At 38.4% G+C, this 67,115-nt stretch overlaps 1 protein-coding gene and 1 non-coding gene across 2 annotated transcripts; one reads left to right on the forward strand and one right to left on the reverse strand.

Annotated features, from left to right (window-relative positions):
* The first annotated feature begins 51,535 nt into the window (after window positions 1–51,535).
* LOC111918268 (small nucleolar RNA R71) lies at window positions 51,536–51,642 on the forward strand. Its single transcript, XR_002859138.1, has one exon. It is a non-coding gene; the product is annotated as a small nucleolar RNA R71 (small nucleolar RNA).
* Window positions 51,643–56,023: 4,381 nt separating this feature from the next.
* LOC111918204 (putative germin-like protein 2-2) lies at window positions 56,024–56,817 on the reverse strand. Its single transcript, XM_023913864.2, has 2 exons — window positions 56,700–56,817; window positions 56,024–56,606 (listed from the first exon to the last, which is right to left on the reverse strand). Exons 1-2 carry the CDS (start codon window positions 56,812–56,814, stop codon window positions 56,071–56,073), a joined length of 651 nt encoding a protein of 216 aa, XP_023769632.1. The 5' UTR covers window positions 56,815–56,817; the 3' UTR covers window positions 56,024–56,070.
* Window positions 56,818–67,115: the final 10,298 nt, after the last annotated feature.

Genomic DNA, 67,115 nt, shown 5'->3' on the forward strand with positions numbered 1-67,115 from the left:
TCGATAACTCGCAAATCCCGGAGATCACTCGCGCTCGATCCCCCGAGCTATAATCCTCCTATAACTCAATATATCTCTAATTAACACTTTCACAAATAAGGTTGACTAACCCTATCAAGTCAACACTGGTCAACTCTGGTCAATGGTCAACGGTCAACTTTGACCGGACTCGGCGAGTCTATACGTGTTCACTGACTCCCTCGGATCCTCTCTTGACACGTCGAGTACTTCCTTAACTCGGTGAGTTCCACCTGGCATGAATCGCGGGGCCACCACGACTCAACTCGCCGAGTCTCAAGAACAACTCGGCGAGTTCCGGCTTGACTCAACCCCCTATTGACTCTCCCTAACTCACTGGGTCATCCCCCAACCCGGCGAGTCTACTCGCTGAACAATTTACGTGAAACCCCAACCCTACTCGCCGAGTCTCAAGAACAACTCGGGGAGTTCATGCCATGCATAAACTCTATTGACCTTCTGAGGTCAGATCTGCTTCCCCAAACCATAGATCTGTCCTTCCCAGGCATGAATGTCACGTAAAGTTCGAAACTTGATGCTTGTATAACCTCCACAAGGCATCAAAAGGAGATTTGGTCCCAAAAATGACAACCTAGGTCCAAATAACTCCATAATAACCCAAAAAGCTACAAGGGTTAAGGTCTCTGGACCTCTTTGAGTCCAGATCCAAGGCACAAACTCGAAGAGGGACCATTTGCTTCACATAATCACTCTCCAAAGCGGTTAGAAAACCCTAACTCTAAAGATCAACCCTAAAACTGAAAGAGGTTCGAACTATTACCTCAAAATGAAGCCTCTGGACTCTGGATCTGCTGGAATCTCACCTCCTCCTTGCTCTTGCCACCTTCTTCTTGCTAAACAAGGAATACAAGGGCCCAAAAGTGACTTCCTTTCTCCCAAAACGATTTAGCTCTCTTAGGGTTCTCTCAATGGACTGGTAGCCGCAATGGGAGACTATAAGTGCCCTTAAATAGGCTCCAAACCCGGGGAATTAGGGTTTCATTAAACAGCGTGGACTCGCTGAGTCGACTTTTGGACTCGCCGAGTCCAGACGCGAACCCGTGCCCATAGCCGCGATCATAATCGGCGAGTTTGGGCTCCAACTCGCCGAGTCTCCTCACAAATCACCAAAAATATAAGAATGAATAATACCTGGGAATCCGGGCTGTTACACTTAGCTCGATGCTTTGAAACCTGAAGACATGGCAGGTGAATCCCTTAGAGGGACGGATAATAACTTGGAAGTCAAGGGTGGCAGAGCGTTATACCTCATGGATCGGATCTGGACACCGAAACACGGTGGCTTCAGAGACTTGGTCATGACCGAGGCTCACAACACTCGTTATTCCGTCCACCGGGTTCAGATAAGATGTATCTGTATCTTAAAAAGTTATACTGGTGGCCTAACATGAAAGCAGATATTGCTACCTTCGTAAGTAAGTGCCTTACTTGAGCAAAGGTAAAGGTCGAATACCAGAAACCCTCCGGTCTTCTACAGCAACCGGAGATACCAAAATGGAATCGGGAGCGGATCACTATGGACTTCATAACCAAGTTGCTTAAGTCGACGGGTGGACTTGATTCCATATGGGTCATCGTCGATAGACTGACCAAGTCTGCACACTTCTTGCCAATCAAAGAAACAGACAATATGGAGAAACTTACAAGAACTTACATTAGGGAGATTGTAAGACTGGAAGGTGTTCCCTTATCTATTATCTTGGACAGAGATAGTAGATTCACTTCGAGGTTCTGGCAGTCGTTACAAAGTTCCCTAGGAACTAGGCTAGACATGAGTACAACCTACCATCCACAGACCAACGGGAAAAGTGAGAGAACTATCCAAACTTTGGAAGATATGTTGCGAGCCTGTGTGATAGACTTCGGGAAAGCTTGGGATACTTATTTACCCCTTGTCGAATTTTCCTACAACAACAGTTATCACACGAGAATAAAGTCAGCTCCATTCGAGGCCCTTTATGGCCAAAAGTGCAGATCCCCTCTATGCTAGGCTGAGGTGGGTGATACCCAGTTAGCTAAGGGACGAGTTCCCGAAAGCACTCTCACGGGTCCGGAGATCATTCGGGAAACGACAGAGAAGATCGTTCAAATTCGTGAGCGATTGAAAGCCTCTAGAGACCGATAGAAAAGCTACGCTGACAAGCGAAGGAAACCGTTGGAATTCTAGGTGGGCGACCGAGTTCTACTGAAGGTCTCACCCTGGAAGGGCTTGATAAGCTTCGGAAAGCATGGAAAGCTAAATCCAAGGTACATTGGGCCTTTCGAGATTCTCGCAAGAATCAGCCCCGTAGCTTACAAACTCAATCTACCGTGTGAACTTAGTAACATACATTCTACCTTCCACGTATCGAACTTGAAAAAGTGTCTGTCTGACGAGACTCTTGTTATTCCACTCGACGAGATCGAGATTGAGATCAACGAGAGCCTCAACTTCATGGAGGAACCAGTAGAGATCATGGACGGAGAGGTCAAGTAAACGAAACAAAGTCGTATCCCGATGGTGAAGGTTCGCTGGAACGCAAAGCGGGGACCTGAATTCACTTGGGAGCGAGAGGATCAGATGAAACTAAAATATCCTCATCTTTTTGATTAGTTGTTTGTAACTACTTTATTTATTTAGACTTTAATTTCGGGACGAAATTCCCTTTAACAGGGGAATGATGTGACAACCCGGAATTTTCATTCGGTCAAACCCTAAAAGTCAATCACTTCTTATTATAAGTTAATGTCATTATTTCTTATGTTAACAAATTTAAAGTTCGTTTGATTATTTTAATATTATTCTTTAAACGAACGGGTGAAAGAAAGTGTCGTCTCGGGTTTTGAAATTTAAAAACCGCAAACACCTCATGTCTTAGAAGTTAACGACCAAACTTTTATGTTTAGGCCGGAAAATCATCCAAAAATCGTGAACTCATGCATAAGCATGAGTTCACTCCTCAAATTAGTCACTTTTCATTTTTCACCCGAAAAGAGTAAGCTCAAGAAACACTCTCAAGTATCATCCTAGAATTAAATCAAGATCTTCAAACTTGTAAGTGTTCTAGCCATTCCAAGTTGATATAACACTTAATCTAGTGTTTGTGCATCTATTCATCCATTCATTTTTGTGTTTTGATTAGATTTCCAAAAACACCAAGAACACACACTAAGTGTTCTTGGACTTTTAGCATATTTCAAGCTTCCTTATAGTAAGTACTTCCATCCTTGAGTCTTATTAAGTTATTATTACATGTTAGCATCAAGAAAATATGACAAGAACACAAGGAATAAGGTGTTCATGGTCCAAGAATGTTCTTGGGCCGTAAACACCAAGAAAGGCACCAAAGTGTGCCTAAGTCCTTAATCTAAGTCCTAGTTGGATGTTTAAGCCTTCCTTGATATGTTTGAACCTTCCCTTGATGTGTTTAAGCCTCTAAAACACCAAAGTCCAACAATTTTATGTTTTTACGGTTTGGGGATCTTCCAAAACCGTAAACACCTTAAAGTGTGTTTATTTGGGCCATATTCCTTCGTTAGGCCTAAAAACTAACCTAGACAATTACCTTGATGAGTTAAGGACTTGAAAGCATAGCAATACCAATTTACATATGGGTTTAAGGTAGTAAAAACAAAGGGAAATGACCATGAGGCCGTAAACTCCTCAAAGGAGTGTTTTTTTGCCCTAGTCCCTTCCTAAGGCCTAACCACCAAGTAGAAATGCTTCAAAGGACTTGTAAAACCTCAAAACAACATATGGTCATAAGGTGTAGAGTTTACAACCATAAACCCATAAGTTTACTGTCGTAAAATCCTTGGGTAATGGTCATTAAAACCGTAAACTCCAAAGGAGTTTACCCTTGAACTCCAAACACTCTAGCATTGCCCTACAAACACTTGGATGCAACCCTTGTGATCTTTAACACTTGAAACAAAGTGTTTTCATGTTCTAGAGTGTCCCAACTTAATTTATTAGTTATAAATTGTCTAATTAGTTATATATATATATATATATATATATATATATATATATATATATATATATATATATATATATATATATATATATATATATATGTTCATTATATGATAACTAGGCTCGTGCGTGTGTACAAGTCTTCATTTGTCACCTAGCACAGTATCCGACACTTCAATCCAATCCACTCGCTGCAAGTGAGTTCATACCCCTTAATCAATGTTTTAAATGATTTTAAATGCTTTAATGGGGGGAATACAAGTAGAAAACATTATGTTATTAATTCACACATATGTATTTTATAACTGTGTTTTCATCCAGCAAATTTCACATACTTCAAATTGTGATGCATGAAATGGTTTTCTATCTTAAAGTATCTTGGTAACAAAAGTATTAGTTTTGAAATGTTTATTAAAATGAAATCAAGTCATTGTAAATTATTGTTCAAAACTCTTAGATGTCTTACAAAACCATTTTTACCTTCTTGAAAAAAAACTATATCTATACACTTATGTTCTTATATATGTATTGATGTTATAGTTTTCATCCTTCATTCAGTTTCCCACACTCTTGTGTAGCAATGGTGTATAAACCTGCTTGGACAACCAATTACCTTCCAGTTAACTATTATAGGGATAGTTAGAAGATACAAAACATTATTCCTATTACAAGGAATTACATCAGAGTCGGTTCATTCATGAGTCTATACTATACATTACATGTTACATGAATACGTCTACATAGATACGCTTATATGAATACCTTTCATGAATACCTTACATGAATGCCTTTACATAGACACATTTACCTGTATACACTTACATGAATAATTGTATCTTGATTCACTAGGATGATTTATTAGTACCTTCTGTGTAAATTGTCCTGCCTATCCCAGTTCAACGGGATATCTAGACGGGACTAACCATTCTGAAACCCACCTATTAGCAACAGTGGTAGATGAACATCTACGAATGCCTACGGTTATTACTTATACTAGGGGTACCTTTGTGGGACTAACCATTCCTTTAGCCTACTGTTTGCTACAGAGGTAAATGACCATCTACGGATGCCTACGGTTAATACTTATACTAGGTGTACCTTTACGGGACTAACCCTTCCTTAAACCTGCTATAGCTATAGAGGAAAACTGAACAATCTACGGATGTTCAAAGGTTATACATTTCGCAAATCGCGATGTCGTGTTAATCCTAATACAAAAGGATAACAATTACATGATTACATTATTCCTATTACTTTATTTTGTGATACATTCACATAAACGATGAGTTAGACTAAGTACTGTTAGTAATAGTCAAAAAGGAAGGAAAAATTATCATTTTTATAGCAAAACATTCGAGTCTTGGTAGAAGACTACATTTCATACTAGGAAGACTACATTTCATACTAGTAGGAAATAAGGGATTTTCTAGAACTTTCATACTTATATCAACTGTTTCATTTAAAGGTTTACATGGCATTCATAACAGCTTTCCAAAACAAGACAATGACACTTAAATACTTATGAATTCACCAGCTTTAGGCTGATACTCGCTTTCAAAATAACTTGTATTCTAGGGTCACCAGTAGACAGGTACGATGGCTAGGTTTTGAGAAGACGGAGTGTAGACAAGACTCGTCTTTTATTTTGATTGTATATTTTGGTGTCTCATTACATTAAAAGAACACACATGTATTAAAACTTTACTTTTAATGCAATGGATGATGTTGTTGCTTGTTTACTACTTTACACTGTTGTGATACTGTACATGACGTCCTCCAACCCGGAACGTTTCCGCCATTCTTGGTTTTGGGGTGTGACACCACAAATAACCCAAACAAACCCATCCTCAAGGATCGATACTCCCTACCATGAATCGGAGACATGTTCAACATACAATGAGGGCTAGCAGAGGCTAACCTACCATTAGCTCAGGAAAAATATAGGAAGAAAACTCCCAATATAATCTAAGACTCATAAGTTCAACCACATCACACACAAACTCAACCTTGGTAACCATAGCACCAACTCCTAAGGCCTAGAAAACTCTATATCTGGGATACCCGGATCCCGTGTGACAACCCAAAACTTTTTTCGTTTTCTGTTATGCATTTCCGTTAATGAAATTTTAGATCCGTTAACTTTCCGTCAAAATTTTGGTTTAATAAAATAATCTAGTTATGCTTAAATAAATTGTTTACGATTCGAAACCAAAAATAGCGCATGAACCTGAAAATCTCGAAAATCAACATTTCTGGTCTAAAGGGGATTATGACCGTAAACTAGGTTTACGGCCGTAAACTCGTTTACGACAGTAAACTGGTTTACGACCGTAAACCCTGTTTATGGTCAGTGATGAGTGGCCCCCACTTTCACCCTATAAATATGATGCCTCCGACTTCATTGGGACGTTTTCTGTCCGCATTCTCTCCTCCTCTCTTTAAGGTTCTTCAATCATAAACTCCTTAAATCGTATTTAAGCTCCGGGAAACATCGAAAAACACCTTTTGGAGCACTTTGGAGCGTCTGGAATCACACCTCGCATTGAAATCAGCATTCAAAACCTCATTTTTCGAGTTTACGGTCCGAGCTTCAAAGATTGTAAACTCAGTTCTTGAGTTTACGGCCGTAAACCCAGCCACCTGTTGAAACCGTAAACTCATTTCAGAAACCATAAACCCATCTTCAGAGACCGTAAACTCGAGTTCTAAGTCTGTAAACTCATTCCTTCAATTCAAACAAGTCTCGGTAACATTCCTCAACCAAATTGAAGTGTTTTCCGACACTTTATTCATCGAAATCGCTAATTTAGATGCATATACATATTTATTTGATAATAGGATTTCATTAAGTGTCACGTGAAACAACTCGGGAACCTTCTTTTCAGTCAACAACTCCACGCAACAACTGTGAGTTCATACCCCTACATTTTTCCGTATTTTTAAGGTTTTCAGGGGGGAAATACAAGTAAACAAAAATGTTTTTCTTATAAGCTAAACATAAATGTTTTCAGGAATATACATAAAACTTATGCAAAATTTCATACTTTATTTCCCTTTTTGTACTATGTCGAGCATAAGGGACGATTTCACGAAAATTGCATAGTTTTTACGGATTCGATATTCGCTTCATTATTCATACAAACTATAATCGGTATAGTTGGGAATTTCTCTAAGAACTTATCAAGCATGAAAACTTTCTCTACTAAACATATGCACTGGAACAGAAACTATTTACAGTTTATATCATTGTTTTATCATGATTTTTCATAACTATAATTTATCATTATACGTGGTATACACTCGGATTTCCATTACCGTAGAACGCTACTGCTTTACTTGTAAACTAGATTGTACGATACCGTGAGGCGCTACCACTGTATAACTAGAGTCTCCTGGAGGGAGAGCGTGAGGTTTGTGAATAGATCTATTTGGGACGGACAATCCCACATCTGGACTGTTAGCTACAGTTTGGTGGGCACGCCTAAGCTATACAAATGTCATTTAACGTCAACGCCTGAAGAACGTTGGAAAGGTCTCTAGTCATATCAAGCATGGTTATACGACTCACATTATGTATAAATCATAGATAGTTTACCAACCTGGTGTTCTTCGATAGTTTTATTTATATCAAATAGAACTAAACACACTATGCATACTGGCTGGGCCAGGGTTTTCAAAACCGAATCATTTATGCTACGGTTTTACATTTAAATACGTATACTTCATGATCAGCTTTATTTAGTCACATGAAGTAGTATTTTGTTTATTTCAACGATTTTCAGAAACGAACATTCATGGTTGTATACGAAATCGATCACACTACGCTTTTCACTAAAGAAAATATCGGATTTTCTTGAAACTACATAATCATTTCGGCTCACGCATCAATAAGTTTTCATTACAAATTACTGCTTATGAACTCACCAGCTTTATGCTGATATTTTTCAAACTGCTTCTATTCTCAGGAAATCAGTACACAGGTACTTGCTGGATTTTCGAGGAACCGAAGCATTTAGAGTTTTTAAGTTTTTACAATGCAAAACTATTGGATGTAATTCAAACTAAGTTTCAAAACAGATGTAAACGTTTTTACCTAAGTATTCACTATAATGGTTGTGTTGCTAAGATTGTTGTTATTCATTGGTTGTGATGCTATACATGACGTCCTCCGCCCCGGAACGTTTCCGCCATCGGTTTCGGGGTGTGACAGATTGGTATCAGAGCCCATGTTTATAGCGAACTAGTATACCGAACCTTACGTGGTATACAACTATAAACACTAAGGGGCCTAAGTGCTCTACGATAAAAGTATACTTTCAAAATATAAGTATTTTTATAAGAAGTATACGAGCATGCATACATAACAGGATTTGTGTCGCTAGTAGAACTGAACAAAAGTATTTTGGATGCTGGAACGCTACGGTTAAACCTGGGCAGTTATGTAATCATGTCTAGGGTGAATATAGTCTGATCAACTATATTAAGCCGAGACATGACCAACATGTTTTTGAGAGTGACTGTGGTGCTACAGCAGGCCTAAAACTTACCAAAATCATCTCACATAAAATAATATAGGAGTATTTTGCTAGAGCCAAACTTAGTACGCAGATTCACTCTAAGTATTGCTACCTTTCCTTGCTTAAGCGATAACTTACTGTGTTAGTAACCTTCCTATGATTCTCACTCGGTAGAATAATTTCATTATCAGGATGAGATATATTTTGTTCTTATATATATATATATATATATATATATATATATATATATATATATATATATATATATATATATATATATATATCTCGAGGACTTACCATCCTCTTCTTCCTGGTTGTTTCTAGAACAAGATGCCTCCCCGACCAAGACCCATCAGAAGGAACAACGACACTCCACCGCCACCACCACCTCCTCTGTTCGACCCTATCATGTTCCAGGCAGCAGTTACCGCCGCCGTGACAGCAGCAATGGCACAAGTAAATGCTGGAGGAGCTGGAGCTGGAACCGACCCACAGAGACAAGATAGAAGTCAGGGATATCAGAAAGAGTGTTCCTACAAGGACTTCATGACTGCGAAACCCAAGTCCTTCGATGGAAATGGAGGTGTCATTGCCCTGACTCGATGGTTCGAGAAGATCGAATCCATCTTCGAAATTTGTGCCTGTTCTGAAGCCAACAAAGTGAAGTTTGCCGCTTGCACCTTCACTGACAGAGCCTTAACCTGGTGGAATGGTCGAGTCAAAACCCTAACCCTGCCAGTGGCTAATGCCATGGGTTGGGAAAGGCTTAAGGAGCTCATGCTAGCGGAGTATTGCCCGAGGGGCGAAGTGCAAAAGTTGGAGCACGAACTCTGGAACTTGAAGATGAAGTGTTCCGACATCGCTGCTTACACTGCTAGATTCTATGATCTGGCGCTTCTCTGTCTGGGAATGGTCACCCCGGAAAGCACGAAAATTGAGAGGTACATTTGGGGACTGACACAACCCTCCAAAGAAATGTCTTGGCTGCTAGGCCAACTACGTTCGAAAGCACCAAGGATCTGGCACAGACTCTGATTGATCATGGAATCGATCTGGATGAAGTGCCAACTGTCCCTGGACCCCAAAAGGATAGCGGTGGGAAGAAGAAGAAGTATGGAAATAAGCGAAAGGGTCAGTCTTCCCAGGAGCCCTCCAAGAAATAGCAAATAGTAGCAGTTCATGCTGCTACTGCTCCTGCTGCTGCTCCCACTGCTGTTCCAACCACCCAATCCCCTACAGGTGGTTATGCTGGAAAACTGCCTTTGTGCACCAAGTGTAACTTCTATCATCATGGGCCCTGCCGTGAGTTGATCTGAAACAACTGTGGGAAGAAGGGACACACAGCTCGATACTACAAGACACCGGCTCAACCAACCAACCAGGCCCCGGGAGCGGGCGCTGGTCAGACTTGTTATGGATGTGGAGAGGCTCGGCACTATAAGAGAAACTGCCACAAGGCAACAACTGGTGGCAATACATAGAGAGTTTTGGCTATGGGCCATAATGAAGCAGTTGCTGATCCTACCGTTGTTACGGGTACATTCCTCCTTGACAACTCTTATGCATGCCTTCTCTTCGATTCTGGTGCGGAGAGGAGTTTTGTTAGTCATTCATTTAAACACCTAATCAAATGTAAATCCCAACCTCTAACCGAAACATTTACCATCGAGATGGCTAACGGAAAGAAGGAGAGCACTAACGACATATTCATAGGCTGCACTCTTACTCTAGACAATTATTCTTTTCCTATCGATCTTATGCATGTGTCCATCAAGAGCTTCGACGTCATTATTGGCATGGACTGGTTAAGCTCCAATCATGCTGATATTCTTTGCTTCAAGAAGGTTGTCCGTCTTAATTTTCCTTCTGGCGAAATCCTTATGATTTATGGTGATAAGCTCAATTCGAACCTCTGTATCATTTCGTGCATCAAAACTCAGAAATATCTGCGGAAGGAGTGTCATGCATTCCTAGCTCATGTTGTCGACGAAACGCGAAAAGTTAGAGACATCGAGAGCATCCCCAAAGTCTATAACTTTCCTGATGTCTTCCCTGAAGATCTCCCAGGAATCCCTCCCGAACATCAAGTTGAGTTTTGTATCGACTTGATCCCCGGAGCTACTCCTGTAGCTAAATCTCCCTACCGTTTAGCACCAGCAGGAATGCAAGAATTATCCAGTCAGCTCAATGAGCTAATCAACAAAGGAATCATAAGGCCAAGTTCCACACCCTGGGGAGCTCCGATCTTATTTGTGAAAAAGAAGGATGGATCCTTTCGGATGTGTATTGACTACCAAGAGCTGAATAAGTGGACCATCAAGAACCAATACCCTTTACCCAGAATCGACGATTTCTTTGACCAACTTTAGGGAGCCAGTTGTTTTTCAAAGATCGATCTAAGATCAGGTAACCATCAATTGCGAGTTCATAAGAATGATGTGCCCAAGACAGCATTCCGAACTCACTATGGACACTACGAGTTTGTAGTAATGACCTTTGGTCTGACTAACGCACCGGCAGCATTCATGGACCTGATGAATTGGGTGTGCTGCCCTTTCTTAGACAAGTTCGTGATTATGTTCATCGAAGATATACTTGTCTATTCACAAAGTAAAGATGATCATAAACAACACTTGAGGCAGGTGTTGGAAACTTTAAAGGCAGAAAAGCTATACGCGAAATTTTCGACATGCGAATTCTGGATCAGGAAGGTGAATTTCCTTGGACACGTGATTAGCAAGGAAGGGATACACGTTGACCCATCCAAGATCAAAGCGATTGAGAATTGGTCTGCACCGAAGACACCCACAGAAATCCGGCAATTCCTGGGTCTCGCGGGCTACTATCGCAGATTCATCCAAAACTTCTCCAGAATCGCTAAGCCTTTAACTACCCTGACACAAAAGGGTGTAACCTTCAGTTGGGGAGTCAAGCAAGACACTGCGTTTCAAACATTGAAGCAGGCCCTACGCAGCGCACCTATCTTGTCCCTGCCCGAAGGGATGGAAGACTTCATGGTCTACTGTGATGCATCCAATCAGGCCCTAGGCTGTGTGCTCATGCAACAAGGAAAGGTTATCGCCTATGCCTCGAGGCAGTTGAAAACACATGAGCTCAATTACACAACTCATGATTTGGAGTTAGGAGCAGTGGTCTTTGCGTTAAAGATCTAGAGACACTATCTCTATGGAACCAAGTGCACTATCTTCACCGACCATAAGAGCTTACAGCACATCTTTAATCAGAAGGAGTTAAACATGAGACAACGATGATGGGTAGAGCTACTCTGAGACTACGAGTGCGAAATTCGCTAGCTACCATCTCGGCAAGGCCAATGTGGTAGCAGAAGCCCTCAGTTGAAAGGAGTATTCAGGGCGTAAGGTGAAGGCACTAACAATGACCATCCATTCCCACCTGTCTGCACAGATCATAGAGGCTCAGCTTGAAGCCTTAAAACCCGAGAACGTGACATGGGAAGCCTTGCGGGGAATGGATAAGAACTTGGAGGTCAAAGGAGACGGAGTGTATTATTTCATGAACCGAATATGGACCCCAAAGTTCGGTGGTTACAGAGAGGTTGTCATGAATGAGGCTCACAAGACTAAATACTTCGTTCACCCATGTTCGGATAAGATGTATCTGGATCTAAAACAACTCTATTGGTGGCCGAACATGAAAGCAGAGATTGCTACCTTCGTGGGTAAGTGCCTGACTTGCGTCAGGGTGAAGGTTGAATATCAAAAACCCTTAGGTTTACTTCAACAGCCAGAAATACCTGAGTGGAAGTGGGAAAGGATAACCATAGATTTTATCACCAAGTTACCCAGGTCTCCGAGTGGGCACGATGCCATCTGGGTAATTGTCGATCGGTTGACGAAGTCCGCCCACTTCCTGCCAATCAAAGAAAGCTTCAAGATGGAGAGACTCACACGGATCTACCTTCAAGAAATAGTTCGCCTTCATGGTGTACCTGCATCCATTATCTCTGTGACATCCCCATTTTTCTCGGCCAGAAAAGACCGATTTAATTTATGCATTTTAAAATAAAATCAGAGAAATCTTTTTATAAGATATTGCGGAATTGGTCCCCAAACAATATATGATAAAAGATTATCAAAATCCTTCATTAAGAACGCATATATTTTCCATATATATATCAAAACCTCGGGATGTCATGTTCCGATACAGATCAAAAGCATAAACAAGACATTATAAGCCTTTCAACAGTTATTTTACAACTACTGGCCTATAATCCAAAAATCTCTCGTCATCCTCCGACTATTCTCGGGGTCCACTACCTGTAATCATAAAACTGAGTGGGTCAGGCTTGGGAGCCTGGTGAGCATATAGGGTTTTCAACCCACAATAATAATATACTTATTAAGTTCACCAATCAACAATAACCCTGATTACCCATTCCCGTTGTCCTCACTTTACGTCCCTAAACACCTATCACAAAGGACCTAGCCTAAGGATTATCATCGGGATGGACACTACTGCTAAGGGGTTTCCTCAGCCATACATGTCCTTAAGGCAACCATGAGGGGGATGAAGTACGCCAATGAACACTTACTTCATCAACACCTACAAGTTGCGAACCTGCTAGTGTTCCACTGGACTATCTAGAAAGTCCGTGGTCGTCATCTATACTTCGCTAGATGACTACAACAACAACAACAACAACATCAACATCGACATCGAGGCCTCTCACCATTTTAACACACATCAACTATTTCATCTACCCATGTTCTACCCAACATATTTTGTAGATAAAAAGCATATACAGTTTAAAACTTGTATAAAACATCAATTCAACAGTCACCTCGAATAAACAATTAGCATATTTACACATAACACGTATTTCAAGGTAAATACTTCATATCTATGTGTAAATTGAAAGTAACTACACACTCACATATTTTGGTGAAAATCGGGCAGCAATTCGTTTCCTAAAACGATCGTTTCTAATAAAACTCCCCGGGCTCTGCGAAACGTTGGGCTTCGAAACCGAAAAGATAAATTTTTCGGGCTTCTGGGGCACTTCGTGGGGTATTCCGGGCTTTACAATCGATACCGGGGCTTTGCGGGATGTTAAGATGAAAAAAATATGGAGAAAGGGGCTAAAAGTGGTAAAATTCCAAAAGTTACCTGTAACATCCCGAAATATCAAGAGTAGAGTTGTAGGGCTAAAAGAGTAAGTTGTGAAAGAGTGACTCGGCGAGTCCATGGATGGACTCGGCGAGTAGAGTCGCGACTGGGTCGCGTGCTAAGTAGCCGACTCGGCGAGTCAGTGAGGAGGACTCGGCGAGTAGGCGCTGATTGGAGAAAACCCTAATTCTCGGGGTTGAGCCCTATATAAAGAACATTATGTTTTCCTCCCAGCCTCCTTATCACCCCTTGAGCCCCAGAAAACCCTAAATCGAGGAGAAGCACCATTGTTGAGTGGATTGGAGCTTGGAGAAGTAATTGTTGAAGGAATTTTGGGTGATTGAAGGCTTGGAGCAAGGGGCTTTGCTTGGATTCGAATTACATTGCAGTTGGGGCATCTCTTGGAGGTAATATCTCGTTCTTGGGCTGTTGTTATGTGTTTCTTCATTTTGGGGTTTGTGGGAACTTGTCTATGGATGTAATGAGAAGTCTAGAGGTTAGATCTGAGGTTGCTACCTCAGATCTGGAAGGGAGAAGAATCAGAGAGCATGAAAGTCCCTGTGTTGGAGTGTTTAGTGAAGCTTTCATGTCCCAAACCCTAGCCCAATGTGCAAATGGCCTAGATCTCTTTGGATTCACGTAAAGTTTGCCACTTTACGTGATGGATGAGTGGTAGGAGGCTAGATCTATGTTTTGTAGCAATTGCATGGCCTGGAATGCTTCTGAATGGATTCAGACCGGTGGTACTCGGCGAGTCACATGGGTGTACTCGACGAGTTGGATGAAGATGGCCTGGAACTCGGCGAGTTGTATGAACAACTCGGCGAGTAGGTTGATGATAGTCTTGGACTCGGCGAGTCTGTTCTTGGACTCGGCGAGTCTTGTCGAAGAGTCCCGATATTCCCTGGTTGAGTCGAGAATCGGTGAGTCAAGGGATGACTCGGTGAGTTGTGTGCGAGTGGACTCAGAGTTGTTGGACTCGGCGAGTCTCGGAGTGACTCGGCGAGTTAGGTCGCGGATTGAGTGAAGTTCTGATTATAGAAACTCGGCGAGTCATAGAGTTGACTCGGCGAGTAGGGTCAGTCAGGGGTTGACTTTGACTGAGGACTTTGATTTTGGCCAAGGGTTGACCGTTGACTTTTAGGGTTTGGTCAGCGATGTGGCCTTTGGGCCAAGAGAGGGGTAAAATAGTCTTTTACCCTTAAGAGGGTGCATTGAGAGGATTGATTCTAGTCTCGAGAGTTATAGTCATGAGATTTTTGCCTTACGTGTTAGGCGGTGGCGAGTTCGAGATCCGAGTATGGAGATATCTGCTTTTGCTTGCCAGGTGAGTCTTCTCACTATACTTTACCTTGAGTAGGTAACCAGAGTTATGTGACAGAGTATTTGTATGCTACGTATGTTATGTGTTGTACTGCATTATTTCTATGTGATTTATGTTGTGCATGTTTGCAGAGTTGGAACCGAAGGGTTCCTAGAGTTAGAACCGGAAGGTTCACAGAGTTAGAACCTGAGGGTTCACAGAGTTTGGGTGCACGGACCCATAGAGTTATAGCCTCGAGTGGCTTATATGTGTTATGTGTGTGGTATTTTGGGGAACTCACTAAGCTTCGTGCTTACAGTGTTTTGTGTTATGTTGTTTTCAGGTTTCTTTCAGTATCACGGTACGGCACCGGCTTGATTGTACACACCAGAGCAAGAGTCATATTTTGGAGGATCCTGGTTTTCTATGCAAGTGAAAATGGAGCTATGTTTTGTAATTTGATTATGAATGAGATTTTTTAACAAGTGTTCTAAGAATAAAATGATTATTTAAAATGAAAATTTTGTCTTGAAATTTACGGTGTTACATTACCGGAAACCCTCGCAGGTACCCTTCTATATATAGGGTCCGAAGTTTGATCCAACGGCTGAGAAGATGGCACGCTTCGGAGATCCGACGGCTCGCAGGGGGTGTCTCGCACATGGCTCGCACATGCGAGGGCTCGCTGGCGGCTTCTAAGTGGACCGCGGCTTGCTGGCGCACCTGCGAGGCTCGGACACACGCGGCAGCTGGGCGAAGCTTCGGCTGGGGAGCTGGCTGTTTCGGATTGGGCCTCCTCCTCGGTCGAATCAGAAGAGGACACGTGGCTCGCATGACTCAGCAACCTCGGTGACTCAGCAGCCTAATGACTCAGCAGCCAGGTGACTCAGTAGGACACGTGTCACTTTCTAAGCGAGGGTGACGTGGCAATTGTGACTATGCGAAATTTCTCGGTTTTCGCGCCAAAACTTCTAAAATCCATAACTTCCGCATACGAGCTCTGTTTTTGACGTTCTTTATATGCACGCGTAGCTAAAATTACGATCTACAACTTCTGTTTAGACTTCGTCAGCTAATTTTGACTTTAAATTTTATATTATTATTTTTAACAGACCGGGACAGGAAATCCGTTAAAAATTCATAACTTCTTCATCCGACGTCCGTTTTCATCAGACTTTTTACCGTTGTGCTCCTAATGACGAGACCTTCAATTCTCGTTTAGGTTGTGTCGGCTAAAAATCACTCGATCTAAAATTCAAGTTTTTAGCTGTCTACTGCTACGCTGAAACTTCGAAAAATCATAACTTCCTCATACGAAGTCAGATTTGGGCGTTCTTTTTATCGAACTTCTCAGTTTAACGAATACTACGACTTTCATTTAGATTACTAAGGCTAAAAAGTAGTTTATCAAAAACTCACTTTTTACGACATTCAGCACCGTGCCAGTTTTGTTGCGAAATTTCGACATGTCATAACTTCTTCGTTATAACTCGGATTTTGGTATTCTTTATATCCCCGAAATCCTTGTTTCGACCACTATAACTTTATGTAAAGATATCGGGCTTATCTCACACTTTAATTTTGACGCTTATTTTTATTCTTAATTAATTAAGTCCTAATAATTAAGCATAAAACACATAATTCACATAATATTCACATAACTCCTTTTCATTTCTTCAAAATGAGTTACAAAGGTTAACCTAGACTATCAACTCAATATAAATGCCTAGGCTAGAAACACGAGTGTTACAATTCTCTCCCCTTAGGATGATTTCGTCCCCGGAATCACATATCACCAAACAACTGCGGGTAGCGACTCATCATGTCACTCTTCGTTTCCCAAGTGAGATTTGGTCCATTTGTATGTTTCCAGCGCACAAGCACTAAATCGACCATCTTGCGTCGTAACTTCATAGTCTTACGGTCAACGATTGCCTCAGGTTCTTCGATCAACCTCTTGTTTTCATCCAACCTTAACTCAGAAATCGGAATTATGTCGGGCACATCTCCTGTGGACTTTCTCAAATAACACACATGAAAGGTGTTATGAATACCCTCTAGTTCTCCCGGTAACTCTAGCTTGTAAGCTTGATTCCCGATCCTCTGAAGAACTTTAAATGGTCCAATAAACCTTGGACTCAACTTCCCTCGTTTCCCAAATCTTATAAGTCCCTTCCACGGCGAGACTTTAAGTAAAACCGAATCTCCAACATCGAAGGATATTGGTCGTCTTTTCTTGTCAGCATAACTCTTTTGTCAATCTTGAGCAGCTAACATCCTTTCCCTTATCACTTTCAACTTTTCAGCAGTCTCATGGACTATTTCAGGTCCCATAAACTGCTTTTCCCCAGCTTCCAGCCAACATGATGGAATTCGACACTTCTCCCTATACAAAGCATGATAAGGTGCCATCTTAATGCTTGAGTGGAAACTATTATTATAGGAGAATTCTACTAAAGGTAAGTGTTCATCCCAGTTACCTTGGAATTCTAGGGTACATGCTCTCAGCATATCCTCCAATGTTTGAATCGTTCGCTCGCTCTGACCATCGGTTTGCGCATGGTAAGCTGTACTCAAACACAACTTGGTACCCAATTCCTCTTGTAGACTCCTCCAAAACCTTGAGGTAAAATGGCTGTCACGATCGGACACAATCGTTAACGGAACACTGTGAAGCCTCACAATTTCCTTCACGTAAGAATTCGCAAGTTTATCCATAGACCATTTCTCTTTGGCCGCTATGAAATGCACACTCTTAGTGAAGCGATCAACGACCACCCAAATCATGTCGTGACCGTTCCTTGTTCTGGGCAGTTTAGTCACAAAATCCATGGTGATGTCTTCCCATTTAACCATGGGTATGGGTAAAGGTTCTAAACTCCCATACGGTTTCTGATGTTGTGCCTTAACCCTAGCACAAGTTACACACTCGACCACATACTTAGCAACATCGAGCTTCATCGTCGGCCACCAATAATAGGGTTTTAGATCCCTATACATTTTTGTACTGCTGGGATGAATCGAGTACATGGTCTTGTGAGCTTCTTCCATCAGAAGATCTCTTATTCCGCCCGTCTTAGGTAGCCAAATCCTATCTTGGAATACCTTCAACCCTTGGTTGTTTGTACCGAACACTAACGTTTTGCCCAAACGTTCTTCCTTTCGGTCACTTTTCTCTAAAGCTTCCTCTTGAGCTTTCTTTATACTTTCCACAATTGTCGAGACAACTTCAATTCTCAACGCTCTTGGCCTTTTCTTTTCAAGGTTTACCTTCCGACTGAGAGCATCAGCAACAACATTTGCTTTACCAGGGTGGTAAAGTATCTCACAGTCATAGTCCTTGAGTAACTCTAGCCAGCGTCGTTGCCTCATGTTCAATTCCTTCTGATTAAAGAGATATTGAAGACTCTTATGATCAGTGAAAAGTTTACACTTTGTGCCATAAAGATAATGCCTCCATATCTTCAAGGCAAATACTACCGCTGCCAACTCCAGATCATGAGTGGGGTAGTTCTTTTCATGTTCCTTCAATTGCCTCAATGCATACGCGATCACTTTATCCCTTTGGGTCAGAACACAACCTAACCCAACTCCAGATGCATCGCTATAAACTGCGAAGTCATCAACTCCTTCAGGCAACGAAAGAATCGGTGCTTCACACAATCTCTTCTTCAACTTCTCAAAGGCTTCCTTATGCTTCTCATTCCAAGCATAAGTAGCTCCTTTGTGGGTCAAAGCTGTTAATGGAGTAGCAATCGAAGAAAATCCTTGGATAAACCTTCGGTAATATCCAGCTAATCCTAAAAAGCTTCGAATCTCCGTAGGACTTTTTGGTTGTTCGCACTTCATTACAGCTTCAATCTTTGCTGGGTCAACCATTATTCCTTCTTGGTTAACCACATGACCTAAAAATTGGACTTCTTGAATCCAAAATTCACACTTGGAGAACTTTGCATATAGCTTCTCCTTTTTCAGGACTTCTAGCACTTCACGTAGATGCTTTTCATGTTTCTTCTTGCTTTTCGAATAAATCAAGATATGGTCTATGAATACTATCACGGATTTATCTAAGAATGGTTTACAAACCCTATTCATCAAATCCATGAAAGCTTATGGGGCATTGGTTAGTCCGAACGACATAACAAAAAATTCATAGTGTCCATATCTCATTCTAAAAGCAGTCTTTTCGATATCCTGCTCTCTTACCTTTAGTTGAAGGTATCCCGACCTAAGATCGATCTTCGAGAAATAGTTCGAACCCTGCAACTGGTCAAACATGTCATCGATCCTTGGCAATGGGTACTTGTTCTTTATCGTCGCTTTGTTCAGCTCTCTGTAATCGATGCACATTCTCATGCTTCCGTCTTTCTTCTTTACAAATAACACAGGGGCTCCCCAGGGTGATGAACTAGGTCGAATGAAACCTTTGTCCAATAACTCCTGAATTTGTGTCATAAGTTCTTTCATTTCGGTTGGCGCTAATCGATAAGGTGCTTTCGCTATCGGCGTCGTTCCTGGTAACAAGTCGAAACGAAATTCTACTTGTCGATCAGGGGGCAATCCGGGAAGATCTTCAGGAAAGACTTCCGGATAATCACACACCACTGGAATATTCTGCACCTCCTTCTTTTCCATCTTGGCATCGATCACGAACGCTAGATATGATGTACATCCTTTGGCCAAACACTTTGTGGCTTTCATTAGGGAAATGATTCCAGAGTTTACTCTGCGTTTGTCTCCGTACACCATAAACGACTCTTTCCCTGGCGGGTTTACTTTTACTATCTTCTTTCTACATAGTATTTCTAGGTCGTTGACGCTAAGCCAATCCATTCCTAAAACTATGTTGAATCCATTTAACTCGATAGGCAATAATTCCTCTTGGAACTTATTCCCATCCAAGTCAATGAGGATGTTTTTCATACGATGGCTAACAGGTACAAACTTGCCACTAGCAATCTCGACTATTATAGCATTAACTAGCATATCTACAGGCAAAGCTAGCTTTCTACCAAATTCATGCGATATAAAGGAGTAATTGGCTCCAGAATCAAACAAAATTTGGGCAGGAAATTCGTTTACGAGAAAGGTACCTGAAGCGACATCGGCTTCTTCTTTCGCAGCTTCGAGCGTCATCTGGAAGGCTCTCGCCTTCGGCTTTGGTGGTAGATTGGGTTTTTCTACGTCCTTCTTCGGGCAGTCCCTCTAAATATGCCCTTCTTCATTGCACCCAAAACATACGTTCTTATTGAAGGTGCATTCATTGGCATAATGCCCTGGCTTTCCACATTTGTAACAAGTGACTTCCACGCTGCACTTCCCAGCATGTTTCTTCCTACACTTGTCACACCACTTGGCTTCGCTTCCTCCTCCAAACTTTCTCGAACCAGTCTTCGAGAATTTGTTCTTTTTATTGGAACCTGAAGTTCCTTCAAACTTTCTCTTTTCGCCAACTTCAACCTTGCTGGCGGCTCTCCCTTTTATCATGTCCTCCACAGACTTGGCAGCCCAGATAGCTGCCTCCAAAGTAAGTGCCTGACGTACTGGCACCGCATACTCCCATGGAAGTCCATTTGCGTACTTGTCTATTTTTGCCAACTCATTTGGGACATAGGCAAAGCAAACTCCATTTTGTCTGTGAAGTTATTTGTATATTCGTCAACGGACATACTCCCCTTCTGCAACGTTAGAAATTGGTTTTCTAACTCAAGTACGTTTTGGGCCGAGCAGTACTTGCGCTTGAAGTGCACCAAGAACTCTGCCCAAGTTAATTGTAGTGGCTCGTTAGGGCTTAGGGTTTTCCCCAAAGTGCTCCACCAACGAGCAGCACTACCCCTGAACTGACGTACTGCAAACGTAGTTTGTAACTTGCCTTGGCAATCACAAGTCATGAATGCCAACTCCATTTCCGAGATCCAGTCCATTACTCCGACAGGATCTTCTTTTCCATTGAAGGTCGATGGCTTGCATGTCATAAAGTCCTTATACTTGCACCCATTTCTCTCCACTCTACCCTCGTGGTTATTCCTCCCAACCACAAGCGGTTCACTATGACCAACCGATCTGCTATTGTTCTCTTCTTCAGATCGATCGTCATTTAGTTCACGTTGTTCAACAGGAACTGAAGGTTCATCCCTGTCGTTCAGCAACATTTGCCTCAATTCCTCCCTCTGTTCAGCCAACATGGCCTGAATCATAGTTCGTACTCCAGCCATGGTGATGGGTTCGGGTGCAGCTCCTACTATAGGCACCTGTTCCACCACTGGAGGTTGAGGTTGTTGGTTTCTGTTTGCATTTCCATCTCCACGAGTTCTTTCCATTACAATCTATATACCGAATAAGGCAAAATTTAGGTCTTTATCCTTGTTAGACATGTCAATTCCCTTATCACTCCGAAACGTTTACATGTTAGTTCTAATCTCATATTCACACGCTTAGAATCCTACACACATAAGGTTTCCAGATCCGGTCGGCAACAGACCATAGATCCGAACAAATAATGGCACACATGGCAAACACATAGCATTTAGCACATAAGGGCATTTTAGGCATCTTCCCTAAAATAAACTAGTGCTCGTGTCTAAAATATGGTAGACACTCATCTCACAATCATCACTTAGCATTCTAAGTTCAAGTCTAGAAATTCTACAATTTCTTAATTCACTTAAACTAATGCTCTGATACCAACTGTGACATCCCCATTTTTCTCGGCCAGAAAAGATCGATTTAATTTATGCTTTTTAAAATAAAATCAGAGAAATCTTTTTATAAGATATTGCGGAATTGGTCCCCAAACAATATATGATAAAAGTTTATCAAAATCCTTCATTAAGAAGGTATATATTTTCCATATATATATCAAAACCTCGGGATGTCATGTTCCGATACAGATCAAAAGCATAAACAAGACATTATAAGCCTTTCAACAGTTATTTTACAACTACTGGCCTATAATCCAAAAATCTCTCGTCATCCTCCGACTATGCTCGGGGTCCACTACCTGTAATCATAAAACTGAGTGGGTCAGGCTTGGGAGCCTGGTGAGCATATAGGGTTTTCAACCCACAATAATAATATACTTATTAAGTTCACCAATCAACAATAACCTTGATTACCCATTCCCGTTGTCCTCACTTTACGTCCCTAAACACCTATCACAAAGGACCTAGCCTAAGGATTATCATCGGGATGGACACTACTGCTAAGGGGTTTCCTCAGCCATACATGTCCTTAAGGCAACCATGAGGGGGATGAAGTACGCCAATGAACACTTACTTCATCAACACCTACAAGTTGCGAACCTGCTAGTGTTCCACTGGACTATCTAGAAAGTCCGTGGTCGTCATCTATACTTCGCTAGATGACTACAACAACAACAACAACAACAACAACATCAACATCGACATCGAGGCCTCTCACCATTTTAACACACATCAACTATTTCATCTACCCATGTTCTACCCAACATATTTTGTAGATAAAAAGCATATACAGTTTAAAACTTGTATAAAACATCAATTCAACAGTCACCTCGAATAAACAATTAGCATATTTACACATAACACGTATTTCAAGGTAAATACTTCATATCTATGTGTAAATTGAAAGTAACTACACACTCACATATTTTGGTGAAAATCGGGCAGCAATTCGTTTCCTAAAACGATCGTTTCTAATAAAACCGGGAGTTTTATTGAGAAACCGGGCTCTGCGAAACGTTGGGCTTCGAAACCGAAAAGATAAATTTTCCGGGCTTCTGGGGCACTTCATGGGGTATTCCGGGCTTTACAATCGATACCGGGGCTTTGCAGGATGTTAAGATGAAGAAAATATGGAGAAAGGGGCTAAAAGTGGCAAAATTCCAAAAGTAACCGGAAACCCTCGCAGGTACCCTTTTATATATAGGGTCCGAAGTTTGATCCAACAGCTGAGAAGATGCCACGCTTCGGAGATCCGATGGCTCGCAGGGGGTGTCTCGCACATGGCTCGCATGGCCCGCACATGAGAGGGCTCGCTGGCGGCTTCTAAGTGGACCGCGGCTTGCTGGCGCACCTGCGAGGCTCGGAGCTAGGCTATGCGAGGCTCGGACACACGCGGCAGCTGGGCGAAGCTTTGGCTGGGGAGCTGGCTGCTTCGGATTGGGCCTCCTCCTCGGTCGAATCAGAAGAGGAAACGTGGCTCGCATGACTCAGCAGCCTAATGACTCAGCAGCCAGGTGACTCAGTAGGACACGTGTCACTTTTTAAGCGAGGGTGACGTGGCAATTGTGACTATGCGAAATTTCTCGGTTTTCGCGCCAAAATTTCTAAAATCCATAACTTTCGCATACGAGCTCCGTTTTTGACGTTCTTTATATGCACGCGTAGCTAAAATTACGATCTACAACTTCTGTTTAGACTTCGTCGGCTAATTTTGAATTTTAATTTTATATTATTATTTTTAACAGACCGGGACAGGAAATCCGTTAAAAATTCATAACTTCTTCATCCGACGTCCGTTTTCTTCAGACTTTTTATCGTTGTGCTCCTAATGATGAGACCTTCAATTCTCGTGTAGGTTGTGTCGGCTAAAAATCGCTCGATCTAAAATTCGAGTTTTTAGTTGTCTACTGCTACGCTGAAACTTCGAAAAATCATAACTTCCTCATACAAAGTCAGATTTGGGCGTTCTTTTTATCGAACTTCTCGGTTTAACGAATACTACGACTTTCGTTTAGATTACTAAGGCTAAAAAGTAGTTTATCAAAAACTCACTTTTTACGACATTCAGCACCGTGCCGGTTTTGTTGCGAAACTTCGACATGTCATAACTTCTTCGTTATAACTCGGATTTTGGTATTCTTTATATCCCCGAAATCCTTGTTTCGACCACTACAACTTTATGTAAAGATATCGGGCTTATCTAACACTTTAATTTTGACGCTTATTTTTATTCTTAATTAATTAAGCCCTAATAATTAAGCATAAAACACATAATTCACATAATATTCACATAACTCCTTTTCATTTCTTCAAAATGAGTTACAAAGGTTAACCTAGACTATCAACTCAATATAAATGCCTAGGCTAGAAATACGAGTGTTACAATCTCCGATTGAGACAGCAGGTTTACATCGAGGTTCTCGCAGTCTTTGCAGAAGGCTCTTGGAACTAAATTGGATATGAGCACGGCTTATCATCCACAAACTGATAGACAGAGTGAGAGAACAATTCAGACCTCTGAAGATATGTTGAGAGCCTGCGTCATTGACTTCGGCACATCATGGGACACTCATCTTCCTTTGGTTGAATTTTCCTACAACAACAACTACCATACCAGCATCAAGGTTGCACCATTTGAATCCCTCTATGGCTGTAAGTGCAGATCCCCTATGTGTTGAGCTGAGGTGGGCGACACACAGCTAGCCAGGGGTCAAATCCCCGACGGTACTCTCACCGGTCCTTAAATCATTCGAGAGACAAGTGAGAGGATTATACAAATCCGGGAACAACTGAAAGCTTCATGAGATAGACAAAAGAGCTACGCCGATAAGAGACGTAAACCCTTGGAGTTCCAGGTTGGTGACCATGTCCTTCTGAAGGTCTCACCCTGGAAAGGCATGATATGCTTCGGAAAGAGCGGAAAGCTAAACCCAAGGTACATCAGACCATCCGAGATCCTTGCTAGGATCGGTCCCGTAGCATACAAGCTTCAGTTGCCGCGAGAACTCAACAATATTAATCCTTTTTTCCGCGTATCGAACCTAAAGAAGTGTCTGTCCGATGAGACTGTGACAACCCGAAGTTCGTCCCGTCGTCGTAACCCGTTCCATCATTAAAAATTCGTCTTCTTAAATTATTTCCGTTTCGTTTCTAAATTAAGTCATTTTGAGTTTGTTTATGACTTAATAATTGTCCAAACGCATTATAAACTCATGGAAATGCCCCAAGTTATTATTTGGAAATATAATAATTTATTTCGTCAAGTTATAAAACAATTAAATCGGGTACGACCAAAATCCCCGCTTATCAGCAGTATCGGGTAGAATTCCACCGTGTCCTAAACTTTGAGCATATATAAAGTTGAGAGAGCCTCATTTGAAGCTTCTCCACTCTCTCTCTCTATACTTTCTCTCTCTAGAAATCAAAATCAAGCCAAAATCATCCAAAACAAGCTCCAAATCGTCAAGGTAACTATCCTAGCTCCTAGTATAACACCTTTGGCCTTCAAATTCGTGAAAAATATGAGGAATAGGACCATAAACATGTGTTTACGGTCCTAGAACCTCCTTAGGCCGTGAACACATGTTATGAGGGGTTTTGAGCCTTAAAACCCTTCACAAACTCATTTGGAACCTAGATATGACCTAAGGACTTGTTTGCATGGACTTAGAACACCTTAATCTCATCATTTGGGGTATAAGCATGAGTTTACATCCCAAGCACATGCTTGGACGGTAAACACATATTCTTAGGGAGTAAACTCAATTTAAGGTGTTAGTTTGCCCCTAAACACATCCAACAAGCTTCCATGAGAGTATAGAACCCTATAATCCTTCAAGAAATGCACCAAAACTTACACAAATGGGACAATCTTGAGTTTATGGTCCAAGAACATCCTTAGACTATAAACTCGTCTTCTTAGACCTTAAACTCATTCTATGGGTGTTAAAGTGCCCTTAACACCTTGTATGGCTTGGAAATGGGTCTAGAACTTAGTATGCTTAACTTTCAACCACCAAAACCCATGAATCATGGGCAAACATGAGTTTAAGATAGTAAACTCGTGTTTAAGGTAGTAAACTCGTGTTTAAGGTAGTAAGCTCGTGTTTAAGGTAGTAAACTCGTGTTTAAGGTAGTAAACTCGTGTTTAAGGTAGTAAACTTGAGTTTAAGGTAGTAAACTCGTGTTTAAGGTAGTAAACTCGTGTTTAAGGTAGTAAACTCGTGTTTAAGGTAGTAAACTTCTGAAGAACATCTTCATAGACCATAAACTCTTATCCAAGGTCATTTAGAGTCCCAATCACTTCCTAAGGCATGGAATCAACCCTAGAACCTTCCCGTGTGCATTGTATGACCACTTGGCATCCAGGAACCCACCACCCATGATTTTACAGCCGTAAACTCATGGGGATATGGTCAATGGACCGTGAACTCCTCAAGGAGTTTACTCTTGAAGAGAAAACTCCATATCTAGGTCCTACACATCCATAGATGCCACCCGGGTCACTCCGAACACTTGAATTGAAGTGTTTTCACGCCTCAAAGTGTATAATCATATCTAATTAGTGATTTAAAGTCTAATTAGATACATTTGTATCTCATTTCATATTTCATAGGAACCTCGCGCGTTATTAAGCCCCGAACTAACGTTTAGCATCCAATCAGGCACATCTTTCAATCGGTGAGTTCATACCCCTATCCTTTTTCAGTGTTTTTCAAATGTTTTTAGGGGGAATACAAGCAATAGTACAAGGAAATCTTGTACTCAAACTTATGATTTTAGTTCATTCATTTCATATTTCGTATGCTTTTAACACGGAAAACTGTATTAACCAAACGTTCAACTTGCAGAGTAAAACTTTATGTTATTTGTAAAACTCGTTTTAAAATGTTATATTTTATATTTCACAAATGAATTGTTCCATAGCATTATAGTTAAAAGCATGAATCATAAAGTATTAAAATGTTCTTGATACAACTCCCCATAGATACGAGAGTGCAGGACTAATAACATTTAACTTAGAACTTTACTACTCCCCGTAGATACAAGAGTGAAGGGATAATAATACACAGCTAGAACCAGATAATAACACGAAAGTACACCTAGGAACAGAACGAATACGAATACGAATAGGAGCAAGAATAAGAATACGAATATGAATGCGAATACGAATACGAATAAGAATAAGAATACGAATACGAATACGAATAGAATAGATATACGAATACGAATACGAATACGAATACGAATAGAATAGATATACGAATAAGAATACGAATACGAAAGCACACCTTTGGATGACGCCAAGATTTCGAATATACAGCTAGTGTACGCCTTAAGTGTCTCCAGAGTTTCGAAATTAATTCGAAAGTACGCCTCTGGACATCGACAGAGTTTCGAAAATATACGCCTTTGGATGTCGACAGAGTTTTGAAGATACGTCTAATGTACTCTTTTGGAAATCACCAGAACATCGAAAATACTGTTAATGTACGTTTCTGAGTGTATCCAAATATTTGAAAATACAACTAAGTATAGTAGATAATCGACATTCGAATATAGGGTAACTAAGATATCAGAGTACCTAACTAATACTATAAGTATGGTAGATACTAGCACCTCGAAATCCGAACTAAGATCTAACCGTAACATTAGGAAAATATGGGATTTTCCTGGAATAACATAACATCTCGTAAACAAATGGTGTAACGAATGGAAAACTAAACTAATAGGAAAATATAGGATTTTCCTGGGATAACATAACTACTCATAATCGAATCGGGTAACGAATGATAACTAAACTGTTTTTATAAGAAAATATGGGATTTTCTTGGACAACAACTTTTCAGAAAACCAAAAAGGGAACTCATCTTTTCAAAACTAAACCGCTTATGAACTCACCAGCTTTATGCTGATTTTCAAACTACTTGTATTCTCAGGTCAGCATTAGACAGGTACACTGCCATCCTTTGGTGAAGACGAAGTGTTTGGAAGACTCATCTTTGCTTTTGTTCATATGATATATATGTATGAAACTTGTAACATTTTGATTTCAAACAAATGTAATAACTCTTTGTAATGTATTGTTTTGTGTTTACTATGCTTACAATGTACATTGGTTGCGATATTTATGATGTCCTGCGCCCCGGAACGTTTCCGCCTTAGTTTTCGGGGTGTGACAGATTGGTATCAGAGCTCTTGTTTATAGTGAACTAGTATACCAAACCTTACATGGTATAAGACCATAAACATTAAAGGGCCTAAGTGCTCTGAACTAAAAGTATACCTTAAAGTATAAGTATTTTCAAACGTATACAAGTATACCTAACCGTCGAAATCAGTATCTATAAGTAGAACAAAACATAAGTAAATGGGTGTTGTACGCTGCGGTTAAACCTGGGCAGTTATGTAGTCGTGTCTATGATCAATATAGCCTGGCCAACTATATTCATTCGAGACACAGCCAACATGTGCTTGGGAGTGACTGTGGTATGTAGCATGCCTAAAACTTACCCAATGACCAAACAACGAGCCGTCGTCACAGCGAATCATGTAATACTATGGGAGTATTTATCGAGTCAATCCGTTGTAGAAATCCTCATTCAAGCATTGTTCCTTGATCATTCCCTTAGCGACAGTTTATCTGCTTTGATAACTCTTTCCTGCTTTATCGCTTAATGAAAATTATATATCTGTCGTAAAGAGATATCCCTTGTATCATATCTCTTGGTTCAATTCAGAGGACTTATGATCCTCTCTTTGCTGGCTATTCTAGATCAAGATGCCTCCTAGGAAAAGACCCAGCTCAAAGAATAACAACCCTCCGCCACCACCACCTCCTCCCCAAATTGATCCTGTCGTGTTCCAAACAGTTGTTGCTGCTGCAGTGGCAGCCGCCTTATCTCACATAAACCCCGGTGGATCAGGAGGCGGTCCCCAGCCCCAAAACCAGGAAGGTAGCCAGGGACACCAGAAGGAGTGTTCCTATAAGGACTTTATGAACGCAAAACCCACATTCTTCGATGGCACAGGGGGTGTCATTGCTCTAACTCGGTGGCTAGAGAAAATTGAATCTATCTTCGAAATTTGTGCATGTTCAGAATCCGGAAAGGTGAAATTTGCCGCCTGCACATTCACCGATAAAGCTCTGACTTGATGGAACGGCCGAGTCAAATCCTTAACTTTACCTATAGCAAATGCTATGGGTTGGGAAGTTATGAAGGAACTTCTATTCGCAGAATACTGCCCTCGGGGTGAAATACAGAAGCTGGAGCATGAACTCTGGAACCTGAAGATGAAAGGTTCCGATATCGCCGCCTACACATCCAGATTCGATGACCTGGCATTACTCTGTCTGGGAATGGTTACCCCGGAGAGTAAGAAGGTTGAGAGGTTTATCTGGGGATTGACCCAGCCAACCAAAGGGAACGTCTTAGCTGCGAAACCGGATACTTATGATAGCGCCAAATGCCTAGCGCAAACCTTGATCGACCATAGTGATGACCCAGAGGAAGCGGCCACCACTCCTGAGCCGACGGAGAGGAGTGGTGAGAAAAGAAAGTTTTGGAAGAAGAAGAAGAAGAGCCAGTCTTCCCCGGAGTCCTCGAAGAAACAACAGATAGTGGCAGTCCATGCTGCCACTATCCCTGCTACTATTTCGGTTATCGGTTCCTTAGCCCAAGGACCCATCACCGGATATGTCGGTATCCTTCCGTGGTGTAATAGGTGCAGTTACCACCATCGTATCCTTGGACCTTGTCGCGCAAAGTTTTGTAAGAACTGTGGCCAAGAGGGTCACCTCGCGAGAAGCTGCAGAGCACCAACTCAATCAACCAGTCAAGCTTCTAGAGCGGGTATCGGTCAGTCCAGCTACAGTTATGGAGAAGTTGGACATTACAAGCGAAACTGCCATAAGCAGCAACATCTGGTAACACCTGGGCGAGTCCTAGCTATAGGACAAGGTGAGGCAGCCACCGATCCCACCGGTGCCATAGGTATATTCCTCTTCGACAACCTTAATGCCTGTAATCCTTTTCGATTCTCATATTGAAAGATAATTTGTTAGCTATTCATTCAAACTTCTTCATAAACCTAGTCCTCAACTAGTAACCGAAACGTCTACCATCCAGATAGCTAACGATAAGAGAGAAAGTATGTTACATTCTGAAACGCATATCCCAAAGTACATAGAACTTTTTGAAATCCTTATTCGGGTCGATTCCGTAGCCTACAAACTCCGACTACCCTCAGAACTTAACAGCATTCATCTGATATTCCACGTCTGAGTCCTTAAGAAGTGCCTGCCCAACGAAACCCTAGTAATTCCGAAATCAATGAAAGACTGAAACCCTCCATGGAAGAAGAAATTGAGATCATGGATAGAGAGATCAAACGTACGAAACAAAGTCGTATCCCGATAGCGAGGGTTCACTGGAATGTCAAGCGGAGACCCGATTTCACTTGGGAGCGTGAAGACCCGAAACAGTAGGTTCATCCATATCTCTTTTCAATTCATGAACTATATCTTAATTTTTGAATTTCAGGATGAAATTCCCTCTAACGGGGGGATAATATGACAACCCGAAGTTCGTCCCGTCGTCGTAACCCGTTCCGTCGTTAAAAATTCGTCGTCTTAAATTATTTATGTTTCGTTTCTAAATTAAGTCATTTTGAGTTTGTTTATGACTTAATAATTGTCCAAACGCATTAGAAACTCAAGGAAATGCCCCAAATTATTATTTGGAAAAAAAATAATTTATTCCGTCAAGTTATAAAACAATTAAATCGGGTACGACCAAAAGCCCCGCTTATCAGCAGTATCGGGTAGAATTCCACCGTGTCCTAAACCTTGAGCATATATAAATTTGAGAGAGCCTCATTTGAAGCTTTTCCACTCTCTCTACTCTCTCTCTCTCTCTCTCTCTCTCTATATATATATATATATATATATATATATATATATATATATATATATATATACTTTCTCTCTCTAGAAATCGAAATCAAGCCAAAATCATCCAAAACAAGCTCCAAATCGTCAAGGTAACTATCCTAGCTCCTAGTATAACACCTTTGGCCTTCAAATTCGTGAAAAATATGAGGAATAGGACCATAAACATGTGTTTACGGTCCTAGAACCTCCTTAGGCCGTGAACACATGTTATGAGGGGTTTTGAGCCTTAAAACCTTTCCAAAACTCATTTGGAACCTAGATATGACCTAAGGACTTGTTTGCATGGACTTAGAACACCTTAATCTCATCATTTGGGGTATAAGCATGAATTTACGGCCCAAGCACATGCTTGGACCATAAACACCTATTCTTAGGGAGTAAACTCAATTTAAGGTGTTAGTTTGCCCCTAAACACCTCCAACAAGCTTCCATGAGAGTATAGAACCCTATAATCCTTCAAGAAATGCACCAAAACTTACACAAATGGGACAATCTTGAGTTTATGGTCCAAGAACATTCATAGACCGTAAAATCATCTTCTTATACCTTAAACTCATTCTATGGGTGTTAAAGTGCCCTTAACACCTTGTATGGCTTAGAAGTGGGTCTAGAACTTAGTATGCTTAACTTTCAACCACCAAAACCCATGAATCTTGGGAAAACATGAGTTTAAGGTAGTAAACTTGTGTTTAAGGTAGTAAACTTCCTAAGAACATCTTCATAGACCATAAACTCTTATCCAAGGTCATTTAGAGTCCCAATCACTTCCTAAGGCATGGAATCAACCCTAGAACCTTCTCGTGTGCATTGTATGACCATTTGGCATCCAGGAACCCACCACCCATAAGTTTACGGCCGTAAACGCATGGGGATATGGTCAATGGACCGTGAACTCCTGAAGGAGTTTACTCTTGAAGAGTAAACTCCATATCTAGGTCCTACACATCCGTAGATGCCACCCGGATCACTCCGAACACTTGAATTGAAGTGTTTTCACGCCTCAAAGTGTATAATCATATCTAATTAGTGATTTAAAGTCTAATTAGATACATTTGTATCTCATTTCATATTTCATAGGAACCTCGCGCGTTATTAAGCCCCGAACTAACGTTTAGCATCCAATCAGGCACATCCTTCAATCGGTGAGTTCATACCCCTACCCTTTTTCAGTGTTTTTCAAATTTTTTCAGGGGGAATACAAGCAATAGTACAAGGAAGTCTTGTACTCAAACTTATGATTTTAGTTCATTCATTTCATATTTCGTATGCTTTTAACACGGAAAACTGTATTAACCAAACGTTCAACTTGCAGAGTAAACCTTTATGTTATTTGTGAAACTCGTTTTAAAATGTTATATTTTATATTTCACAAATGAATTGTTCCATATCATTATTGTTAAAAGTATGAATCATAAAGTATTAAAATGTTCTTGATACAACTCCCCATAGATACGAGAGTGCAGGACTAATAACATTAAACTTAGAACTTTACTACTCCCCGTAGATACGAGAGTGAAGGGATAATAATACACAGTTAGAACCAGATAATAACACGAAAGTACACCTAGGAATAGAACGAATACGAATATGAATAGGAGCAGGAATAAGAATACGAATACGAATACAAATGCGAATACGAATACGAATACTAATAGGAATAAGAATACGAATACGAATACGTATAGAATAGATATACGAATACGAATACGAATACGAATATGAATAGAATAGATATACGAATATGAATACGAATACGAATACGAATATGAATACGAATACAAATAGGAATACGTATACGAATACGAATACGAAAGTACGCCTTTGGATGACGCCAAGATTTCGAATATACAGCTAGTGTACGCCTTAAGTGTCGCCAGATTTTCGAAATTAATTCGAAAGTACGCCTCTGGACATCGACAGAGTTTCGAAAATATACGCCTTTGGATGTCGACAGAGTTTCGAAGATACGTCTAATGTACTCTTTTGGAAATCACCAGAACATCGAAAATACTGTTAATGTACGTTTCTGAGTGTATCCAAATATTCGAAAATACAACTAAGTATAGTAGATAATCGACATTCGAATATAGGGTAACTAAGATATCAGAGTACCTAACTAATACTATAAGTATGGTAGATACTAGCACCTCGAAATCCGAACTAAGATCTAACCGTAACATTAGGAAAATATGGGATTTTCCTGGAATAACATAACATCTCGTAAACAAATGGTGTAACGAATGGAAAACTAAACTAATAGGAAAATATAGGATTTTCCTGGGATAACATAACTACTCATAATCGAATCGGGTAACGAATGATAACTAAACTGTTTTTATAAGAAAATATGGGATTTTCTTGGACAACAACTTTTCAGAAAACCAAAAAGGGAATTCATCTTTTCAAAACTAAACCGCTTATGAACTCACCAGCTTTATGCTAATTTTCAAACCGCTTGTATTCTCGGGTCAGCATTAGACAGGTACACCGCCATCCTTTAGAGAAGACGAAGTGTTTGGAAGACTCATCTTTGCTTTTGTTCATATGATATATATGTATGACACTTGTATCATTTTGATTTCAAACAAATGTAATAACTCTATGTAATGTATTGTTTTGTGTTTACTATGCTTACTATGTACATTGGTTGCGATATTCATGATGTCCTCTGCCCCGAAACGTTTTCGCCTTTGGTTTCGGGGTGTGACAGAGACACTTATGATTCCTCTCGACGAGATTGAAATCTACAAGAACCTCAACTTCATGGAAGAATATGTTGAAATCATGGATCGGGAAGTCAAACGAACGAAACAAAGTCGCATCCCGATAGTGAAGGTTCGCTGGAATGCCAAGCGGGGACCAGAATTCATATGGGAGCGCAAAGATCAGATGAAACAGAAGTATCTGCATCTCTTTCCTAATCCATGACTTGTATTCTAGTTTCGGATTTCGGGACGAAATTCCCTCTAACGAGGGGATGATGTCACAACCCGAAACTTTTTTCGTTTTTTGTTATGCATTTTCGTTAATGAAATTTCAGATCCGTTAACTTTCCGTCAAAATTTTGGTTTAATAAAATAATCTAGTTATGCTTAAATAAATTGTTTACGAGTCGAAACCAAAAATCGCGCATGAACCTGAAAATCTCGAAAATCAACATTTTTGGTCTAAAGGGGATTACGACCGTAAACCCTGTTTACGGTCAGTGATGAGTGGCCCCCACATTCACCCGATAAATACGATGCCTCCGAATTCATTGGGACGTTTTCTGGCCGCATTCTCTCCTCCTCTCTCTAAGGTTCTTCAACCGTAAACTCCTTAAATCGCATTTAAGCTCCAGGAAACATCGAAAAACACCTTTTGGATCACTTTGGAGCGTTTGGAATCACACCTCGCATCGAAATCAGCATTCAAAACCTCGTTTTCTGAGTTTACGGTCCAAGCTTCAAAGACCGTAAACTCAGTTCTTCAGTTTATGGCCGTAAACTCAGCCACCTGCTGAAACCGTAAACTCATTTTAGAAACCGTAAACCCATCTTTAGAGACCGTAAACTCAAATTCTAAGGCTGTAAACTCATTCCTTTGATTCATACAAGTCTCGGTAACATTCCTCAACCAAATTCAAGTGTTTTCCGACACTTTATTCATCGAAATTGCTAATTTAGATGCATATACATATTTATTTGATAATAGGATTTCGCTAAGTGTCACATGCAACAACTCAGGAACCTTCTTTTTAGTCAACAACTCCACGCAACAACTGTGAGTTCATACCCTTACATTTTTCAGTATTTTTAAGGTTTTCAGGGGGGAATACAAGCTAAACATAAATGTTTTTCTTATAAGCTAAACATAAATGTTTTAGGAATATACATAAAACTTATGCAAAATTTCATACTTTATTTCCCTTTTGGTACTATGTCGAGCATAAGGGACGTTTTCACGAAAATTGCATAGTTTTTACGGATTCGATATTCGCTTCATTATTCATACAAACTATAATCGGTATAGTTGGGAATTTCTCTAAGAACTTATCAAGCATGAAAACTTTCTCTACTAAACATATGCACTGGAACAGAAACTATTTACAGTTTATATCATTGTTTTATCACGATTTTTCATAACTGTAATTTATCATTATACGTGGTATACACTCGGATTTCCATTACGGTAGAACGCTACTGCTTTACTTGTAAACTAGATTGTACGATATTGTGAGGCGCTACTTCATTACTGTACCCTTAGGTGTACATAGATAAATCCTACCACTGTAGAACCAGAGTTTCCTGGAGGGAGAGCATGAGGTTTGTGAATATATCTATTCGGGACTGACAATCCCACATATGGACTGTTAGCTACAGTTTGGCGGGCATGCCTAAGATGTACAAATGTCATTTAACGTCAACACCTGAAGAACGTTGGAAAGGTCTCTAGTCATATCAAGCATGGTTATACGACTCACATTATGTATAAATCACAGATAGTTTACCAACCTGGTGTTCTTCAATAGTTTTGTTTATATCAAATAGAACTAAACACACTATGCATATTGGCCGGGCCAGGGTTTTCAAAATCGAATCATTTATGATATGGTTTTACATTTAAATACGTATACTTCATGATCAGCTTTAGTTAGTCACATGAAGTAGTATTTTGTTTATTTCTACGATTTTCAGAAACGAACATTTATGGTTGTATACGAAATCGATCACACTACGCTTTTCACTAAAGAAAATATCGGATTTTCTTGAAACTACATAATCATTTCCGCTCGCGCATCAATAAGTTTTCATTACAAATTACTGCTTACAAACTCACCAGCTTTATGCTGATATTTTTCAAACTGCTTGTATTCTCAGGAAATCAGTAGACAGATACTTGCTGGATTTTCGAGGAACCGAAGCATTTAGAGTTTTTAAGTTGTTACAATTCAAAACTATTGGATGTAATTCAAATAAAGTTTCAAAACAGATGTAAATGTTTTTACCTAAGTATTCACTATAATGGTTATGTTGCTATGATTGCTGTTATTCATTGGTTGTGATGCTATAACATGACGTCCTCCGCCCTGGAACATTTCCGGCATCAGTTTCGGGGTGTGACATCCCGATCCCTAGAGAACCATTCAAAAGGGCTTCACCAAGGAAGAGGCCCGATAAACCATTGTCTCCGATTAACCTAAGAGCTCAGTTTAGACATTTTACATTCCATGTATTCGACACTCATAAGTGTCGAACCATCAAAACTCTAGATATCCCACCTGTCGAGGTCAAGGTAAAAACGAACCCACACCTCGAAGAGAAGCATGTGTAGTGGACATTGACAAGGTTGGATGCCCACTTGCTTCTAATCGAGTACTAATACACCCACAACTGCCACCCGAGCATGGGAGTTGTATCCTTCAACGCCCCGCGTGGCCGGAAATGCAGATCATCCTATATTGGGTGGAGCTGAGAGACACCCAACTAAAAAGAGAACAAACACTCAATAGCATATTCCCTAGACCCAAGATTACTCACGAAACCGCAAGAAGGATAGTCAAAACCCGATAACGACCCCAAACATCGTATAAGTCAACAATAGAACTATACAGATAGCAGGTTAAGGCCTCAAAATCCCAAGTAGGGATCAGGGTACTATTTAAGAACTCCCCCTGAAGAAGTGTAACTTGAATCAAAAGGAAAAGTGAACTAAACTCCCGATGCACCAGACCCTTCGAGATCCTCACACGAATCGGCCCGGTAGCCTACCAACTCCAATTACCCTCCGATTTTTGTAACGCACACCCTACATTTCATGTATCGAACCTGGAAAGTGTCTATCGGACAACCCTCCCAGTCCCACTAGACAAGGCTAAGGTGAACTAGAACCTCCTAATCATTGATCTGCCTATAGAGACAATAAACGGGAATGTTAACAACACAAAAGCAAAGCCACATCCCGATGGTGAAGGTTCAAGGGAAACGCTAGGCGTGAACCGGTATTCACTTGGGAATGTGAGGACCAAATAAATCAAATGTACCCTCACCTATTTTTTCATTCATAACTCTACACTTCGAAAGAATTTCGAGACGAAATCCCCTTTAACGGGGGGATGATGTCACAACTAGCACTTTTGGCTAAGAAATTCTATCCTCAGGTAAGCAAGGACTATTATGAGATTTGTGCTAACACACTTAAGTGTTTAATATGAGTTCTTAAGGAGCCATAAAGTGTTAGAATGCAAATCTCTCCAAGTATAGTGAATCTCTCCCAAATCTCTCCAAGTGTGTGAAATCTCTCCCAAATCTCTCTAAGTATAGTAAATCTCTCCCAAATCTCTCAAAGTATAGTAAATCTCTCCTAAATCTCTCTAAGTGTGCGAAATCTCTCCAAAAATAGTGAATCTCTCCTAAATCTCTCTAAGTATGCCAAATCTCTCCAAGTATGGTGAATCTCTCCCAAATCTCTCCAAGAGAAGTGAATCTCTCCCAAATCACCCTAAGTATGCGAAATCTCTCCAAGAAAAGTAAATATCTCCCAAATCTCCCTAAGTATGTGAAATCTCTCCAAGAATAGTGAATCTCTCCCAAATCTCTCCAAGTATGTGAAATCTCTCTCAAATCTCTCCACGTATCTTAAATCTCTCTCAAATCTCCCTAAATACCTTCCTTAATCGAAAACAGCTCAAAACCGGAAGAGAAAACCCAAAAGGAACCTCTTGGTTCGGAACCCTCTTGGTTTGGACTCCTCTTGGTCCTGAACCTCTTGGTCCGGACTCCTCTTGGTCCGGAACCCTCTTAGTCCGGACACCTTCTTAGGAACTGGGAAGGCTCTCAGCTTCGGAACTCCCTTGCTTCGAATCTCCTCACTGCTCCGGAAGGTTTGAATCCGGAAGGCTTCGCATGACTTGCTTCGGACATCTAGCCGCCTCGCATCCTTGGTTCGGACTTACCTGATCTCGCACCCGACTCCGGAAGTGAGCATTGGCTTCGGAACCTGCCCAGCGCCTTCGGAACCTACCCAGCAGCTTCGGAATTGACCTAAATGACTCCGGAAATTAGAAGTTCACTTCGGAATCCTTCTTATGCATATCGGACCCTCGCAGGAACCAACCACCACTCCGGATTTTCATTGTTTTCGGACTTTTTCACCATTTTAAGACATTTTGACGCCGGAAATTACACCAAACTTGTATTTTTCCTATCCTAAACCCCTTAGACACCTATTTTCTGCTAAAATTAATTATTTTAAGCATATTCTTCACAAAATCAAATGGTTGGGATTTAGGAAAACCTTATCCTAAATCAAGAAAGGGACAAAAGGATTGACTTTGTGATTTGATGAAATTCCTCATTTCCCATGCAAATCAAAGTAATCCATGCTTTACCCACCAAATATCCATGCATGGACCAACAGATACCCATGTACCAAAGATTCCTCCCTTTTCCTTATACTCCAAAGCAACGATAGTGAGGGAGTTTAGACTCCACTTTCTCTCTCACTTTTCCCCATTTTCTCTCAAAAACTCATCTTCAAGCAAGAATAGAGGATCTTGTAGAAAGGAAATTTCTCAACTTCTTCTTGAGAAATTTTAAGGTAAATTCCTCCACTCATCTAATATTTTATTTTATTTCAAGATGAATCCATATTATTTTATTCATAATAATATGTGATGATCATCCTTAGGAAAGCATCCCTCCCAGCGAAGTTCCTCATCTCAGCCAAGAGTTAAAGCTTGAGATCTTCACTCCATAACTCCAAACAACTCCTCAACCAACTCAAGGTGAGCTTCATACTCCACCTTTTTCCATGTTTTAATGTTTTTGGGGGAGAGTACAAGTCAAATCTTGCCTAAACTCTTAAATGATTACATATATATGTATCTTTGTATATGTGTGAAATATTATTAAATTATTATTTAGTAATATACTCATGAAAGAACGATTACTAAATTTCACAAAGAACAGAGGATACTTTGAACAAAAGAGCCTTCCAACTATTGAGTGTGTCCAACTTAACTCCTTTATCTATGCTTCCATGTTTAAAGATAAAAAGTTATAAAAGGGATCTTACTAAGTGGACGCCATTTCTAGTGATTTTTCGATAATAGAAACTTTGTGATTGTTTTGCAAACTATCAGGGAGTATTTTATAAATATTCAACATAAAAGTTTGCATCAAGAAAATATACAAATAGAGCCTTTATGATACAAACATTTGCATGTCATAATCTGCTGTCATAAACCTTCCAAGAACATAAGAAATGTTATATGTGTCATAAAACAGAAAATGTGTGTCATAACCGGCAGTTATAAATTTATATAAATTATAACTTGACACTTTTTCTCTTGACTAAAATGACTTATTTTTCAATAAACGAAAAGGAACGAACACGAGCACCTAGTTAACAAGCACAATCAACGATATGGAACGAGAACGATATTTGCATTCAATAAGTACGAGTTTCATTATTTATCTAACAAATAATGAATCTCTAACGATTACTCAAAAGGTTGTTAATATTCTAGTTAGACAAATCTCAAAAGTACCTAAATATAAAAATATTAGTGTACGTCTAAGTCCTGTAAGGAGTTATAGCTAGAGTCTCCTCGAGGGAGAGCGGGAATTTGTGTATAGATCTATATGGGATTGACACGCCGCACCTTCGTTGTTCGCTATAGCTAGACAGGCCAGTCCAGGGACAAATGTCTTTTCCAAACAGAGGCCACCTGAGACACGCCAAAACAGGCACTCCATCATGATTGGTATGGTTATAACGACTCACTAGAATATATTATATTAACTAGAAATATATGTAAGGAAAAACATCATAAATAAATTTTGGCACGTTGTGTTGACTGTCCTATACGTGATAGGTGATGGTCCGCATTTGTTGCGTTGACTCTCCTTTCTTTTCACCGTGTAGAATGTCCATAATTGCCTTGATTCTTTCTCCTAACAAGCATAGAGTCGAAATACTACTATTTTTAAAAAATAAAAAGGCGTAGGACTTAATGGAAAACGATTTTCTATGATTTTCGAATACGATAAACTAGAACTTATGAATATTTTATAGCAGAAAATATAGGATTTTCTGGAAAAAAAACGATTTTCTACGATTTCGATAACGATGAACCAGAACTTGTGATTATTTTATAGCAGAAAATATAGGATTTTCTAGGGAAAACGATTTTCTTACAATTTCGATAATGATAAACTAGAACACACACTCAATTCTACTCAATAAGAGGAACAAGATTTTCAACCATATTTCCTTTTTGAAAATAAGGGATGTTTCTTGAGACGGTTGATTGTAACTATTCAAAAGAACTATTCTCGGACACAGCTCGCTTTTACAAATCGCATTACTTTTCAAAATCACTCCTTATAAGGATGAACAAAAGTAATGTCATGCACACATATATCCATGATTTTCAATGCAAGACTTCAAACAATTTCATAGAAAATATCGGATTTTCTGAAAGTACAATGAGAAAGATTCTAAACAAGTGTAAAAGATTTTATTACAAAAATGCTTATGAACTCACCAACTTTGTAGTTGACGCTTTTCAAAACGAATTGTATTCTCAGGGATCTAGTAAGCAGGTAACAAGCGACGCTGATGCAAGATCATTCAGCTGTAGTTTGGATTCTTTTCTACTTATGTATATTTTGTGAAACTCAAAGAACAAATACAATATGTAAACAATGTAAGTTTGTTATCTCAATGTATGATGTTTGGATTGCTCTGTTTCATTTATATTCAATTGTTATGATACTGCACAATGAAGTCACCCGCCTCCAGAGGTTTCCGCCGTCTGGTCCGGGGGTGTGACAGATTGGTATCAGAGCATTGTTTATAGTGAACTGGTATATCTAGCCATACGAGATATGAAACTATAAATACAATGGGACTAAAACAAACTCTGCCTAAAAGTATACTTTAAGAATATAAGTATTTATAAAAGTATACATAATTACTAACCCAGTATCATAACGAGAAGAGATCGAGAGTAACTAAAGGTTGAACACTACAATCAAACCTGGGCAATTATGTAATCATATTTGGGATCAATATAGCCTGATCAACTATATTTATTTGAGATATGACCAACATGTGCTTGGGTGTGATGGTGGTGTTGCAACAAACCTAAAACCTAATAACTATGCACACAAGAGAATACTAGAATTCGAACATCAAGTTTAAAATACTATAGGAGTATTTTAGGATACTATAAACCCCTCACACCTAAACCATCCATGTCTATCTCGAGCCGCAACTCTTGCACAAACGACATAACTGAAATTCCTCACCCAGAATTCTACAAACCTATCACGATGATTTGCGGATGGGGCAAGGAGAGACCAAAAGAAGCCCAAGAGGAAAATACATAAATGGATTCTAAGGGATACCCAGAGATGAATTATGAAAGGGAAAATTCCGATTAAGAACCCACCAAGGATAAAAGCGCCAAGGAAACCCTTGATAAGCTTTGCCTAACTAAGAGTAAACCCAAGACCCTTTCACCTCTCTCTTCCCAGATACGTAAACACCCTATATAGGTACTCCTGGAATAGACATACCTAGAAACAAAATGATACCCATGCAAAAATGAGTCGAGAAATTGACTCCTACCCGGTTTAGGGTGCATCTCCACAAAAAACAATCCGATCCACAATCGACGCGCACCGAAATCCGAGAACCAACACCCTCGCGGATCAGATGATCGTTTGGGTCAAGAGTAACACGAATTGAATCCTAGTTTCCAACCCGCGGTCATGGAGTAATGGAGACCATATGCAAAACCCAGTATGAAACAGTGTAAATCTGATCCCCTACAAGTAACAAGAACGCCATTCCAAATGCCTTACGAAACCCCCAGTGGGACCAGAGAACTATGTAGACCATATACACTCCTTATAAGAGGAAATGGCCATTTGGAGACCACTTCTCATAGCAATCGAGGCTAGGACAGCCTTAATAGTGTAAGGAACACAAAAAGGGCACCCTTAATATAAGTGGAATGGCCAAGCACTTTGTGCGCCAAAAGAGGATCGCCACACTACTCGCTTTAGGTTCATAATGCCTTTAATCGCAATCAGTAGTAGTTAACCAAGAGGAGTACATCCTCCAAAAATCCATACGACCGAATTCGTTAACTATAATGCTAGCTATGTGCTATTTTGACGGACCTTACGTCAGATAATACATGTTTCCCACCCTCCACTATAAATGCATCATGGGGATGTAGGTTGAACCGATTAACACCAGTACGTTAGGATTGTACGAGTAAACTCACTTGGAACTAACTACGAGTACTCACAAGCTCACTTTTCGTGTGCAACAGAGTTATGTCTTCTCATGAAGGTAACCAGTATCCCGACCATGCACCAGTCTTGCGAATAGACTCCGCCACTTTCTAATCCACTATAACAGTGGCTGTGACAGCCGTCATGGCATACTTCAATACCAATGACACAAACGAAGTTGGAAGTAGTGTCGATAACTCCAACCGTAACAACAACCAAAGAAACCAACGAAGAACAACTCACCTATGCACGCAAAGACCTAAACCTAAGAACAAGAAATGAAAGTTCAGGAACGAAAAAGGAGTTAGTTCGACTCAGAGGCTTACTAAAAGGAAACAAGCGGGATCAGTCCCTACCCATACTAACCTTACTCCTCCCCCATCGAGACAATCATACCTTGGGAACAATCCACCCTGCAACAAGTGCAATTACCATCATTGGGGAGCCTACCAAACATTTTGTTGCAAAAGGTGAAACAAGATGAGACACATCTCCCGCTACAGTAGGGACCTAACCCCTTGCGTCACCTCAATTCCCAACCTAGAAGTAAGTCAAGTTTTTCACCAGTGCGGTGTGACAGGACATTTCAAGAGAAATTGTCCAACAGAGATGACTGACGAGGGAGTTGACAACTAGACAGGGCGAGACGACAAGAAACCCTACCGAGATTTTCGACACGTTTCGAACGATAAACTGTATATGATGAATTTTCACGAAAAGGTCTTGAATATTGAAAACATAATCAAAAACTACTCCCCCAGTCGAGCAAATCCGTAAATTACGGAGAAGCTAGCGAATCCTTACGAATGGACCATGATGGTCCCGTATAAATGTTAGTATCACACGTGGTTAAGATTCCGCGAACTAAGAACGTGCAATTATGTCTTACCTTCTGCCCCTAGTCTGAATAACGAGTAGGACAGAACCCCACAGGCAACCATCTCCAAAGATCCTAAGATCTTAAGTATGTACGGTTAGGTCACATCCATCTATAACGGAGGGACCTGACATAATTCGGATTACGAATTCCCTTGCCTTATAACAGCACCCTCGTGTCGCTAGGACACCTAACAAGCAGAGATGAAATAGACCCAATGGTAGCAACGAAAACGAAACTAGCAACGATAAGAACACGAACATTAAAACACCTAACAAGTAGAAACAAAATAGACCCAATGGTAGCAACAAAAATGAAACTAGCAACGATAAGAACACGAACACTAGAGCACCAAACAAGCAGAAACAAGATAGACCCAATGGTAATAACGAAAGCGAAACTAGCAACGATGAGAACACAAACACTAGAACACCTAACAAGCAGAAAGGAGATAGACCGAATGGTAACAACAAAAACAAAACTAGTAACGATAGGAGCATGAACATAAAACGCCTTGTCTCCTCAAATCGATGTAACAACAAGGAGCCCAATGTCATCAGTTGACACGGACAGGCTTGATCCTCACCTTACAAACCTCGAACTCTGCCAATAGACTTTCTTCCTACTCCACCGGGTAACGAAACTCTTTTAGCCGGTAACAGCAAATCCCTATTAACCAGACACCTAAGTCCTGGTGTAAGAATTGCCACATGCTCTTCCCTAGCACCGATAAAGATTTAAAAATCACGGAGCAAAAAGGAATTAAGGGAATCTGAAAGGCTTCCAACCTTCCTCCAAAGGTTTGCAAAACCTCTTGGAAACCTCAACCAAGTTCTAAGCGAAAATAGAATCACCTCGACTCCTGGAAACACCTTAATGACCAAAAACCCAACACCACTTAGCACGGTCACAAGAACAAATGGTGTCTGATCATAAGATTGGCATATTATGTAAAGAAAACATCAGACCTAGTCCCTAAACATAGGAAGCACCTGTCTAACACTTAAGGGGAGAAAGACGAAATTGCCATAGGCACCACCGTCCACAAATAAGCCAAACAAACCCATCCTCAAGGATCAATACTCCCTACCCCAGAATTGGAGACATGTTCAACCAACAACGAGGGCTGGCAGAGGCCAACCTACCATTAGCTCGGGAAAACTATAGGAAGAAAACTCCTAATATAATCTAAGACTCATAAGTTCAACCACATTACACACAAACTCAACCTTGGTAACCATAGCACCAACTCCTAAGGCCCAGAAAACTCTATGTCTGGGATACCCGGATCCTGATCCTTAGAAAACCATTCAAAAGGGCCTCACCAAGGAAAAGGCACGATAAACCATAGTCTCTGATTAACCTAAGAGCTCAGTTTAGACATTTTACATTCCATGTATTCAACACTCATAAGTGTCGAACCACCGAAACTCTAGAAATCCCACATGTCGAGGTCAAGGTAAAAATGAACCCACACCCCGAAGAGAAGCATGTGTAGTGGACATTGACAAGGTTGGATGCCCACTTGCTTCTAATCGTGTACTCATACACCAACAACTACCACCCGAGCATGGGAGTTGTATCCTTCAAGGCCCTGCGTGGCCGGAAATGCAGATCATCCTATGTTGGGTGGAGGTGAGAGACACCCAACTAAAAAGAGAACAAACACTCAATAGCATACTCCCTACACCCAAGATTACTCACGAATCCATAAGAAGGATAGTCAAAACCCGAACACGACCCCAAACATCGTATAAGTCAACAATAGAACTATACAGATAGCAGGTTAAGGCCTCAAAATCCCAAGTAGGGATCAAGGTACTATTTAAGAACTCCCCCCGAAGAAGAGTAACTTGAATCAAAAGGAAAAGTGAACTAAACTCCCGATGTACCAGACCCTTCGAGATCCTCGCACGAATCGGCCCAGTAGCCTACCAACTCCAATTACCCTCCGATTTTAGTAACGCACACCCTGCATTTCATGTATCGAACCAAGAAAGTGTCTACCGGACAACCCTCCCAGTCCCACTAGACAAGACTAAGGCGAACTAGAACCTCCTAACCATTGATCCGCCTATAGAGACAATGAACGAGAATGTTAAGAACACAAAAGCAAAGCCACATCCCGATGGTGAAGGTTCAAGGGAAACGCTAGGCGTGAACCAGTATTCACTTGGGAGCGTGAGGACCAAATAAATCAAAAGTACCCTCACCTATTTTCACATTCATAACTCTACACTTCGAAAGAATTTTTTGACGAAATTCCCTTTAACGGGGGGATGATGACACAACTAGCACTTTTGGCTAGGAAATTCTGTCCTCAAGTAAGCAAGGACTAATGTGAGATTTGTGCTAACACACCTAAGTGTTTAATATGAGTTCCTAAAGAGCCATAAAGTGTTAGAATGCAAATCTCTCCAAGTATAGTAAATCTCTCCCAAATCTCTCCAAGCATGTGAAATCTCTCCCAAATCTCTCTAAGTGTGCGAAATCTCTCCAAGAATAGTGAATCTCTCCCAAATCTCTCTAAGTATGCGAAATCTCTCCAAGTATGGTGAATCTCTCCCAAATCTCTCCAAGAGAAGTGAATCTCTCCCAAATCTCCCTAAGTATGCGTAATCTCTCCAAGAAAAGTGAATCTCTCCCAAATCTCCCTAAGTATGCGAAATCTCTCCAAGAATAGTGAATATCTCCCAAATCTCTCCAAGTATGTGAAATCTCTCCACGTATCTCAAATCTCCCTAAATACCTTCCTTAGTCAAACACAGCTCAAAACCGGAAGAGGGAACCCCAAAAGGAACCTCTTGGTCCGGAACCCTCTTGGTCCGAACTCCTCTTGGTCGTGAACCTCTTGGTCTGAAACCCTCTTAGTCCGGATACCTTCTTAGGAACCGGGAAGGCTCTCAGCTTCGGAACTCCCTTGCTTCGGATCTCCTCACTGCTCCGGAAGGTTTGAATCCGGAAGGCTTCGCATGACTTGCTTCGGACATCTAGCCACCTCGCATCCTCGGTCCGGACTTACCTGATCTCGCACCCGACTTCGGAAGTGAGCACTGGCTTCGGAACTTGCCCATCGCCTTCGGAACCTACCCAGCAACTTCGGAATTGACCTAAATGACTCCGGAAATTAGAAGTTGATTCTGGAATCCTTCTTATGCATCTCGGACCCTCGCATGAACCAACCCCCACTCCGGATTTTCATTGTTTTCGAACTTTTTCACCATTTTAAGACATTTTGACGCCGGAAATTACACCAAACTTGTATTTTTTCTATCCTAAACCCCTTAGACCCCTATTTTATGCTAAAATTAATTATTTTAAGCATATTCTTCATAAAAAATGTTTGGGATTTAGGAAAACCTTATCCTAAATCAAGAAAAGGACAAAATGATTGACTTTGTGATTTGATGAAATTCCTCATTTCCCATGCAAATCACAGTACTCCATGCTTTACCCACCAAATATCCATGCATGGACCACCAGATACCCATGTACCAAAGATTCCTCCTTTTTCCTTATACTCCAAAGCTACGATGGTGAGGGAGTTTAGACTCCACTTTCACTCTCAAATTTCCCCATTTTCTCTCAAAAACTCATCTTCAAGCAAAAATAGAGGATCTTGCTGAAAAAAAAATTCTCAACTTCTTCCTGAGAAATTTTAAGGTAAATTCCTCCACTCACCTAATATTTTATTATATTTCAAGATGAATCCATATTATTTTATTCATAATAATATGTGACGCATCCCTCCCAGGGAAGTTCCTCATCTCAGCGAAGAGTTAAAGCTTGAGATCTTCACTCCATAACTCCAAACAACTCCTCAACCAACCCAAGGTGAGCTTCATACCCCACCTTTTTCCATGTTTTAATGTTTTTGGGGGAGAGTACAAGTCAAATCTTGCCTAAGCTCTTAAATGATTACATATATACGTATGTTTGTATGTGTGTGAAATATTATTAAATTATTATTTAGTAATATACTCATGAACAAAGGATTTCTAACTTTCACAAAGAATAGAGGATACTTTGAACAAAAGAACCTTCCAACTATTGAGTGTGTCCAACTTAACTCCTTTATCTATACTTCCATGTTTAAAGACAAAAAGTTATAAAAGGGATCTTACTAAGTGGACACCATTTCTAGTGATTTTTCGAAAATAGAAACTTTGTGACTGTTTTGCAAACTATCAGGGAGTATTTTATAAGTATTCAACATAAAAGTTTGCGTCAAGAAAATATACAAATAGAGCCTTTATGACAAAAACATTTGCATGTCATAAGCTGCTGTCATAAAACTTCCAAGAACATAAGAAATGTTATATATGTCATAAAACAGAAAATGCGTGTCATAACCGGCAGTTATAAATTTATATAAATTTTAACTTGACACTTTTTCTCTTGACTAAAATGACTTATTTTTCAATAAACGAAAAGGAACAAACACGAGCACCTAGTTAACGAGCACAATCAACGATATGGAACGAGAACGATATTTCCATTCAATAAGTATGAGTTTTATTATTTATCTAACAAATAATGAATCTCTAACGATTGCTCAAAAGGTTGTTAATATTCTAGTCAGACAATTCTCAAAAGTACCTAAATATAAAAATATTAGTGTACGTCTAAGTCGTGTAAGGAGTTATAGCCAGAGTCTCCTGGTGGGGGAGCAGGAATTGTGTATAGATCTATACGGGGTTGACACCCCCACACCTTTGTTGTTCGCTACAGCTAGACAGGCCAGTCAAGGGTGACAAATGTCTTTTCCAAACCGAGGGCGCCTGAGAAACGCCAAAAAAGGCACTCCGTCATGATTAGTATGGTTATAATGACTCACTAGAATATGTTATATTAACTAGAAATATATATAAGGAAAAACCTCATAAATAAATTTTGGCACGTTGTGTTGACTGTCCTATACGTGATAGGTGATGGTCCGCATTTGTTGCGTTGACTGTCCTTTCTTTTCACCGTGTAGAATGTCCATAATTATAACACAATAACATATATAAAATTGTATATGTATATAAATATAAAAGTTATTTCATTAAGTTTAATTACCATTTGTAACATGTTGAGCAAAGGATTACATGCAAAAATAGTTATTTACCAATTCATAAAGTACATATAAATTATAATAGGTATAATTTATGATACATAGAACAATAATTCATGATTTAAGTTACAAGAATACACTGTTTTACATGAAACAAGGGTTTTAATTCAAAACAAATCAAGGGTTTACACTTGTCAAATACATGTTCGAAATACTAATTCAAGAACATACTGTCAATCATTTATTTCAGAAGGATTGGGTTTTCATAACTGATATACATGTAACGTTTATATGCTTTTTATGAGACATTCAATTCAGGTTGTTTAATTCATTTTAGACAACCAAGGTAAAGCTCTAACATTATAACCAGAATCTCCAGTCCGGGGATCGAAACAAGTTGTGTGTAGATCTATATCGGGATTGACAACCCCGCACTCAGGCTGCTAGCTACATTCAGGCATACACGCCAATGAGTGGCAATTGTTATCAACAGTTTAAATGCTCACAAGGTGTTTGTTTCAGGCGTTCATGTCTTAGTATGGTTATAATAACTCATTAAAAAGATATTAACAACACGTTAGTGTATGAACAACTAAACGTAAGTACATCTTCAAAGTACCAGCTTACAAAATACAAAGTACAATGGTATACTACAGTTTTCAGTAACAGCTGGTGAAGCCAGGCACACTCTCAGTTACAAGTTTTACAAATACATTGGTTTACAAATAGGACGGTTTTATGGGAATAAAAATACTTTTCATATACCACAGAAAATATGGGATTTTCTAGAACAGTTTTCATATTCAAAATACAAAGACACCCATTCAAACATAAAGATTTATGTACTAAGGTGGGTTAGACCTGATCCCACATCGGCTTGGAAGGAGAACTAAACACTCCTTATAAGGGGTGTCGATACCTTCCTTGTCACAACGCGTTTTAAAGTCGTGAGGGCAGCGGATCCCATAAGAACTCTACAGTTAAGCGTGCTCGGGCGAGAGTAGTACCGGGATGGGTGACCCCCTGGGAATTCCTCGTGCCGAGTGGCCCAAAGCAGACAATATTGTGATACGTACCAGAGGGAGATGTTACAATGGTATCAGAGCTAGGGCACGGGTCGATGTGTTCGACAGGGACATCGAACCCTATAATGGGGGTGAAGGTGGGTTAGACCTGATCCCACATCGGCTTGGAAGGAGAACTAAACACTCCTTATAAGTGTGTTGATACCTTCCTTGTCACAACACGTTTTAAAGCCGTGAGGGCAGCAGATCCCATAAGAACTCTACAGTTAAGCGTGCTCAGGCGAGAGTAATACCGGGATGGATGACCCCCTGGGAAGTCCTCGTGTCGAGTGGCCCAAAGCGGAAAATATTGTGATACGTGCCAGAGGGAGATGTTACAATAATTGCCATGATTCTTTCTCCTAACAAGCATAGAGTCGAAATATTGCTATTTTTACAAAGTAAAAAAAACGTAGGACTTTATGGAAAACAATTTTCTATGATTTTCGATAACGATAAACTAGAACTTACGAATATTTTATAGTAGAAAATATAGGATTTTCTGGAGAAAACGATTTTCTACGATTTTGATAACGATAAACCAGAACTTATGATTATTTTATAGCAGAAAATATAGGATTTTCTGGGGAAAACGATTTTCTTACGATTTCGATAATGATAAACTAGAACACACACTCAATTCTACTCGATAAGAGGAACAAGATTTTCAACCATATTTCCTTTTTGAAAATAAGGGACTTTTCTTGAGACGGTTGATTGTCACTATTCAAAAGAACTATTCTCGGACACAACTCGCTTTTACAAATCGCATTACTTTTCAAAATCACTCCTTATAAGGATAAACAAAAGTAATCTCATGCACACATATATCCATTATTTTCAAGGCAAGTTTTCAAACAATTTCATAGAAAATATCGGATTTTCTGAAAGTACAATGAGAACAATTATAAACAAGTGTAAACGATTTTATTACAAAAATGCTTATGAACTCACCAACTTTTTAGTTTACGCTTTTCAAAACGACTTGGTATTCTCAGGGATCTAGTAAGCAGGTAACAAGGGACGCTGATGCAAGATCATTTAGCTGTAGTTTGGATTCTTTTCTACTTATGTATATTTTGTGTAACTCGAAGAACAAATACAATATGTAAGCAATGTAAGTTTGTTATCTCAATGTATGATGTTTGGATTGCTCTGTTTCATTTATATACAATTGTTATGATACTGCACAATGAAGTCACCCGCCTCCGGACGTTTCCGTCGTCTGGTCCGGGGGTGTGACACCATGTGAATGGTCATTTTGTAGCCTTCATCTTCTGAATATTCAGCTTGTGAGAAAACGAATAAAGCATCAAATTTATGCTAGCCCCAGAATCAGCTAAAGCATAAGTCTTTAGATTATTTCCAAACTCACATGGAAGAGTGAGGCATCCAGGATCTCCCATCTTCTTAGGTATCTCTCGCAATATAGCTTTTGAGCTTTGGTCACTTAGAATCACCTTAGATTTCTTCTTCAACTGTTGACGATTGTCTATCAAGTCTTGTAAAAACTTTGCATATTCGGGAATTTTGGATAATGACTCGATAAAAGGAGTATTAATTGGAATAACCTTTATTTGCTGAATAAACTCTAGATGCTCCCTTTCCAGTGGACTAAGATTAGCTTGGGACGGAAACGGTAAAGGCGGACGATAAGCCGAAACGGATTCTAAAGTCTTCTGTTCAGACCAGTCCTACATCGTGAGCATAGATGGCTCACATCATGAGTTCAGTATTTCAGCAGAATTTTGATTTTCAATATTTAACTTCTTCGGTTCTAGTTCAGGCTGCCTTGGCTCCACTTTTAATGCTTTTAGGAACTCAGAGATGGCCTCTTCTTCGGTCTCGATCATCATAACATGGGATTGAGTCTTCTTTTCAGGAAAATATGGAGATAGTTTCTCGTTCTCCAAAGTTGTTAGTTGACCAAGTTGAGCTTCGAGGTTGTAGATAGAAGCTTGATGATTTCTTAATGATGCTTGCTGGTCAATCATCATTGCCTGATGTTCTTTCATCATAGATTGTTGCTCCTTCATCATTATTCTTTGATGCATCAGTATCATCATGTCTTTTCTCTAAAGCTTCAATGAAACGAAGTAGCATGTTTTCAAAGTCAACTTTCTTCTCAGCTAGTGGTTTCTCTTTTTGGTAGAAGCCTCAACATGTCTGCCTATATCTTTCTTCTTTTTGCTTCTTTTATTCATCATATGGCAGCTACTCCTTCTTTGGTTTCCTCTAGTCTTCATCATATTTATCCCCACTCGATAAGCAAACTTGAGCTCTTTTATTCCCATATTCATCCAAGTGGCAATCCTTAGTCAAGTGTGGACCATTGCACCTTTCACAACCAACTCTTATAGCATGTATTGACTGGTCCATCTTGGTCATCCTCCTATCCATAGTGTTGAGCATTGCTAGCAAAACACCCATGTCTTCAGAACTTCCTCCCCCAATTACTTTAACGCCTTCATTCCTTGGATTGTGGTACTCACGAGAATGCTTTGCAAATTCTTCAACTAACTCCTTGACTCCCAGGGATTTTTCTTTATAAGTGTTCCTTGAGAATCAAGGAGTTGTCTTGTCATGACATTGACCCCATCATAGAATATGGATACTTCTTGTTGAATGTTAAGTTCATGTTGAGGACAATTCCTTAACAAACCTTTGTAGCGTTCCCATGCCTCGTAAAGTGACTCACCCGGATTTTGCTCAAAATTAGCTATCGCCTTCTTAAGTTTAGCTATCTTGGAAGGTGGGCGGAATTGATCTAGAAAGTGCTCACGCATCTGGGCCCAAGTAGTGATTGCACCAGGTGGTAGTGCCTTCAGCCAGTCTTTTGCAGCTCCTTTAAAAGTGACTGGTAGCATCCTTAGTAAAGTTGTCTCTCTAGGAACATTAGGAGCATTGAAAAAATCCGCAATGTCATTGACCTCATCTAGATGCTTCAAAGCATCCTCATGATCCTTCCCATAAAATGGAATATCCTTAAGTGCAGTAAGGATGTGTCCTTTCAGCTCGAATGTGGCAGTGGCAGGACTTACAGGTTGTACTAACCCCGAACCAACATCATCTCTAATTCGTTTCTTGTAAGCTCCCATAGACATATCCGTAATGTTTGCCATCTCGGTTTCTGGCTCGTCTTCGGATTCACTTCTATGTAGTTCGAATTATGGGTCGGATTCGTACTCGGATTCTTGTAGGTTAGATGTTTGATCAAAGCTTTCAACTTTTGATGATGTACTAGTTTCTCCCACTTTCTTTCCTGACTTTTTTCCAAAAATTGACTTTAAATCTTTAAAAGGCGACTCCTTTGGTGTTTGGTTCACTCCTGCGTTCTTATCCGTCTTCTTGTGAAGGGCCGACTCTGGATCTTCAAGTGGTGGCACCAAAGGTGTGTTGGATCCTCTGGTCATGAACTTCTGCAAAATAAACAAAAATAAAAACGTAAAACTGAACTAAAATTAACTAAAAATAGCCTACTGACTGGTCAACACGACGTGGTAAAGATCACCATCTCATGTTGTCGCAGAAAATTTAACAGAAAAGAAAAACAAAGAAAAACTAAAAACTACTGCACTCACGTCGTGAGCCTAATGCTCACGTCGTGAGTTGGGTATTGAAACAAAAATTTTAGCTAAAAAGTAACTTTTAGCAGGTTTTATCTTACAAAAAGGATCAATTAATTTAAAGCAAATAAATAAGTCGTTCCCCGGCAACGGCGCCAAAAAATTGATGCGTGCAAATAGCTACACCTAATTTTATATTTATAACCTAACTACTTAACTAACTAAAATGCACCTAGGCAGTGTACCTAGTCGAATTATAGAATAGTTTTGGTAAGTTGGGTGTCGATCACAGGAAACGGTTTTAACTAATTAATCTATCTACTACTAAATTATCCTAATTTTTAACAAGGTGGGAGTTTTATCTAATTTTTTCAAGTTTAGATGAACTTATCTCTTAACACGAAATTCAATCAATTAACAAACACTTCTGACGATACTAGAAGCTGGTCAATTTCCGACGGATATATCCGTTAAAAATCCATCGCTAAATCCGATTTCTAACAAAATACCAAAGGAATTAGGTATGTCATAAAAAGCCCCATGGGTAAATATCACCGCGGAATTTGTGACGAACTACCGACAGATAGCGACGTCCCTTTATTGAACTTGTTTGACAAAGTTAACGACGAAATAGTATAATACTACCGACAGACAAATAATGTGACTGATTATCGATGGACGATATTTACCAACACATTACCGACCGGATTTAGTGACAAATATTTTTGTCACTAATCTGTCACTAAAATGATTTTTATTGTTTTAAGAAAAGTAGATAATTAAAAAAGAAACTCATATCTTTTTCTGCCGAAATTGCAAAAAGAAAAAAGAAATCCAATACATCTATAATAATAAGAATCCAATAAATAAATTTATAATGATTCAAACTTCCTAACAAAAAATTGTTATATTTACTTATCGATACAAATAAAACTTAGTAAAAACCCTTTGATACAAATTTTTGGGACAAAATGTATTCAAGTTTCATCATCTTTCGATGCATAACAAGAGGATTTAAATGTATGATTATGAACTGCAGATCCAAATGAAGCCATAAAGCACAAAAAATTGAAAGTAAAATGTCGTTTCATGAAGTTAACCCTCTTTTTATTGGTAAGATGGTTAATACTAATTCTAGTCGTATATGGAGCTAATACGAAAACTCAACAGGTCAATCCCATAGAATAAAATTTATCAATTTAAAGATATTTAAAGAGGAAAAATATACCGATTGTAAAGTGGTTCATGGTAATTGCAAAAATCATAGAAGAATAGTATGACGTGAGGCTATTGAACAAAAAATTAATGAAAATCTAACTCATAGATGCATGATAGTTACATAAAAGTTTACTTGAGCTTACCTAAATGCAAATAGAATCTTTGGATTCTCCTTTCCTTTCCAACCACTTAAGTAAATTTAGTTGCAAGATACCCAATCGATTGTATGAGAAAACAATATATATTGTACCTGTACATGGGAACCCAAACTATACCGTACATAGGAACCAAACAATAACATAAGCATAAACTTGCAACAAAAATATCTACTTCAGTAATCACAGTCCATACACATAAGTTAGATTTAAAAGCAATCATTTTATCGAATTTATGCAACCTACAACCGACATGGTGGTGTCTTGATATTGGATTCACAATAAGCATTTTATGGAACCTACAACTCGAACAACCCTAAGAACAACAAATTACCCTCTTTTCACATCTAAGATTCATATTTGGTGCTTTTAAACATAAACTCATAGCTCAAAAACTCGTTTTTTACTCCTTTAAAAAGAAAGTAAAAAAGATGTTACCAGTCTCAAAATCAACATCTACAAGTCTAAAGTGGTGATGGTAGCATCTTTTCCATTTTCAACTTGTAACAAAAGAATCAGATAGAAAAAATAAACCCACAGTAAATGTAAACAAAAGAAGACAATCGATTAAAAGCAAACTGTGACAAAAGGTCCAATTAAACACTAACAATATGAGGTAATCCAACGCAACAACGATGTAGTAGCATTCAAGTCGACAGCTAGTGATGAAAAGAAACTACAAACCAAAGGAAAAAACAGAAAAACAAATAAAAACCTTAGAAAAAGAGAGTGATGGAATGTCGGAGGTGGATCACCGGAGGCTGGAGGGAACACCAGATGGCCGAAGGTTTATAGCAACTAGAATCATGATGCCTTTTTTTTACTCGTGAAGGCTTCAAGCGAGGTGGGCTGGTGAGGGTTTCCAGCGAGTCGAAGCTTTGGTGGACCGGTGTTAGATGTTGAATTGGTGATGGTGATACGAATGAGAAACAAGGAGAAGGCGAAGGACTGACGTGAAATATGAGGCAGAGGAGCAGAGGTATGCAGTGTTATGGTCGTATGAGCAAAGGTCGATGTGAGATAACTTCAAACCCTAAAACGGAATGAAATGGGAGAAAACGAGAAGGTAGGTAATGGAAGTCGGAACAAGTAATTAACACCATGTTCTCGAGTTCAACATAACGAGGGAAAGGAAACGAAATAGGTGGATGTGGGAAGAAGTTAAAAGAAACTGATGTTTCTGAGTTTCATTAAAGGAAGGAAGTGGAAGGAAATGTAATGATAATTTTTCCACGTAACTTTCCTTCTAATTTGGAAGGATTTGGAGAGAAACAATAAAATGTTTAATTTATTGGTTTTTATTCAAAAATTAGTTTCAAAAACAAGATTTTAGCAACAAAACGTGAGTATTTTTTTAACATCTATAAACTAGCTATAACCAATCATGAATCTTCTTGCAAATTTTGGAAAGAAAACAAGCAACAAAGAAGAAGATGTGTTTAACAACTTTTGTAGACTTTGAATCCTCTAGGGTAGGTTTGAAAGTTGATGGAGAATGTGAAACCTTTGGCACACCAATAAGAACTCAGCTTGATTTAAGATGTTAGTCTTGTAAAACACTTATAACTTCAGCATAAAGTTCATAACCAATATAAATTTCAAGAGAGCAAAAGCAACATACAAGTAATCTTCAAGGCAAGAACAAAAAGGAGAGAGTCACTAATCTCTTACATGTTACAGTTTTAGTGCTCAAAAGAAGTCACCAAATGAAAGTCTTTGATGTTAGTCTTAAAGTAAGAACGATATCCAAGAGTCCTTATCCCATTAAACACTTTTGGCTTTAGACAAACATGTCCCCAATGTCCTAATGCTTGTTAAGACTAGCTATTAGTTTTGATTAAATAAACATGAAAGCCATGCCATATTTTTGTCTCCTCCATTTTGGAAAATATGAGTAAAAAAGATGACAAGTTTACTAGTTTATTATACAACTCTTTTTGGAATTTCTTGCCCCTAAACGGATCGGTCTAGGAGAGATTTATGATTTAAGACCGTAAACTTCTTCATCTACGTACAGGTAATATTTAACAATTATCGCTCGTATTAAACCAAAAAAAATATGTAGTGTACACGTGAATTAATACCAATGCTCTTTTTTTTTCAAAGAAAGAATTAGAACTCGAAAAGAAAACCGCACACAATTAATTTTGAATGAACCCAAACAATAATCACACGAACTGAACAACAGCTCTAATCATATCCTTCTGTCATTAGAATCTTTGAAACTCTAGAACTTGGCTTGTAGCTGATCCACCACACTCTTATCCACTTGAAACGCCTTGGCAAGAATATCCGCTGGAATTGCAGGATTTGCACCGAAAACAGCATTCCCAATTGTTATGGCACCTGGGTTTTGACTGCTTAATGCAGCAATAACCACAGCATATCCATTACCCACATTGCGTTGGAAATGAACAAGACCCACTGGGAACACGAAAACATCACCCTTTTGAAGCACCTTTGTGATAAATCTGTTATCGGGATTAGAAGTTACAAATCCAACTTGTAGTGTCCCTTCAAGAACAGTAAGAATCTCGGTGGCTCTTGGGTGAGTGTGAGGAGCATTAAGTCCCCATGGTGCGTAGTCAATCCGAACCATTGAGATTCCCAAAGTGTTTAGTCCTGGTAACTGAGTAGCAAACACCGGGGTCACCTTTGATCCCAATTGGTTCGATGTGTTACCCCTGAGGTGTAGCCCACTGAAGAAGAAATCATCTGCTTGAACTTGCATCGGGTTCTTACATGTCAAACCATTTACTTTCACTGCATGTTATATATATAAAGCCAATATTACGGAAAACGTTAACTATAAAAGAGAACAGGAGATTTGTAACTACAAGTAAAGTCTTAAAGTACCTGACGAATTGGGATCGGCTACACAAAAATCTTGGAGGGAGCTAGGCTCATAGGCTAACGCAAGGTAGCTAAAAGTTAGAGCTACAACACTCAACAAAATGAGTTTGCTCGACATTTCTTTTAATATTCTCAGCGGGAACTACAGAAAGTTATGAAAGCAAAAGCTAAAACTCTTTTAGGGATAGAAGATATGTTTTTATTTGTGGTGAGACAAACAGGTGCTTAGTGACTCCATATATATAGACCTAATCTGCATGATTCTTCTATATATCGTTTTGCATTTATTTTAACATAAGTTATCTTGAAGGATTTGCCGCCTTACACATTGTAAATGAATAATAGAGACATGGAGAGTATGTTTAGCTATCATGTACTATACGGTGGGAATTGGTCAGCCGGCTTCCCATAACCTGACTATCTTTTGTAGTACTAAGAATTGGTCAATATTATAAACCTGATATCTTAAGCCTACCTTGGACCTCTTACGTACGCAGCTAGAGCATGTTGTAGGTAAAATTCACCATCGCTAAAACAATAATTAATATATAAAACATACTTTTTCATCAAAATAGAAAATCATTTTTTTTTTCTTTTTGCCGTTGAAAACCTATTGCTAGTACTACTAGAAAACTAGGCAATTTCCGACGGCCATATCCATCCGAAACCCGTCGCTAAAGCTGATTCTGACAGAATACCGAAGGAATTAGGTATGTCGTAAAAAGCCCTGCCGGTAAATATCACCGCGGAATTTGTGACGAACTACCAACAAATAGTGACGTCCCTTTGTTGAACTTGTTTGACCAAGTTAACGAAGAAATAGTACCAGACTAGACTACCGACTGAAAAATAATGTGACTGGTTACCGACGGACGAAATTTTTCGACAGATTACCGACCGGCGTTAGTGACAGATATTTTTCTCAATAACCGTCACTAAAATGATTTTATTGTTTTGAAAAAATAGATTAAAAAAAAAAAAAAAAAAAAAAAAAACTCATATCTTTTTCTGCCCAAAATGTAAAAAGAAAAAAAAATCCAATACATCTATAATAATAAGAATCCAATAAATAAATTTATAATGATTAAACTTCCAAATAAAAAACTATTACATTTACCTATCAATACAAATAAAAACTTAGTAAAAACCCTAAAAGTTAAGAACCTTATCCTTCTCCTAGTTCTTTTTTATACTAATTTTTGGGACAAAATGTATTCAGGTTTATCCATCTTTCGTGAATAACAAGAGGATTTAAATGTGTCATTATGAACTGCACATCCAGATGGTGCTTCAAGCTTGTCTTCACCGTAAGTGCACCCACACCGACTCACAATCAAATGACAAAAAAAAAAAAAAAAAAAAAAAAAAAAAAAAAAGAACCCTACAAATTTTAACATAATGCAAAATTTGTAAAGAGGAAAGTTCAAGTGATAATCTCAAAGAACTCAACCTTTTGAATACAAATAGATAGAAAAGTATATATACAAAAGTATAATGTTTTAAAAGGAATAAATGAAAGCAAGATAGTGTCATAAACAAACAAATAAAAATATGTTGTTATTTCTTGCATTTAATCATCTTGAAATGATGAAAGAAAATTACATGGTGCTCATGTTACAGTTTCTCAAAAATCCAATCGTTGTAGGTTTGCCTAAAGAAGTATCATATTAAAAATCATCTAATCTACTTCAGCAATAATGAAAAAGAAAGAAATTGAAGTATGAAGCAATAATGCACAAAAAATTGAAAGTACATTGTCTTTTCATGAATTTAGCCCATTTTTATTGGTAAGACGATGGGAAATACTAATTATAGTCGTATAGGGAGCTAATATGAAAACTCAACAGGTTCATCTGATGGAATAAAATTTATCAATTTAAAGATATTTTAAGAGGCAAAATAGACCAATTGTAAAGTAGTTCATGGTAATTGCAGAAATCATAGAATAATAGCATGACCTGAGGCTATTTAACTATAAATTAGTGAAATTTAACTCATAGATGCATGGTAGTTACATAAACGTTTACTTGAGCTTACCTAAATGCAAATAGAATCCTTGGATTCTCCTTTCCTTTCCAACCACTTAAGCAAATTTAGTTACAAGATACCTAATCGGTTGTATGAGAAAACAATATATATTGTACCTATACATGGGAACCCAATGGGAACCCAAACTAATTTGTACATGGGAACCAAACTATTACATAAGCATAAACTTGCAACAAAAACATCTACTTCAGTAATCACATTCCATACACATAAGTTAGATTTAAAAGCAATCATTTTCTCGAATTTATGCAACCTACAACCGACATGGTGGTGTCTTGATATTGGATTCACAATAAGCATTTTTTGTAACTTACAACTCGAACAACCCTAAGAACAACAAATTCCCCTCTTTTCACATCTAAGATTCGTATTTGGTGTTTTTAAACATAAACTCATAGCTCAATAACTCGGTTTATTATTTCCTTTACAATGAAATTAAAAAGGATGTTACCAGAGTCTCAAAATCAACATCTACAAGTCTTGAGCAGTGATGGTAGCATCTTTTTTCCTTTTCAACTTGTAACAAAAGAAACGAAAGAAGAAAATCGATTAGAAGCAAAATGTGACAAAAGGTCTGATTAAACACTAAGAATATGAGGCAATCCAACACAACAGCGATGTAGTAGCATTCAGGTCGACAGCTGGGGATTAAAAGAAACTACAAATCAAAGGGAAAAACAGAAAAAGAAATAAAAACCTTAGAAACTGAGAGTGATGGAATGCAGGAGGTAGATCACCGGATGCTGGAGGGAACACCAGATGCAAGGGTGAAGGTTTATAGCGACTAGAATCACGATGCCTTTTTTTTTCTTTGACTTGTGAAGGCTTCAAGCGAGGTAGACTGGTGATGGTTTCCAGCGAGTCAAAGCTTTAGTGGACCATTGGTGGATGTTCAATTGGTGATGGTTATGCGGGTGAGGAACACGGAGAAGGCGGAGGACTAACATGAAATATGAGGAAGATCAGCAGAGGTATGCGGTGTTATGGTCGGATGAGCGAAGGTCGATGTGAGATATGCTCCAACTTTAAACCCTAAAACGGAATGAAATGGGAGAAACGAGAAGGTGGTGATGGAGGTCGGAACAAGTAATTAACACCATGTTCCCGAGTTCAACATAACGAAGGAAAGGAAACGAAATAGGTGGGAGTGGGAAGAAACTAAAAGAAATTTGTGTTCCAATGTTTCATTAAAGGAAGGAAGTGGAAGGAAATGGAAGGATAATTTTCTCTTCTAACTTTCCTTCCAATTTGGAAGGATTTGGAGAGAAAGAATAAAATGTTTAATTTATTGGGTTTTTATTCAAAAATTAGTTTCACAAACAAGATTTTAGAAACCGAAGACTTGAGTATATTTTTTAGCAATTATAAACTAGTTATAACCAACCATGGATCTTCTTGTAAAGTTTGGAAAGAAAACAAGCATCAAAGAAGAAGAAGAGTTTAACAACCTTTGTAGACTTTGAATCATCTAGGGGAGGCTTGGAAGTTGATGGAGAATGTGGAACCTTTGACAAACCAACAAGAACTTAACTTTATTTAAGATGATATTCTTGTAAAACTCTTATAACTCTTAAGCTTGAAGTTCATAATCAATATAAACTTCAAGAGAGCAAAAGGAACATGCAAGTAATCTTCAAGGCATGAACAAAAAGAAAAGAGTCGCTAATCTCTTACATGTTATGGTTTTAGTGCTCAAAAGAAGTCACCAAATGAAAGTCTTTGATGTTAGTATTAAAATAAGAACAATATCCAAGAAAAAAACAAATTATTGAAGGCTGAAGTTATTGAAGAAGCTAAAGAATAAGACAATTTTCCATGTTATTATTTATTTTAATTTTTCTTTCTATGTTATTTTATCATATGTATGCTTGTGAGCTTAACCAAAAATACCTTGAGGTTAAGAAATTTTTTGAGGATGGATTCGGAGGGATGCATATAATGAATGTTGTTTAAAAGAAGTGGGGAAGTGTTTATGAATAGCGTAAGTATTTATGATTGGGGAGGTTCTTGGGAAACATTAGACACAAATACATGCATTGCGGTCTTGATATAATGGAGAAGCTCAAAATAGATTGTCTTGTGCGATGTTGATAGCTAGGGTTTTAATGTGATGGTATGATAAAAAAATTAGTTTGGATTGAGAGCAAGCAAAAGATAAGTGTGGTGTATTTTGATATTGCTATATTTATACATACATTTAGGCATTATTTCAATAGATGTTAAGCTATATTTTGGTTATTTGCAAAGATATTTGGTACTTATTGAGATAAATTACATTTTTCAGCCAAATAGAACATTCTTGAAGAAAAAGGATCAATCGACAAAAGTTGGAACCTGGAAGGACTGGAGTTGAAGCTTGGAGCTTAACGGAGCTTAAAAGGGAGAAAAACCATAAAAATACAAGTCCCATGGCGTGGCTTTAGAGTCCCATGGCGTGGCAAGAGGAAAAATCTCGACAATATGTTGTATAATTGTTCTCACGATGTGAGCTTTAAAATCTCATGTTGTGAGTATAGATTCTTCCAGAAGATAACTAAGAAGAATGCAGTTTCCTTGCCAAACATGATTTGCACTGAGCTCACGACGTGAGACCTTAATGCTCATGTCGTGAGACGCAATATTTGGAAACTATAAACACTCCTTCACATATCGACTTTGAGGAGATTGGATATGATTTTCTTGAAATATAGTCGATTTTAGAGGCTAAAGAAGAGAGAAAAAACAACCCTTTCGAAGTGAGAACATTTGAAGATTGAAGATTTGAATATTACACATTACATTCGATTTGCATTGATTCATTCATGTCTTATTCTTATGTATATGTGTGCTTATTTTATACCATGAGTAACTAATCATTAGGATTTCATTTAGTGTAGATGAACCCTAATAATATGTCATAGTTTCTTATATTTGGATTTATGAAGTTGGTTAATGCATGTGTATGATTATCATTACCTAGTATGATAAACCTTGCATCCTTGTTGCTTTGATTCAAGTTAAGTGTAGTTTAATGACCAAATGAATTGCATGAACTTGTTTACCTAGTAGTTTACGATCATTAAATTGCTAGAGCTAGGATTAATCACATCTTAGATTAAGTAATAAAGGTAACAACTTTATCTGTGTTGGAGAACATAAAGTTGATCATAATTGTGTTTGGTAATTTGTCTTGATCATAAATGATTATCTAGATATATCTTACATAGGCCAAATATTAATTATAATCAATTATGTGTTTGCATGTGTATGATCATTACATAGTATTTCATGAATTGGTAAAAATATTAGGAGATCGGATCAATACTGCTAATTACATCTAAATTGGTAACCAACTAAATAAATCCATACTTAGAAACTACACATAAAAAAGGGGGGATTCGAAGCTAAACGGAAGTGTCTTTTAAATCTTGTTCACAATCGTTTTTAGTTGAGTGTTGAGTTTTAAGCTAATCTAAACTTGCAAAATTAGATAAAAACCCCTTCTTTATTTATTGTTTTTAGATTAAATTTTAGTAATTATTTTATTATATAAATATGTTCCCTGTGTTTGACACCCGACTTACCTAAATTATTCTATAAATTTGACTAGGTACACTGTCTAAGTGCAATTAGTTACTTAAGTAGGTTAGGATTATAAATTAAAGCTAAATAGTATATAAATTGCACACATCAGTAACGTCCCAAATTTTAACCAAAATTTCTCATTTTTTAAAACATAATAGAATAACTCCAAAACCCCTTTTTCTTTAAAAGATCATAGTCTTACATTCATTAAACAAAAAAGAGAATTTAACGGAAGTCTAAAAATATAATTATTTCTTCGATGTGAGTACAGTTATGGTGGAGCCTTCCCTCGATCATAGGAACAACCTAAAAAACATTTATTCAACAACTGTAAGTTTCCCAAAATACCACATATCATAATAGACATACAATGCATACCACAAATGACCTTCAACACTAAGTTTTTTTGCCCCTTTGGCCTTTAGCATAAAGTTGGTCCGCCCCTTGGCCTTCAGCATAAAGTTGGTCCGCCTGAGTATCTTGGTGTTTAAGATGAACCTGGACCGCTCTCAACTCACCACATGATATGTCGACATATAACAGACAAACAAACAAACAAATAGTTTCAACGCAACATGTAATTGACTAAATGAGCCTCTTTACCTATCTACACTCTACAATATAACTACATCCTAACATATAGATGATACATACTACAATATATTGTATAGTGACAAAACTCACTTGAATAATCTTGAAGCAGCTAAGTAGGTTGGTTTGTAGAACGCTCAACCAACACACAACAACCTATAATATACTATTATGGTTACTAACTACTTGAGCATAAAAACTAAGTATTTAGATTATTCACCAATCCTAAAATATACTTTCATGACTATCAAATAAGGATCAACTGGTTAAGACAGTCGGGAGGCAAAACCATTTCAACATATAGATTTTAAGAAATCCAACAACAAGGCCAACATGTCTATCTTATACACCACTCCCATAAGTAGGCAAATCGGTATACAACCGGAATCAGTGACTAATCTAATTCTTATAGGGTTCATAGCAATGAATAAGGGTATGATCAATTATAGATAGAAGTGAGGCTAACTTACTTGATCTAACGAAGTATGAATATCCTCGAGTAGAACATTGACACCTTCTTTTTCCTTCCGAAACTTCTAGAGGTTCGCTAATTAAACTACAAACGAGAACTCATATCACGACGGACCAAAATACGAGAGAGGGAGAGAGAGAGAGAGAGAGAGAGAGAGAGAGGGAGAGACAGAGAGAGATAGAGAGAGAGAGAGAGAGAGAGAGAGACTCTTGAATCAAGAGAATATGACAAGAAAGTGAGGATGCTTGAGCCACCTTTTATAGGTGAGTTTTGTGCGTGTCGCGCCGCGGTGGCTGATTCGATCCATCCTCTCTTGCTTGCACGTAAAGGTCTATTGAGGAGTGGGTGCTTTTAAGGCACCATGTCATGGTACGTGAATTTTCGTGCCACTATCTTTTTTACAAAAAATGCCCAATCTTATAAAAATCACAGCTTTCGCATACACGCTCCGTTTTCGGTAATCTTTATATCTATGCTTTCGTGTCGACGTACAACTTTCATGAGGATCATTTTAGCTAAAAGTGATATATTTTCAATTCCATTTTTATAAACAAAGGTTTGTATTTTATAACTTTTACAAGTGAAAATGAGTGTTAAACTTTTATATTCCCAAGTTTACGACTAATGTTACCTAACCCTAGGATTTGATCAATCTCTAGTCCTAAAAATTTATTATCACAAATTTATTAAGATACTAGATTGGTATTCTAAATCATACATAAGTCATATATAAGGAATAAAATCTAAACTTTAACAAGTAAGGTAGAGTGAATCCAAAAGTAATATATAATCTACTTTCATAAATCCAAATCAATAAACCACACCATAGTATAAAGGTTTATCTACATCTAAGTAGAAGAATAAGGTTTTAGCCCATAATCTCTATATAAAACATAACATAATCGAATAAGTAATGCTAAACACGATTCTAATAGCAAAGCTAACGATCTTCGTAGTTTATTCACTTTGATCTTCAAAATTATGCCTCCCTATTGTTCTTCTACCTTGAATACGATTCAAATGGTTTATTTTCATAATAGAGATATGTTTTCTGCAGACCAAATCAGATTGCAAAATCTTGTATGTATAAAATTTTAGATGTTGCATCGCTGGCCTTTATAGTTGCATCTGTGTGTGTGATCTGCCCCGATTATTCTCGAACTCTATTGCCTCTTTACGTCACTATTTTTGTTCTTCATGACACTAAACCCAAATTTTATGGTAAGTTTGATTTTGATCTTTATTAGCTTCATGCTTTTCGCAATATTTTCCTTTTTCTTCTCAGCTCCGAATTTAATTATATTTATCCAATATAAAACATATTAAGTATCAATTATCTTTAAAATACAACAATATAGAATAAATTATTAAGATAAATGGCCAAAGTTTATGACTAATTAAGACAATATCAATCTTTGTGATATTATATTCATATGGAAATGATTAATAACACCTTAAAGTCCTTAATGACTTGAGACTTTGGTGTATGATTAGTGTCTTCATGGATGCCTTGATTCCATAAGGCTTTAATCATTAATTTAATAAGTCATAAGCAAGTTAAAAAGTTAGATGAGGTGTTTATAAGACTTATTTTACTCATTAAAAATGGTTGGTGAAGTTACATAAGATTTGAAATCCATTAAGAACACGTGGACCAATGTTGATGTTTGATGTCTACATGAGGTTCCATTTAACTCTTGTGATGTTGAAATGTCTTAGTCATTAAGTCATAAATAAGACTACGTAATTTACGTGTATTAATGATTTTATAACTTAATGGTGAAGTTTGGTAGAGTTTGGACGCCATATAGGCAAAGTATAATGCCTAAAGGAGTAAAAATGTTACATTTTCAGCATACCGAACTATAGGCCAAGGCTTTGGAACAAATTTAAAAATATTTGTAGTTTAATTTTAGTTTATCCAGTCAACTCCTAATTGTTTTCATATTCACAATGAAAGTAAGTATACGTATTTAAGACCGAAAACAACTTATGATTGTGTTTTGGTCTTTTTTTTTAATCATTTGATTATGATCAATATATGGTGATTAAGAAGTAAGGAAGCTTTTATATATATATATATATATATATATATATATATATATATATATATATATATATATATATATATATATATATATATATATATATATATATATATATATATATATATATATGATTTGCATTTATATGATATTCCATTATGTACAAAGTGTCTATTATGTTAATTATACACATTATGTATGCGTTACATGAAAATTATTCCAAAAGTATTTTACTTAATTGAGACGTTTTGTTGGTTTGAATTTTCTTTTGGCATCCTTAAATCCATTCATGTAGGATAGGAGATTATAGGTGTCACTTATGATATCTATGTGAGATTTGAAAATTAGGCGTTGGTATAACAGTGTGTGAATAGATTTCTAGATAATCTTCATGTTGCATAAGTGTGTCCAGCTACCATTTGTGTGTGTGTGTGTGTTTGATCAAGGGTGAAGCCAATTTTTTTTAGGGTGTTCCTCATAAATTAGTTAGAAACCATATAACTCACAAATTAGTTAGAAACCATATAGGGCCGGTTCTTGATTTTGAAAACTCTATGCGAAAACTAAAAATTGGGTCCCTCTAAATACAAATTGTTTTTTATATAAGCAAATAAATTTAGGGAGTGAGTTGTAATATAAAAAAAAAACTAAAAAAGCAATTAAATTAATTACACTAAGAAAAATAAAATTTTATAAAAATTGAAGGGCAAAATATATAAATTTTAAAACTGATTTGTTGAAGAAATTTGAAGATGGGTTAAATTGTGAAAATAAAGTATAAATAAGTAGCTAAAATTGTAACTTAGAGTTATGATTTAAATGAACTGTAATTAAATGCAACTATGTTCAAAAAATTGTTGAGCTCTACCGTAGGCATCACAGTGCACATGCAACACTTCTAACCGTTGAGCTAAACAACTTTTACATTTATAATTGCACAAAATAATATATATATATATATATATATATATATATATATATATATATATATATATATATATATATATATATATATATATATATATATATATATATATATATATATATATATATATATATATATATATATATGTGTGTGTGAGAGAGAGAGTGGGCCACCTGACTCTTATGTGGCTCCACCGTGTGTGTGATGATTCACAAATCACATACTTTGACTAGATTGTATACATAAAATGTAATGTGTCAATCTCAGTAAGTCTAACTTTTAGTCATTATCATTAAGTTTTTTTTTAGAACAATGTCAAAATTATATTAAGTTAAAAATCAACTAGCAACGTGCAAGACAAAAACATATTACAAATTACAAGTCAAAAAAGAGGAAAAAACGTTAATCATTGTAATCAACTCTATAAAAAAACATTAATCAACTCTATAAAATTTACCCATAAACTCGATCCAAATATATAAGTTGAAATGAATTTCATCTCTTAATTTCCTTTTTTAAAACAAGACAACATTTGGAGCCTTCCAAATAGACCAAAGATACCATTTAGTAATTCCAAATAAACAAAAGATACCATTTAATAATAACATATAATAAGGTGTTAATATATTCCATATTTTTGGTTATCTTACTTGCCGAAAACTAACAATTAAGTTAACTTAAATAGAATTAAAAATGTGTTAGCTTTCATAAAATTGCTATTATCCCTCTTTAAATAAATTATCCCATATTATTTACTATCTCACTTATTTTAT

The sequence above is a fragment of the Lactuca sativa genome, chromosome 9, assembly GCF_002870075.4.
Source record: "Lactuca sativa cultivar Salinas chromosome 9, Lsat_Salinas_v11, whole genome shotgun sequence".
NCBI classification, from domain to species: domain Eukaryota; kingdom Viridiplantae; phylum Streptophyta; class Magnoliopsida; order Asterales; family Asteraceae; genus Lactuca; species Lactuca sativa.

Excerpts from the sequence above, each read along its gene's own strand:
- LOC111918204 (XM_023913864.2), bottom strand. The coding sequence starts at position 56,814 with ATGTCGAGCAAACTCATTTTGTTGAGTGTTGTAGCTCTAACTTTTAGC. Across the intron at positions 56,607-56,699 it reads AGCCGATCCCAATTCGTCAG|TGAAAGTAAATGGTTTGACA; the intron begins GTACTTTAAGAC and ends TATAACATGCAG.